The sequence below is a fragment of the Phragmites australis genome, chromosome 8 (genome assembly GCF_958298935.1).
Source record: "Phragmites australis chromosome 8, lpPhrAust1.1, whole genome shotgun sequence".
Taxonomy (NCBI): domain Eukaryota; kingdom Viridiplantae; phylum Streptophyta; class Magnoliopsida; order Poales; family Poaceae; genus Phragmites; species Phragmites australis.
Genome location: NC_084928.1, coordinates 26,474,883 through 26,546,971, shown reverse-complemented (window position 1 = coordinate 26,546,971; position 72,089 = coordinate 26,474,883). Strand labels below are relative to the sequence as shown.

The window sequence follows — 72,089 nt, the reverse complement described above, 5'->3', positions numbered from 1 at the left end:
TGGTGATGGTGGTCATATTTATGTTGGTTTAGTGTTTGCTCAAGTGTAGCATCTAGGCCCCTAGGTAAGTGGTAAGAGTTTCGGTGATTAATGACAACCGTATCATTGTGACTAACATATGTGTTTTGAACGGTATCAAAGAAAAAGAAAAACTTAGTTCATAATGATGCTTTGATACTCTTGGCCCTTTATGCGCTTATATGGACGATCAAAGGACATGTGCATGAAGATTAAGGATCTTCTAGTTCTAAGTGTCACAAGGAGATGAAGGACACTTAGAGTAGTATAAGTTCTATTTCTTTTTAGTCTTTTGATCGTACTATAAAGGGAGGTTAAGAGTTGTAGCTTGACCTAGGTGAGTCTAGACATAGTTGATGCACATGTGTGAATCTCTAGAGCTAGGTAGCTCATACAAGCTTTTGGTTGAGTGCCCAAGAAGTTAGAACTCAAGATTGTTTGAATTGGATGAATTCAGCGAAAATTCAACACACCGGATGATCCTCTGTATGACGAGTGTACTCACCGGAGTTTATTTTGGTCGAGGATAGCAAAATTCTTAAGCTTGGTCAGGATGGTCCGGCACCAAAATTGTTGTCAGCACCGGAGAAATTTTCTAAGAGTTCTGAGTTGAAAAATTGTTAAAGTCCACATCGGATGGTCCGGCGTTCGAGTGGTGAGATCGCCGGAGCAATCTTTGCAGTGCAATCTCGGCGTGATTCTACACGCCGGATGGTCCGGCGTATGGTCGGATAAACGCCGGATGTTTTTATACAGAAAGGTTGCAAACTATCATCTGGCTGATTTCAATGTGCTGGATGATCCGGCGTTAGTCCGGATGAAACGACGGATCTTTAACGGCTAATGGAACAGTTAACGGCTATTCTGTCAGAGGTATTAGCACCGGATATTCCGATGTGGAGAGAGTTATTCACACCGGACCTTCCGGCGTTAAGAAAAATTCTGGGTTGTTAGGCAACGGCTAATTCTTGATCCTTAGCCTATAAATACCTACTCATTTGGTGCTCTTGCGACCCTGTAGTAGCTCATACACTTGGTGTGTCATTTAGAAGCAAGAGAGAGCACTTGTGTTAATTCCAAGTTCTTAGTTGAAGATTAAGGACATCTTTAGTGCTTGGAGAGTAACAAGTGTGCATCTAGCTGTTGTCTAGGCTTGGTCTTTGTCAAGTGAAGCTTGAAGCTTGTTACTCTTGGTGGTTGGCAACACCTAGACGGTCTTGGTGATCGGAGGTGTTCTCGGTCAGCTCTTGGAGGACTTGTGGGAGCCCCGGGAAGAGATAATGTACTTGGTTTGATGCCCGCCAATCCGGAGATGGAGAAGGGGCAATCAAGAGGGAGCACTTGAGTCTTGGTGACTCAAGGGGAGCTACATCCTTGGTGGATGCTCCAACGAGGACTAGGGGGAAGTGCCAACTTCTTGAAACCTCGGGAAAAACTTGGTGTTTTCTTCTCCAACTATTTACATTCCCGCATTTTACTTTGAGTATCTTTGTTCTTGCTAGTGTTTCTTTACCGTTCTCTCTCTTAGTTATTTTGTTTGTTTAGTTGCCTTGTCCTAGTTTAAATCACGTAGTTGCATTCACTTTTATATAGGCTAAGGTTGTTATTTGTTTTAGAAAGCGGTAGAAGTTTTAATTAGCACCCAATTCACCCCCCCCCCTCTTAGGCCATTCGATCCTTTCAATTGGTATCAGAGTCTCGTGCTCTTGATAGGCTTAAAATCCTAGAGAAATAGCCCCGGGGAGCGGAAGTAGCATGCCAAGGTTCGAGGGAAAGAACTTTGCCTATTGGAAAGTTCTCATGGCGAGCTATCTTGAGGCTATTTCCCCTGAGTGTTGGCAAGCCACCTCTGTTGGGTTTGATCAACCTTTTACCGAATAAGAAGTTAGGTGGAATGCTAAGGCAAAGAATGCTATATTTGAGGGAATTAGTGAAGAAGTTTTCTCTAGAGTTAGAAGCAAAGAATTCGCTCATGACATTTGGACCGCTCTTTGTGAAATTCATGAGGGTTCTAGGAGAATTCGTGAGGAAAGATATCATGTGCTTATGAATGCTCTTAATCAATTCAAGATGTTTCCAAATGAATTATGCAATGACATGTATTCTCGTATGAACATGCTTGTGGAAGAAATCAATTCCCTTGAACTCACCCAATTGTCCGATGGAGACATTATTCGTAGGATCTTGATGGTGCTTCTCAAGCCACAATACAACATTGTCATCTCTCTTCTTCATGAAAGGGACATCAATGACATGAGCATCACCGTTGCCGTGGGAAAGATATGTGCTCATGAGATGTTCTTGTTTGGAGATCATGAGTCATCATCCAAGAAAAACCTTGCTCTCAAAGCAAAGATGATTGACAAGAAGAAGAAGAAGATGAAGCTTCCATCATCAAGTGAAAGTGATGAAGATGATGATAATGATAAAGATGATGATGATGACTCCAACACCGAGCTTGCTTTTCTCATGAGAAGAACCACAAGGATGATCTCTAAGTTTCAAAAGAAGGGCTACAACTATGATCCCAAGAAGAACAAATTTCGCTCAAAGAAATTTGACAAGTTCGGTGGTGGAGACAAGAAGAAGTGCTACAATTATGGTAACCTTGGCCACATATCATATGATTGCCCTCATCCCGACAAGAGAAACAAGAACAAGTCCAAGAAGTTTGATGCACTTGAGGATGAGGACAAGCACAAGAAGAAGGATCAAGACAAGAGGAAGAAGAAGCTCTTCAACAAAAAGGGTGGAGGACGCAAGGCCTACATTGTTGGTGAATGGGTCTCCGGTGAAAGCTCAAGTGATGATTCAAGTGATAATGAAGACAACAACTTCGCCGGCCTCGCCATCGTCAATGATGATCCACCTCTACCTCCACCACCTATGTGCCTCATGGCAAAAGGTAATAACAAGGTGAGTAGTGAGGAAGATGATAGTAGTGATGATGATGGTCTTTCTTCTAATGATCTATCTAAGCTAATGAATGACTATGCTACTATTATCAAAAGGCAAAAGACTAAAATCAAGTCTCTTGAAAATGCTAATTCTTTGCTTAGTTATAGTCATGATGAGTTGCTTGCTAAATACAATAATTTGCTTAAGAAACATGATGAAGTAGTTGCATCTAGCAAGTCTCTTGAGGCTAGTAACTACAAGCTAAAACTTGAGCATAATGGCTTGATATACAAACACCAAGAACTTGAGTATGCTTATGATGCCATTGATCATAGCTTGAATGAATTGGTTGATATTGATGTAGTTAAGGTCAATGCATCTACCTCTTGTGATGACCTTCTTGATATACCATGCTCCTGTTCATGTGATGTTACATCATCCTCTAAGACTAACCATGCAAGGGAGCAAGAGCTTGAGAGTGAGGTTGCAAGTCTCAAGTCTTGTGTGGTCCACTTGACTTAGGGGGAGTACAAGCACAAGGAAATTCTCATGAAGAATGCTTTATGCTACAACAAGAAAGGACTTGGATGCTTCCCTAACCCGGTAAAAAGGGTCATGAAGACACCTGAGATCAAGAATTGTTTCATCAAGGAAGTTGGTTCATATTGCCAACATTGTCAAGTCACCGGACACCACACGAGGGAGTGTCCAATTCCTACTAAACCCCTTCCTATTTTGCCTTCTAAATACAAGTCCACGTTTAATGATCATCATTTTCTATTACATAATCTTAAAAGTGGTAAAATCATGGCAAAATTCATTGGAACTCAAGCTAAGGGCAAGCTTCCTAGGCAACTTTGGGTGCCTAAATCTCTTGTGTCTCACATGAAAGGTACCAAACTTGGTTGGGTACCTAAACACATCGAACTTGAGAAATTAGTTGATATTCCAAGAATTTTGAAGGACTTGACCATCCTCCATTGCTAACTTATACAACCCTCGTTAGTTAGATTCGACCACCCTAACCTTCCCTCCTTGGAGATAGCTTATTGCTATTTTTTAGCTCTATACGAGTTATAGAACCATATCCTTGGGTTCAAAAGATATTTGTAGATGTTCTGGTTATTGTAACACCAGAGAGCTTCCTGGTACCACACTAATCTTATCAACACTTGTGTCCTTTTTTCTTGGAGAACATTGAGATCATCATGTCTTCTCAGGATTTCATCCTTGTCGACGTATAGTTTGACTTGGGGAGATTTGATCTTTAGTTCACAGAGTAGCATTGCTTCAGCCCTATAGACTAGGAGGAAAGACGTTTCACCCATCACCCTGCTAGATGTCGTTTGAAGTGTCCAGAGTATGTTAGGCAACTCGGAAGCCCAAGATTTAGCGTAAGCAGATGAAAGTCGTGCTGGAGAATTGAGTGCCGTTGTCGGTGATGATCCTACTCGAGACACCAAACCTTGTCATGATGCTTTTCATGAACTTATTGGCTGCTACCAAAGTGATTTTTTTGACTGGTTCAGCTTCAATCCACCTGGTGAAGGTATCAATTACAATGAATAGGAACTTGAAGCCCTAGGTGCTACCGGGAAGGGACCCAGAATATCCAACCCCCAAGTCGTGAATGGCCACGGCAAGGGGATCGTTTGTAGGGCCTGAGCGGGTTGATGTACTCATCTGCTATAAAATTGATAGTTTGTACATTTTTTTTACTAACTTGCTCACATCATAGAGAGTCGTATACAAATAGAAACCTTGTCTAAATACCTTTTCGACAAGGATTCAGAATGAAGCGTGACCTCCACACACCCCTCCATGGATTTTCTCAAGTAGTTCTCTACCCTGCTTCTGAGAGATACATTTCATGAGTACTCTGTGAGTGTCTCTTCGATAGAGAACACCGTCCACCAAGCTATAGATCTTGGTTCAACGCGAAATTTGCTTGGTTAGTGTATCGTCCTCAGGCACAACTCGGTCTTGAAGGTACTTGTAGATTGAGTCCATCCACAAAACTTTGCTTTCAAGCTAAGCCACAAGTTCCCCCGTGACTCCTTTTGGGGCGTCGATCTCGAGCGAGCCCTCAAGCTGGTTATAGGTCTTGTATACCAACTTCCTTTGACTGTGTCCTCTGATGATTTTACAGATGGTTTTGAGAGTTTCTTTAAGAAAATCCTAGGTTTTTCCTGGAGATCGTGAGGATGCTAGGCGGGCAAGACTATCAGTTTGACAACTGTCATTACTTGGGATATACTTAACCTCGAGTCCAACTAATTTCTTTTCCAACTTCCTCACCTCTACAAGGTAATCTATCATAGCCTTATTCGAGGTTTGATACTCCTTTCTAACTTGCTTTACCACCAACTGTGAATCCCTTTTCACAAGTAAGCAGCGGATGCCAAGAGCATAAGCTACTCAGAGTCCAGCGAGCAGACCCTCATATTCGGCTACATTATTTGAGGCTAGAAAATCAATCTACAAAGTGTATTGTAGGATTTCTCCTGTTCGAGAGGTTAGTATAATCCCAACCCCCGCACCTTGATGCATGAGTGGTTCGTCGAAGAATAGAGTCCATATATCCGATAAGTTGTCGCGGTCATTCCTAGGGTTGATCAGGTTCTGTCCGTTAGGCCACGAAGTTGGCTTGTACTTGCGACTTGATTACTATTCAAGGCATGAAACAACCATCGAATTCTCCAAGTTCAATGGACCACTTAATGATTTGACTGATTGCATCTCTATTGCGCAGGATCTCGCCGAGTGGGAATATTGATGGTACGGTAATCTTGTGAGCCTAGAAGTAATGTCGCAATTTGCGAGAGGCCTTTAGTATAGCATATAGTAGCTTATGTACCTACGGATAGTGTTCTTTAGGATCATGGAGCACTTCACTGATGTAGTACACTGGTCGCTAGCTTTTCTCTCGTTTATCTTGCACTTCTCTTTCCACCACAAATACCCCACTTACAGCATGTGGTTCGGCCGTGATGTATAAGAGCGGATCTTCATTAGGGCTGGGAGCGATTAGCACAGGGGGGGAAGAAAGATACCTCTTTAAATTTTTGAATTCCTCATCTGCCTTTCTTGACCATTCATACTTGCCATGTTGTCTTAGTAGCTTGAAGAAGGGTAGTACTCAATCTCCGAGTTGGGAAATAAAATTGCTAAGGGCTGCAATGCATCCGGTTAGTCTTCGGACTTCTCACACTGACCTGGGAGGTTGCATCTCTTCAATAGCTTTGATCTTCTTGGGATTGACTTTGATTCCGTGGTATGACACCAGGTAACCGAGTATTTTCCCCACATCGGCTCCAAATGTGCACTTTTCAGGTTTAAGCACGACTCGATTCTTGTGTAAGTTGTTGAACGTCTCTTGTAGGTCGGAGATGAGATCTTCCTTCTTTTTGGTTTTGATGATGAGGTCATCAATATAGGCCTTGACATTCTGGCTAATCTGATCAAAATCATAACCCATAGAATATTCTCCCCCTAAATGTGTGGATACAAGTATTGAATACTTGTGAGAGACATGCACTTGTCATTGATAACAATGAGGAATTTATCCTATAAATTGAATTCATGACACATAAATAGAAGACTTGAAAATAAGTGCCATGAAAGGAATGTACAACTAATAAACCATGTAGGATGCTCATGGGTTAGAGAGAAACACAAGTAACCTACCATATGAAAAACCTACACTAGGCATTGTAAGGAAATAAATATGCACATGCAATCTTAGACAAGACAAATGTACTAGATGCAAAATAAAAAGCATGAACGAAAAAAATCTAGATACAATTACCTCTTTTACCTTTGGATGGAGGATTTTGGGTATATGATGATCAAGGTTTTCATCAACACGCCCAAACTTGTACACTTGACTTCTTTGCTTGAAACTTCACTTCATCTTATGAGTCAAGTCTCGAAATCCCCCGAGCTGACCTGTGGACTTCAAGTCTTCTTTGGAACCCAAACCGATTGTAATCCCTTTATGTTGGTGATGACTTCCTTAGGCACCCAAATGGGTTGGTTCCACCCCCGATCCTTTCTTTCAACCATGGGTGCAACCACTTTGCCATTGTCCTTCTTTTTGAGCTTGTAGTGGTTTCTCTTGGTCTTGATCTTGTAGTTGGGCTTGGTATAGAAGTTGAGGGTCTTATTTGAGAAGTTCATCATCTTTTTCTTCTTCTTGGACTACTTCTTGACTTGTTTTCATTGGAAGGACCTGTGACCTTCTTGATGACACTTGAAACATGTCACGGTGGACCCCTCCGCAAGCTTATTCACCATGTTGTCACGGTTATCTTGACGAGGTTAGATATGATTCTAGCCCTTCAATCTTGCTAAGTCTTTCTTGAGCATCTCCACTTCTTTCTTGATCTCATCATTCTCTTGTGCAATGAGACCATTACATGATTCTATAAAAATATTCTCAATATATGTCTCATTGCAAATGGGTGAGCTAGATAGATAAATCAAATCATCATAAGAAGTGGAAGTATCGACCTTAAAATTGAAATTAAATAGAGAGGTATATTGCTTCAAAGCGGCCTTAGGTTGAGATTCAATGCCCACAAGTTTTGCCTTAAGCTCTTCATGCTTCTCATTTAGCAATTCAAATTTGCTCAATAATTGTTTACAATTGAAAACAAAAAAAAACATGAATATTATTAAGGGCATTGAATTCTTAAGTTTTTTAGCTTGTTTTTTTAAGGTCTCTTGTTGTTCTTTGATCAATTCAAGAAGTTCTTCTGAAGAGGGTGGATCCTCATTGGATTCATCATTACTTACATCACTTTCTATACCCTTGGCCATAAGGCACTTGTGTGGTGACAAGTTGCGTGATGACGACCTTGAGGAAAAGCTTCTCTTGAAGGAGTGGATGGTGAAGCTCTCATTACTTGAGCTTTAATCTTCATCTTCACTCACCCATCTTTCTATGCTTGCAAATACTTTGCCTCTTCCCCTTGCCTCCTTCTTGTTCTTTGTTTTATTCTTCTTTTTGATATGATCAATTGTGTTGAATGAGTTTTTCATGAAGATTGGATGATCTTGGCAATCTTGGGATCTATTTCTTCATCACTTGAGGTGTTTTGCTCATCTTTTTCATCGATTTCTTCATCTTCATCACAATCATCTTTACTTGAGTTTGACTCTTGCTCTTGCCTTCTCATATTCTCTTTCACATGTGGGTAAGGAGATTTCTTGCTTGTGGGGGCAAAGTTCTTGGCACCAAATGAGGATGAACCTTCAACCTTTATGTTCATGGTCATCTCATGGACGATGATCTTGCTGAGAACTTGGCTTGGAGTCTTCTTGCTAATGTTGTTATCATAGATGATGGACACAATCAACTTATATTTTGGAAGAAGAGCTTGAAATATTCTTCTCACCACTTGATCGTCTCTAATTAGAATCAAACCTAGCTCGTTGATCTTATTGATAAGAATATTCAAACGTGAGTGCATGTCATTAGCATTTTTATGGGGAAGTTATTTAATACTATTGAGCTCAGAGATTAGCACATGATATTTCTTATTGCGCACATCCTTTGTGCATGAGCATGTATTTCAATGAGGTTAGTCCAAATATCATAAACATTAGTGAGAGAATATACTCGATTAAATGCATCAATGCTTAGAGATGATAAAATGATACTTTTCGCTAAAGCATCGAATTGCATTTCCTTAATTGTGGGATATTTCTTCATCCCCTTTTCGGTAACTCTCTAAATATCTAAGTCTTTGGCTTGCAAATGACAAGTCATTAGAATTTCCAACGGAGAAAATGAGTGACATCAAAATGTGGAGCACTACCAATATCCATCCCTACCTCGGACATCACAACTAGGCGGTGAAGCCTAACCGATTAAAATGAGAACACGACTCAAATGCCACTTGAATTGGCGTATCCTTGTAAAAGGTGTGAGCCCCGACTCTGATACCAACTATAGGGATCAATGACATCCTAAGAGGTGGGGGTGACTTAGGACACCTAAAACTAATCGGGTCCAAAAGCTTCACAAGATAAACCTATATTAATTTCTATCTAAATGTGCTCTAGATTCATCTAGTGTATCTACTCTGTCATTCACAAGGTTTGCAACCTATAGCCAATCCTAGCAAATTACTCTAAAAAGGTAAACATGCAAAGGTAGAATGCAAATATATAGATACAGAAATGTAAATAAGGTAGAGAGAGCAAACTCGACGCAAGAAATTTTATCCCGTGATATCGATATCATAAACGCCACCCCTAGTCCACGTTGGAATAACCCCCTAGGCTATAGCTCCCGGATGACACCCGGTCACGGCCCTTGATCCACATAGACCTCAAGTAGATTGAGCCACCAAGCCACCAAAGCAAGGCCTCACCACAAGGCTCTCTTCTGGTTATTTGTCTTCATCTTTACTTTGGAGCTTGAGCCACCAAGGGGTCTATGCGTTCCCGTATAAAAGTCTTGCTACCACTCCATACCAAGTCAGAGGGTCAACAAGCATGAGCCACCAAGGCTCACGGTGCTGGCGAGTCACCAAGATTCCAAGATGTCGGCGTACCATTTGGTACCATGCCTTCTCAAGTGTCTATGAGCTTCTCTGGACTCCAGCACACTCAAATGGCCGAGTAGGGGGGTATTTATAGCCTCCAACCCACGAACTAGCCGTTGCTCCAACAGCTCAAACAGACAGTGAACACCTGATTATCCGGTGTTAACAAAAGTACATACACTGGACCATCCGGTGTGTACAGCAGTAGAAACTAGCCATTGAAACTAGCTGTTGGACCCACACTTAAACTCATTGTGAACACCGGATGTTCCGGTGTAACCTTGAACTCTATCACCGGACTATCTGGTGTGTAGACTTGATCCAACTGAGTCACTTCGTACTGTGCATTTGTCCAGTGTGTATGATGTTCTGATCACCGGACCATTTGGTGTGTACAATCACACCAGACAAGTTGTTGCAACATCTCCTGAAAAATGCTCCGATGTATCAAACTCCTCATCACCTGACCATCTGGTGTGTACAACTCCTCTCTTCACCGAAAGCCTTCTGGAAAATGCTCCGGTGAAGCCTCTGGTATACACTCCTCTTCATCGCCAAATCATCCAGTGTGTACAACTCCTCTGCTATGGAAATGCATCTCCTGAAAAATGTTTCGGTGTGTACATCACCTCAACACCAGACCATCCGGTGTGTTCTTCAACCTTTTCTTCTGTGACAAAATACTCCAGCGTGTATACTTGTCTGAGCACCGAACTATCCGGTGCGTTATCTTTTCTAAGCACCAAACAATTTGGTGAGTGCAATTTTCTCTGAACTCATCCAATTCAAACTTTCTTATATTTGGCTTCAACAGTTTCTTCATGTATTGCTTTCATGAGACCTAGTAAAATATATACTTGACAAACATGTTAGTCCCATTGACTATGTTATCATTAATCATCAAAATCGTATACATGTTTGAAAAAGTGCCATGTTCGCTACACACACAACCAACAAAAAAAATAATCGAGTATCAAAACCAGAATACATAATATAGTTTTGAAAGATGTAAAAGTTGTAGCTAGCTATGGTGTGGGACTCATTAATTGGAAGTCTAGAGTATCATCCAAGCCAGGTTAAGAACTCCCAGACCACATGTTCCAATTGTGCGTATGTCGCCAATATTAGATCTCAATGCTCCTGCTGCTGCTGCATAGATCACGTACGGAGCTAGCATATACATGTATATATAAAGTGTATAGGAGAAGATATTTTTCTTTTATCAAAAACAATGTCATTTTTGCATAGCCATAACGACTAACAAAAAGCCATTACTACCATCATTATATTGTCTTTCCATTACATAATGACTAAGTTCGTGAAGACAATTCCCTAACATGTGTAACAAACTGCACATAGGGTAAAGATTTGAAGCCAGTTGGACGAGAACCATGCAAATCGGGCAAAACGACAATACAAAAAGAGATAATTTAGTGTCTCATTTTTATAACAAAAGCAACACTTCCGACTGCCTTTTCCAATGCCTCTTGATTATTTTTGGTTAGTATTACTTCATAAACCTTTTTGAAGGTACCATAAAAATATTTTGATTTTTAAGGGTACTTTTAGTTTCCACAATTCCCTATTCATTACCGGTGCATTACTATGTATGAGTGCAAGATAAAGAGAATTCACCGAGTATTTTTTAGATTGGTTTAAGTTCTAACAACTTTGGACAGATTATATTTCTTCGGAATGAAATATTTGGTGTGAAGGAATGTAACACTTTGGCAATTGTATCATGTTTATTCCGTACTATAGGAAGGGGTATTGGTCTTGTAGAGACGAGTGTCCCAACCAGTTATCCTCTCATAACCTAATTTGTGAACCATCATTTGCCTTTTCAAATGCCGTGGGGCCTCAACTACCCTTAGGAGTCGCACACATTTAATACGGTGTTCATTGTGGATGGAGGAGAGAGAGAACGGATAACCTTTGGTGTTTTGCGGTCGGAAGTAGTTCTCCGACTAGGAGCAACCTCGCTAGTAGAAGTTTATTTAGTCAGAAGAGCTATTTGAATAACTCAACACCCTATTATGTCGGAGTTATTCCCCAACTAGGAAGGGTACGTTTTGGTTGTAAACTGTTCCCCAAATATGTGAGTTCTACCGCAAGAGGTGAAACATATTAACACCAAACCAAGGTTAAAAGGTACATATAAGATGATTGTTTCAAAAGAAAAAATTAAACATATTTACACACAAAAGATGTTTATATTACATCACAAAAGATGTCGAGTCCTACTACAAGTGAATCAATTTTACAAGGGCTAAACTACGCTAGCCTACGCCTCTTATTCACTCCTCCGAGAGCGGTGTTGTGGCTGATGGCAATGAAGACGCTCATCGCCCCATCATCATCGTGATCACCAGAGGAGGAGGAGGAATGAGGTGAAGCCAGAGTTGTTGCAAGCATAGTCTTCTTTCTTTCTTTCTTCTTCCTCTTCTTCTTCTTTTTTTCTTCTTCCACCTTTTGTTCGAGGAGGCTCTAGTTGATCTCTTCATCTGTTAGCTTGCCATCATTGTTGACGAGCTTGTCCGATAAGTCAAAGACTGTCGCCTCACTGTTGGCGATGTTCTCCAATTCCGAATCACCCTTTGCCTCCTCCTCCTCAAAGGAGATCATGATCAACGCCTGGAATGACCACCAAGGGGATCGGTGAGGGCAGCAAAGAGGCTAGTGTAAGGGAAGGTGAAGATGAAGAAGAAAAGGAAGTATAATCCATCACCAGAGAAGAAGGTTTGAAGGTGGAGGGAGGAGGAGAAGGCAAAGAGACTAAGAGCCAGTGGGTTTAATGATCAGGTCCTCTCATATTTATAAGAGAAGGAGATATTGCGACTATTTGGTGAAAGGATGGTGCCTTTGCCATTACAAGTTCATGGTGCTCACGATGTTTTGGCTCCAAAAACGTTCTTTATGACGTATCATTTCAACTCCCCTCAGATGTCATGAACATTTAATGCAATATTCCCTTAAGGGGGAGGGAAAGAAAATGAGGTGACATTTGGGTTTCTATGGTCGGAAGTAATTTTGTGACTATATGAGCCCAAAACTCTATACAGTCTGAGGAATTTCTCGACTAGAAAAGGCTCTATTCAGTTAGAAGTAGTTCCCGACTAGGAAGAGTATTTTCCTCAAGGAGTGTTCCTAGCTAGGCGAGTGCCGACAAGGTCAAACCCTTGATCTAAACCAGCAACCCTCTTTTGAGCACAGTTAGAGGGTTATCTGGCGAGGAATGTGTAATTAATAATTATACATTTACTTTAAATATGATATATTCATAATGGGTATTAGCTGCATACGTGTCCTTAACCCAATACGGAAGGTTCCATAACCATCATGGGGTAAATAAGGCATACGCTGATATTACTAGCAACTGATCGTATTCAATATGAACATTATCTCCAAATTAGGAAAGAATTTTCTAGATACCCTGAGGAGGTATAATTCAAGATGGTTATGCTCACGGTATCCGAGTAGGATACGATTACCTTGCCCCGACTATATAAGAATTCCCATCCGGGGTATTCGAGATGAAGGGGTACGTTCAAGGATTCCCATCCCAGTCAGAGTCAAGAAATGCCAATCTGATTTCAAGCAAGCCCAGACACAAGATTTGAAACATAGAGTAAGCCTAGTCAGGTAGGATCCACAAAAACCCAAAGAAGATCCACAACAACGTCATACCCAATGAAGGTCCACAACAACGTCATACTATGATGGATTCATCCAACTAGGGCTTCCAAACATAGAGCATGAGAGATTTCTTCTAGAGCCTTAGGATTATATCTACACCTCCAATTGTAATAATCTTTTCCTGAGATTAATCAAGGTAAGACAAGACATAGGAGTATTATCCTGCCGGATGCCTCAACCTATAAAAAAACTCGTATCTCTATGAGACTAGATATCCCTACTTTATTATAAGTATTTGCATATAGACTTTATCAATCGTCAACAGACCCTCTCATTTCAGTCTTGGTCTTATGGCACATTTTCATTTATATATATATATATATATATATATATATATATATATATATATATATATATATATATATATATATATATATATATATATATATATATATATATATATATATATATATATATATAAACTAGTCTGAACTCCCGTATACCACATAAATAAACTAGATATACTCCTTTGTCACTATGAGTATACTTATATACTCATTTTAAGATACTCCAATGTGAACTACATGAAAAAAATAGAAAACAAGTCCATCAATTTTATTAGATTTTGATAATACCTTTGTATTTGTACATAAGATGTAATACACTCAAAAACAAATATGTGCAAATCACCTAAAAAACTATACATACCATTGGATGATCTTATATATTTATATGCTCCATGTACATAACATTTATCACACAAAATACTACCTATGTAATAAGATACGTATGTGGGAGTACATACTTCCGAGAGTACCAAATATGCTTCCCATAGATATATATATAGACTTCTTTTAAAAATTTAACAATTTGAATGTGTTACTTTAACAATTCAAATATATTTTTCAACCAATCATCTTTTACTTATCTTTTAAATTTGGTTCTACTAGACATCGATGAATTAATTATAATAATTATAAAAGTAAAAGACAAAATAAATGCACTGTGGGCCAGCTTATGGGCGGTGCGCCCCTGCTTCTCAGTCCGGTCCACAGGAGGCCTAATGGGCCGTTTACTGTCAGTGCAAGGAACGGACGGTCGTCAGATGCTCCTCGTGGCTCCTCTCCAAAAACGAGGGAAAACAGATAAAGAAAAACTTCGTCGTAGCTTGGCGCGACATGCCCCCATTCACGCCGCACGCGCTGCTGCACCCCAGCTACACATACATTGCCGACAGTTAATATACTACTTTTTTTTATTATAAATATAGGTTGTTTTAACTCTCTCAAACTATTCTCTAAATATAAGTCATTCTCAAACTTTTATATATTTTTTCTCTTTTATTCCCATCTTGAATTTATTAAATAAATACTATCACACTCACAAATAAATGAGTTATCTTTTCTAATACAGAATAAATAAAGAGTAATAAAGTCATGTAATCTACTTTCTTAATTCTTATGTATAAATCTAAAACAACTTATATTTATAATCGAAGAGAGTACTACCATGTATGGGTTTAATTACTATCAAAAGTGCCAAGCCAGTAAACCCATGCGTGAATGAGTAGTTGAGACAAGGCGGCAAGTGCCAAGCTAGATACAACTGCATGCCCCAAACTGCATGTGGAATTAAGCATTTCTATAAGGCCATGTTGCCTGGAGGAAAAATTTCATGGTCGTCTCCCCCATGTTCAACATCCATCATCACCGATCAAGAGCTGTCATTTGTTCGGATCGAACATTTCGGCAAGAAGGCCACATGCTACCCTTGCATGCCGGTTGGAGTTTTATGCGCCAACCTCTTATCTTCAACTGATTCCAGTGGCTCTTTTGGTCCAAGCGAACACAGGCGGCAACCAATACTTTATACGATTATCCTGTACTACGGTCACGCCATGCACGCTTCACCACGTCCTGTAGTTTCATGTTGCGTTCCTGATCAAGCCTGCAGGTGCATAATATATACCATATATTTCACTAGCAAAACAACTATGAGAGTGGTTCACATTTGCCAGTGCGTAGCAGTAAATGAGCCACCTCGAATTCTGAAGATCTGATGATCAAATTGACCGCATTAATACCGAGCTTGGACACGATCGAGGCGCCCTGATCGATGCTCACATGCAGCATCTCTGAAGATCTGAAACATTAGGATGATGCTATATGTCATATGTCTGATTTTTCCTTCTTTTTTTTTCAGTCGACGCATTTCGCTCAATGAATGGAGATCTAACGGTCCCTGTGAATCTTAAACCTCTAGCTCGCATCTCGCATCGACGTCACCTCCAGCCCATGGATCCAACCACATCGACATCTCACGTGCTCACCCTCGCCTCACATCCGCCTTCACCCCTCTCCGTCTCCCGCCCACCGCCGCACTAACCCGGTTCCGTCGTGCCATCTACGCTCACCCCTGCCCTGGCACCACCCACCGGTCGTCCTCCGCCGCTCGCGGACAGCATCGTCCCCACCGCCTCGCCGCTCCGCACCCGTCTCCTTCGTCGGGCCAGCCTCCCTCCCCAAGAGCTCCCTCTAAGCCTGCCGATGGATAATGCCTCCAGAAATCGAGCCTCCGCCGCTAAACCTCATTGGCTTCTTCAGTTCAAAATCACCTGAAATCGTCAGCATCGTGAAGATTAGGAAGCATAGGAAAATTATAGTCCTACATGCTACAGTACACTTCGTGCATGCATGTATGTTTCGTGGTGTCGAGCTCCAATCCCTTCCGACAATCAGAATAGTTGACATCGACCTTTCCATCTAGCTAGGGTTAACTAAGTAATCTCCATGCATCCCAAAGTCACGAGTCATAACTCATATGTTAAGAATTGTATCTGACCATGTATTCAGTACCTGACCATTGTCAGTCAGATTATTGCAGGATCAAGTTCAGATAGGTTCAGGCAATTAGATATTTAGATAGTTCAAGTAATGGGTTAGTGGCTTAGTGGCTTAGGAATTAGGCATCTTCGGTTGTGCATCTCCTGATCATTCGGATCACAATTTTACTCACACGATTGTACTTACTGATTATGTAAGAATTGAGATCCCATGAGGATCTGTGCATTGCAGCAATTCCTTTCCTTTCTCATACATCTTACATGGTATCAGAGCCCTAATCTAAACTCTGATTACTCGCCATGGAAGGAACCCTACAATCCATCAACATAAACAACTTAGCCTCCTCTTCTGCATAGCCCAGCCTACTGCCCATGCTGTCATTCAACCATATGATCCATGTTAAACTTACGTAGGACAACTACCTTCTCTGGAAGACTCAACTCCTTCCATATCTGAGGAGCCAAGGACTCCTCAGTTATGTCGATCGCTCCGTTACTCGCTCTAGCCAGACTGTTTTATTGCCGGCTGAAGAAGGGAGTGGCAATCCTCATTGAATCACCGTCAATCTGGAATTCACCACCTGGTACCATCAAGACCAGCTTGTTCTGAGCGTCATCCTCTCTTCTCTCACTGAGGAGGTGCTTGGTCATGTGGTAGGCATGTCGACGTCGCACGACGCATGGCACGCACTAGAGAATATGTTCACATCGAGTTCCCATGCGCGCGTCATGCAGATACTTATGCAGCTCGCCACTTTTCAGAAGAAAGACATGAACATCTTCAACTACTTCCGCAAGATCAAGCACTTCGCTGACACCTTATCCGCCATCGGCAAACCTCTTGAAGATGAAGAACTGATCGCTTACCTACTACGTGGTCTCAGAAGTGAATACGATGCATTGGTGACGAGCATCACCACCCGCGCTGACTCCTACACCGTCAGCGACATATACGCCCACATGTTCAGCTTCGAGATGCATCTCGAGCAGAACAACACTAAGGTGCAAATCTCAGCCAATAACGTCAATAAGAGTTTTGGACGTGGTGGTGGCCGGAATAGTCGTGGTTGCAGATGTGGCCGAGATGGTGGCCATGCTACAGGCACTCGTGGTGGATACTCAAGCCAAGGTGGACATAATAACTCAGGCGGACATATAGATGTGTAGTGTCAGGTTTGTCAAAAATCTAGACACAATGCGCTTCGATGTTGGTATCGCTTCATCCACAACTACCAAGCCGACGGCACCGCCAAATTTGCAATGGCAGCCACCAGTGGATGTGTCGTTGATCCAAATTGGTATGTCGACACCGGAGCCACCGATCATATCACGAATGATTTGGAGCGCTTGACAACAAGAGACAACTACAACGGTGGTGAACAAATTCAAGTGGCCAACGACACATGTATATCTATTGCACATATCATCTATTACTGGTTCAAATCGTCCCCTCTACCTGAATCGTGTCTTACATGCCCCTAAAATAAATCATCATTTGCTTTCTGTTCATAAGCTAGTTGTCGAAAATAATGCTTTTGTTGAATTTCATCCAACATCCTTCTTTGTCAAGGATCAAACAACCAGGGAAACGCTACTCAGAGGAAGGTGTAAAAATGCTCTCTACATGCTTCCTCACAAAGGACCCCGCCAAGCCTTTCTCTCAAAAAAAAATCACCCAGGAGCAGTGGCATCGTCAGCTGGCCATCTTGCTCCTCCAGTTATCAGCAGAATTCTGCATAATAACAATATTGTTGTCATCTCTGACTAATCTTCCCCTTTAGTGTGTGATGCATGCCAACAAGGGAAGGCACACCAGCTTCCATTTGTTTATTCTCTAAATGTATCTTCAAGTCCTTTAGAACTCATTCACACTACTGTTTGGGGTCCAGCCCTACAATCAGTACATAATTCTAAGTTTTATGTCTCCGTTGTTGATGATTTCAGCAAGTTTGTTTGGATTTACTTCTTGAAATGCAAATCTGAAGTAGAGTTTGTCTTTCTTCAGTTCCAAAAGCATGTTGTGACCCTGTTTGATTCAAAAATCCATGTTGTTCAGTCCGATTGGGGAGGTGAATATCATCAACTTCACAATTATTTCAATTGCTCAGGGATAACACATCAGGTCTCTTGCCCTCACACACACTAGCAAAATGGTGTCGCCGAAAGAAAACACTAGCACATCGTTGAGACCGATCTCACTCTCCTAGCTCAATCTCATCTGCCACTTAGATTTTGGGATGAATCTTTTCACACAACATGTTTTCTAATTAACAGAATGCCCAGCCGAACTATTGGCCATGACACTCCAATTCATAAGCTCTTCCACATCAAACCTGATTACTCTCAACTGAGGGTATTCGGTTGTGCCTGCTAGCCCAACCTTCGACCCTACAACGCAAGAAAAGTCAATTTTAGAATCAAACAGTGCACCTTTTTGGTCTATAGTTCTTCACATAAGGGATACAAATGCTTCGATCGATCCACTAGCCATGTGTATACATCACGCGATGTAGTCTTTGATGAGACAATTTTCCCATTTGCCAGCCAGCCTACTCATACTCAAGAAACTCAGACTACAAAAACCATTCACCATCCTATGATTCTGCCAACATCACATAAATCTTGTTCATATCGTGAACATGATCTTTTAGCTAATACTTCTTCTGAACTTCCTGTCCAAAATGAACCAGTGTTAATTGATTTCCAATTAAGCAATGACTTACCTAAACCTGGTGCTAACTCTAATGCCACTGGTTCTAGTCCCTCCTTTGCAGGCTCCTTGGAAAGTAGGACTGACATAATAGACTCAAGTCTGCCTGATCATATAAGTCAACCAAATGACAATCCCACTTCTAAACCTGCTAGACGGCATCCAATGTGCACCAGGCTTCGTGACAACATCTACCAGCCAAAGAAATTCACAGATGGGACAGTGCAATATTTAGAACATGCTCACAACTTCAGAGGTTCAGTCACTATTCAGAATCCGGCGATGGCGCTGTCAGTAGCCTTTGAACCAACCACATTGCATGAGGCATTGACGCATCTGGAATTGAAACAAGCCATGGACAATGAATACTTTGCATTGATAAGAAACGACACATGAGATTCTTGTTCCACCAAGAAAGGGGGATTAATCTTATTGATAGTCGCTGGGTGTATAAGGTGAAGAGGAAGTCTGATGGCTCAGTAGAAAGATTTAAAGCCCGATTGGTTGCCAAGGGTTACAAGCAGCAATATGGTGTGGACTATTTTGACACCTATTGTCTTGTTGTTAAACCCTCAACCATATGCATTATATTGTCTCTTGCAGTATCAAAAGGATGGACACTACATCAAATCAATATTCAGAATGCCTTTCTTCATGGTCTTCTACAAGAAGAAGTATACATGAGACAACCCCCGGGGATGAAGATCCAGCACGACCTCTAGGTTATATCTGTCGTTTGAAGAAGGCAATATATGGGCTTAAGCAGGCCCCAAGAGCCTAGCACTCTCGGCTAACCAGTAAGTTGCAGAAACTTGGTTTCAAGGCTTCAAAGGCTGATGCATCTCTATTTATTTTCAGCCAAGGTGCAGTCACAATTTTCATGTTAATCTATGTGGATGACATAATTATTGTGAGCTCTTCTCATGTGGCAACCAAAAATATGATTAAGCAGCTTATGGATGACTTTGCTATCAAGGATTTGGGTCAGCTAGAGTATTTCTTGGGCATACAAGTTAAGCCACAAAGAAGTGGGATATTGTTATTTCAGAAGCGTTATGCTTTAGATTTGCTGAGAAGAGCAAACATGGGCAGGTGTAAACCAATCTCTACACCAATGACATCCAATGAGAAATTGTCCAAGAATCAAGGCACATCACTGATAGAGAAGAAAATCTTCCAGTATAGAAGTATAGTTGGAGATCTTCAATTTCTGACAATAACTCGGCATGATATGTCATTTGCTGTAAACCGGGTTTGTCAGTATATCCAATCTCCAACAGATGTTCATATGGCTACAGTGAAACATGTGCTTCACTATGTTAAGGGCACACTTGATCATGGGCTGCAAATTCAGCGATCAGCAAATCTCACACTCAGTGTATTCTTTGATGCTGATTGGACCGGCTGCCCCGACGATCGACGATCAACCAATGGTTTTGCAGTATTCTTGGGTTCAAACTTGGTATCTTGGAGATCTCGCAAGTTGGCAGCTATCTCGAGGTCGAGCACTGAAGCCGAATATAAAGCTATAGCTAATGTCATGGCAGAGTTGATATGGATTCAGTCTTTGTTAAAGGAACTTGGTGTTCTTCAGTCCAAATCTCCTCTGCCGTGGTGTGATAATCTTGGAGCCACCTATCTTACAGCAAATCCTATGTTTCATGCCTGGACTAAACACATTAAGGTGGATTTCCATTTTGTTCGGGAGTAGGTTGCAAGAAAAGCTTTGGAGTGAGGTTTATTTCTTCAAAGGATCAAATAGCTGATATTTTACTAAGCCACTATCTCGAGCTCCTTTTGATTTTATTTGTCGCAATCTCAACTTAAGCCTACCAAGTTGTGATTGAGTGGGGCTGTTAAGAATTGTATCTGACTGTGTATTCAGTACCTGACCGTTATTAGTCAGATTATTGCCGGGTCAAGTTTAGATAGGTTCAGGCAGTTAGATATTCAGATAGTTCAGGTAATGGGTTAGTGGCTTAGTGGCTTAGGAATCGAGCATCTTCGGTTGTGCATCTCCTGAGTATTCGGATCACAGTTATACTCACACGATTGTAATCACCGATTATATAAGAATCGAGATCCCACAAAGATCTGTGCGTTGCATTTCCTTCCTTTCTCATCTGTCTTACATCATAAACGCAGCTTCCAGTCCATATATGTCACTACATCAGTAGTAGATCAGCTATATAAGCAATTCAAGCAGCTTAGGGCACATAGGTACTAAGAAAGCACTGTAGTATTGTCAAATTGCAAGAACAAGCAAAGATGGCTGTGTTTAGAATCTTAGCTCTACTGCTCATCTCCTCTTGTTACGTCTCCACTCCATCGTCAGCTACCTCTGATGGCTTCCTCCAATGCCTGTGGGAGAAGATACCGGGCGAGCTCATCTACACGCAGGGCGCGAGCAACTTCACCGACGTTCTGGTGTCCTCCATCCGGAACCCCAAGTTCTTCACCAACACCACGGTGAGGCCGCTCTGCATCGTCACGCCGACGGACGCCTCCCACGTGCAGGCCGCCGTGCGCTGCGGCCGCGTGAACGGGGTGCGCCTCCGCGTGCGCAGCGGCGGGCACGACTACGAGGGCCTCTCGTACCGGTCCGAGCGGCCCGAGGTGTTTGCGGTGGTCGACCTCGCCAACCTCCGCGCCGTCACGGTGAGCGCCGACGAGTGGGTTCCCACGGCATGGGTCGACTCCGGCGCGACGCTCGGGGAGCTCTACTACACGATCGCCAAGAACAACTCGGGGATCGCGTTCCCCGCCGGCATCTGCCCGACCATCGGCGTGGGCGGCCACTTCAGCGGCGGCGGGATCGGTATGATGATGCGCAGGTTCGGCCTCTCCATCGACAATGTCCTCGACGCCAAGCTGGTCAACGCCAACGGCGACCTCGTCGACAGGGCGGCCATGGGGGAGGACCTCTTCTGGGCCATCCGAGGAGGCGGCGGCGAGAGCTTCGGCATCGTGGTGTCATGGAAGGTGAGCCTCGTCAAGGTCCCATCGACAGTGACGGCGTTCAACATCGCGAAGACGCTTGACCAGGGCGCCATAGACGTCCTGATCAAATGGCAAGACGTCGGGCCAACCCTCCCCAGCGACATCACCATCAGGGTGATCATCCAGGGACAGCGAGCTGTGTTCCAGTCCCTGTACCTCGGCACATGCGGCGATCTCGTGCCGACGCTGAGCACCTTGTTCCCGGAGCTCGGCATGACGAGCGCCGATTGCCTTGAGATGACCTGGCTCCAGTCGGCGGTCTTCTTCAACACCTGGAACCCCAACGCGCCGGTGGAGTCGCTCCTCATCCGCAACACCAGCCTGAGCACCTTCACCAAGAACAAGTCTGACTACGTCCGGCGCTCCATCCCCAAGGGCGCGTGGAAGAACATCTTCCCCTGGCTCACGATGAACGGCGCCGGGATGATGATCTTGGAGCCCCACGGCGGGTTCATCGGCACCATCCCCACCGAGGCGACCCCGTACCCGCACCGGAGCGGCGTGCTGTACAACGTCCAGTACATCGCGTTCTGGTCGGGCAACGACGGCGACTCGGTGGCGACGAGCTGGATCAGCAACTTCTACAGCTTCATGGGGCAGTACGTGAGCAGTAGCCGGAGGGAGGCGTACGTGAACTACCGGGACCTGGACATCGGCGAGAACGTGGTGGTGAACGACGTCAGCACGTTCGACAGCGGCAGAGTCTGGGGTGAGAAGTACTTCGCTGGCAACTACCAGAGGCTTGCGGCGGTGAAGGGGGCGGTGGACCCGACCGACTACTTCAGGAACGAGCAGAGCATCCCGCCATTGCTCCAAAGCAATTAAAAATGTGCGAAGCGCATCGGGAGCGTGCGTTGTCTGGGGCTGCGTGATCGCACGTACTCTCCAATTGGCGTGTTCGATCCTGGGCATTGTACTTCTGTTCCGGGTCCTCCGCGGATCTGATCTGGTGTACAACCTGTCTGTTTCTGAAGGAACAAAGTCAAGAATTGCAGCTCTGCAGGTTGCATTTTTCTCTCTGAACTGCACGTCGGCCGTCAACGCTTCAATCTAGAACTCACGCCATGTTCTTGTAAAACAGAGCAATTCAGTTGATTCTGTTTCCTTGCTGCAAACCTCCAACGAGTTGCTAAGAAGCAATGTTGAAACGCGCCATGGCTTAGCATTTGTGACGAATAATTGACATGATTTGATGTTTGAGCAGACCATGATTTGATAAATTATTATTTGTGACTAATCGGGTTGGTAAAAGTGTTGGAAATTATTGTAGACGAAGGAAATGTGTTTTCTTGTCTCATATTTCTTCCGTTCAAAAATAATAGACGTATTTTTTTGAAAAGTAAAAGTTTATGTACTTTGACTAATATTTAATTAAATTATAAGAATATCTAGTGTGTAAAAATTATATGACTAAATTCATAATTCAAAATGGTTTTATACTATGTAGGTTTCGTAGTTATAAATAATATATTTTGTGAGAAAATTATAGTCAAAATTCAACTTCAAAGATCGAGTCTAAAATAAATACGTCTACTATTTCTGAACGGATAGAGTAATGTGTAAGTCAATGGAGTTAACTTAACGATCAACGGCGAGATGATTAGGACCAAGTGGGAGGCTTGGGACCAAAGAATCAGGATGTCCGGTGAAGTCAAGGGTGATCCACACCGTACATGTGGAGAGAACAAAAAACACATGGAGTTTAAAGAAGATGGCATGTTGGCCAAGTCAAAATGAGAGGAATGTTGGCGCAAGTGACAAGATAACCCATGAGTGGGAGATGAAGAGACTTACCAGTAGTCTGGATCGCGAGCGAGGTGACACACGTCGATATCAGAAGACTTGCTTAAGATGTAAGCAAGCGGGAAGTCATGCTTTCAGAAGCATGCAAACCGGTTTCACAGTTTGGCATTAAAAATGTGGTAAGGATAAGAGTACACATAGCACCATCGCGAAGCTTGTGTAAAGGTGAAGCGAAGTGATGAAGACTCTAGGAGCGTTGGATCAAAAGAGAAATATTTAGACAAAAATACCCCGACTGGCAGATAAGGTGTATTGTGAGTTTTGAGATTTTTGGGGAAGATGTCTCAAAATGTTCCATAAATAGATATGTCTGGTGTTTGAGCCCCTTGAGCCATTCACTTTACATTTGGGGAGAGGGTTGAGATAGGAGGGGAAGAGAGAAAGAGATGGGAAGTTAGGATCGCATCTTTTGGTGGTGTTTATGGAGGTGTTCATGCGAGATGAGAGAATCCTACCTATGTAATCATCCATGGTGACTCCTTACAAAGTAATAGAAGTACAAGTTTGTGATAGTGTTTGTCTAAATCTATAATTGGTTTGTATCCACTCTATTTAAATGTTCACGCAACTCTTGAGGCGTAGTTAGTGGAGCATAAAAGCTAAAAGTTGAAAGTGTGCCTTTTTTCCTTAATTTATAAAGACACGTCCACACGCAGCACTAGACATAGTGCGTTCTCTATCACAGGTAATACTTAAGCATGAATGCACCCTTTATCACTAAAAACACTTACATGTGTAAAGGTATACGCCATAATCTGAACTATGGTGGATAGTTGTACCTGCAGGACTCTAATACTGACCGAGAGATATTCTCCCTTAAATTTTTTTGAGTTGTACCACAAGTTGATGTTCAAATAGAGCATTCAAAGTGTAGATGGAACTACCTCATTGTTACCATGTCTAACAGGCGCTAGATTTACTTTTTCCTTGGTGCTTAGCATCTCATCCTCTGCCAAAGATGGACTCACAAATAACTCATATCCCATGTCACTTACCAGTAAACATGACGATGGGTAGTATAAAACTACAGCATCCAGATCCTCTAGGATTTCTTATATTCTTTAGGGCATATATATGTGACTGAAAAGGAAATCCCTAAATGCATAGAAATTCCCCCACAGGTACTAGGGATAACTCATAAATAGGAAAGTTTATCTCTAATAATGATAAGGAAGGAGTTCAGAGGTGGTACAACAAACCCCCTATATATACGGAGCAAGGGGACCCTGCGGGGGGCAAGCCAACTGAAATCCATTCAAGCCATTCTTGCCTACAGAAGCCTTGAGTCCTTAAGCTTTTTGTGCTACCGGTCTACACTAGCGACCCTCCATGACTAAGCACTAGGGACCCCTCGACTAGGTTAAGATCTATCTAGGCTAGCCAAGAACTCCTTTGGAAATAATCTCGGGTTTGTTGTACCACCTCCATGACTAAGCACAAGGGACGTAGAACTCTTATCCTAAGGGAGTCCTGCACCTGTATAAACCTCATTGTGTACCATGTGATTCAACTGTAGGAAGTATCCCCTACCTCATTCACATATTTGTAAGATCGGTGGTTTATGAATCATCAACAGTTGACGCCGTCCGTAGGGAACATGACCAAAGACATCAAATCTTCGACACACGACATGCCATCGACTTCACCCAAGTTTACACAGAGGACCAACTTCTCGACTGATGGGTTCTATGAAAACTTTACCCTCTTAACCGGCAATAAACTGGCTGTCGACCGGGTGGACCTCGACGATGACCTTACTGCGATGACTCCAGCAATGAGGTAAGTCGATTTATGGATCAGTGCGCCAAGTATTATGGCATCGAATTCAAACCACTCGGTGGCCAAGACGATCACAGGAGCGATGTTTTCCGCAAGTCAGGATCCTCCCTCGTGGCTTCCGACAACATGGATGTCGAAGTGCCCACCCAAAGATTTCTTCCAATGACAAATCTATGATGGACCTGGACTCCTCCTCCACTGGAGATTACCCCTGAGAAGTCTTCACCATTGAATATGGGGACACTGGTCCATCCAATCATGATGACAATGATCCCACAAACACAGGGAAACGCTAGCCAGCCTCCGTTAATGACAACTCCTTAGATCCTAAATGCCAACAGGGTCTAAGATCTCGCATCCCCTAATCATCAACAGGGAACTCAACAATTCAAATCTGCAGCGGCTTAGAGGCTCCTCCTTCTACAAGAGGCCCTCTGGTAATACCCTGCCACAGATCTGCATACCCTTGACAGCAAGGACTGGATCAATTTGATGACCGACCTGGTGAAAGAAGCAATCCTCCAGGCCGAGAACTCTCATCTAGCTACAGCCACGAGTAGCTCTAATTGGGGGAAGTCTCATGTTGATCCTTCCCGTGATTACTCAAATTAGGAAAGATGTAACCCTCAAAACAAGACAGTCCGGGGAGACAACCGAGTGCCTAGATGCCGCAGGACCTCGCCGATCAGGAACCATCCCATCAATGATCTATGAGAAGTCATCAAGCAACAGAGATGCTCGAGGACCCCTGAGGAACTATCGACTTCTCCTCAGTGGCCTAACCAGACGTTATCCCAGCACCGTTCGAGTGAAAGCCGTGACCAATCTTCGACCCCGATGGGCAGAACACCTGCGGCTACCCGGACAGATGAGAGCACCATAAATGGATGCCATGCTTTCTCTTCGGATCTACAGAGGGTGAACTTGCTGGCTCAATTCCAGCCTGGGTCGATCGAGAAGTACAATGAGAACACTAATCATGTTGAGTTCCTCTAGATCTATACTACAGCCACCGAAGTAGCTGGTGGGGATGAAAAGGTTATGTCAAACTACCTCCCCACAACCCTTGCAAGGTTGGACATGACCTGGCTTGTAAGGAACCATCCAAATTGTATTCTAATTAATCATTAGGGCAATCATTTACATAATCACAACTACAATGATTAACCAGAATCCAATCCCGATAGTCCCGACAAGTTTTTATACCCAAGATCGGAACACGAACCTTTACAACATGCTTCATCAAAACAAGGAATAACGAAGAGCGAGTAATGAAATTATATTACAAGTCTTTAAGTCATTACAGATTTACATCCATTTACAGAAATGTACACTAGGAGGACAAAAGCACCACTTCACCTCCTAGCCGCTTAGAGAAACTATGCAGCGGAGTATAAAGTCTATTACAACAAAAGATAGGTGGAGTCTTTTTCCCAAAGGCACCAAACGACATCACCCGAGTAGAAGGCACTACTCTCATTCGTCGCCAACATCAATGGGTGTGAAGTAACCGAAAACTACCTCTTCCTCACCTGCAAAACCCATCAAAGCAACGTGAGTACAAAGATACTTGCAAGACTTAATCTATAATTGGTACATATAATAACCCGACTCCAAAGATAATACATTTGAATGAATTAGCAAGGAATCAGCCACAAGATTAAGTGAATTTGTATGCAAAAGCAAAATTCTACTCAAGTGTGTCAGCAGCTACACCTAAGCACTTATAGCCTTCTATCCTGAGATCAAGAACATAAACATATATGTAACTTAAAACATCTGGACTCATCATCAACCATCACAACTACTTCCCAACATATCGTAACCTCATTCCACATCGGACTCTACGATTGATGCAAATGGACAAAAGCATGCTCATAACTAAGAGCGCGCTAATTCAAATTGTTCTTACACCCTATAAGGGGTACATCTTTACCCACATTACACAAGACCACCCTCTGTACAACACATCAATTGCAAGCGATGATTCATGTGACAACATTACCCAAATAAGTCCCAACCGTTTTACATGCGCTACAGGTGCCGAAGGTCATCTAGAACTACTCCCGAGCAAACTAGATACCTCTATAAGCCCACAGCCCGCAGCCCTCAACACCATAGACTCACATGCCAAAAGGACACAACAACATAAGGTATTCGGCTCATCCGTCCCATATACGGATATGCGGTAGTATGGACATGTGCTAAAGCCAACTGCAACAACGGTCGATGCTTAATCAATGCAAGTGGTCTATGGCATTCGAGTTCCTCTCTCGACCTACCCCTAGCACTGCCCACATCTTGCCTCATTCTTACATCTCACACATCCCATCATCAACATTATCTTTGTGATCAATAATTGAACCTGTAGCTCGTGAACGATGGTCAAACCACTGCTCGACTTCTACCGAAAACCTATGCATTTCTAAGCATCTCGGATACCTTTTAAGTTAGATAACGACATATTATACCCAGGTTACAAGGATAGGGATCATTAGCAAAACAAGGTAGAAGTAATGCATCAACATAGGTTCTACCCATGAAACCCGACATAGACTCGCTAAATATGCACAACATACATAGAGCAATAACTTATCAATTTAGACTCCACATGATCCAAATTATAAGGTGAAATATGCTTAGATGCTTGCCTTGGTGCTCAGCTTCACAATCAATAGCAACAAACTCTGGATCTCTCTCGATCACGCCCATGTCACGCTCCGGTCCTTTGTTCTGTAAAGAAGAGCGCATGCAATGGAATGAGCATGAATGAGGTGCAAAGAGGTATGATACAAAATGCATAAAGAGTGAGGATGCAGTACAACAAGCTAAGAGTATAAAGACATGCGAAAGAACAAAGAAATCCCTGATCTAAGTAACATCTAAGCTTCTTACTTGAAGCTGGAACTTCCGAATTAAGGTCGGAACTTCCGGGTAGTCAAAAAATTCAGGTGTTTCTTCGAACAGGGGTTCTCGGGTTGGCTTAACTCGGATTATCCAAAACTTCCGGGTTGAAGGTCGGAACTTCCAAACAGGGGTTTTCGGGTGGTTCAACTCCAATTAATCTAGAACTTCTGGTTGAAGGTCGGAACTTCTGGATAAGGGCTCTCAGATAGTTTGAACTCGGATTATCCGAAACTTCTAGGTTGAAGGTCGAAACTTTCGGACAGGGGTTCTTGGGTTGGCTTAACTCGGATTATCTAGAACTTCTGGGTTGAAGGTCGAAACTTCCTAACAGGGGTTCTCGGGTGGTTCAACTCGGATTAATCCGGAACTTTCGGTCGAAGGCCGAAACTTCCGGATAGGGGTTCTCGGGTAGTCTTAACTCAGATTATCCAAAACTTCTGGCTAGAATCCGTAGCTTCTGGGCGAACTAGCAAGCACGAGTTTGCAATGATTTCCTTGCCGATTCAACTTGCATGTCTCACCATTTTGAGGAAAAAACATGTTTGCACTAGACTAAGGGTTCTAGGCTCCATCTACCCACAAAAACAAGCATGATTCCCAAGTTCTATCTCATCCAAACTCCTCCTACTAGCTTCCAAATCATCAAGAACAAAATGATGCTTCACAGCTACTCGATCGCAGCTCAAGAACTCGAACTTGACCAAACAAATTCGTGCTTTTCTCACCAAGGGGATCATAGGAGACTTACCCAAGGTCCTTGTTGAGGCCGATGACCGTGGGTGAAGGAAGAAAATGGAGGAAAAAGCTTGGAGAAGAGGGACAAAGCTCCAGCTCCTTGTGGCTTCATCAAACAAATCGAGAGAGATTAAGAACAGCTCGAATCCTTTGTGCATGCATAAAAAGATTGGATGGATGGGAAGCTTAGAAGCTAGGGAACGCAATAGTACTACATGCATACCTTGATTTCAGATTCTTGAGGGAGGATTTTGGGGAGAAATGGAGGGGGTTTGAGAGGGAGAGTAGCTGCTCTTTGGGCTGGGCATTGGAGAGAGAGGGAGTGAGAGTGAGGGTGTATGAGGGAGTGAGGGAGCTGTTGCTATAGCTGAAAGGAGAAGAAGGAGGTGGTGGGGCGACCCAGCTCATGTGGGCCCACATGTAAGTCTCCTTTTTCTAAAAATAGCAATCCTCCTTTCCTTCCCTTATTAATTCCAAAAAAGGTATTCCGGTGTTCCGAAAATTCTAAAAAAATCTGCACAACAACTATAAAACAAGAAGATAGCTAATCAAAGTACATAACTCTTTAGACGAACCCACTTAAATTGAATTCACTCACACGGCCTATTTAGAAAAATAAACAAAGTTTCTCCGAATAGGGCCTCTCGCATAACTCCTAGCAAAATTTAATCCACCATTGGAAATAATAAGCACTCAACAATTGCTCAACAATTAAACATGATGCTCATGATGCATGATTATACTTAATGACATGTCTACGAGATTTGGGATATGACATGAACCTCCCCCCCCCCCTAGGGGAGCTTAGGGGAGAGTATGGTGAATCTAGAAGCTTCATGACTTGCGTAGTAACGGAAAGACGTGGATAACATCAAGGTGCTGTAAGGAATGGAAACTAAGGCAACACTCACATGTTGGAGAATAACTCAGGATAATCGGCACGAAGTCCATCTTCATGTTCCCATGTCGCTTCATCTTCGGAGTGGTTACTCCATTGAACCTTGAGAAATTTAAATAAACTGTGTCACATTTTCCATTTGGCTTCATCAAGAATATGAATAGGATGCTCGCAATAAGAAAGATTGGGTTAAAGGTCTTGGTCACCTATCATCACAACTTTGGTTGGAACGCGGAGACACTTCTTTAATTACGAGACATGGAAGACGTTGTGCACAATGAAGAGGGATGGAGGTAGCTCCAGTTGATAAGCCACCTTGCCCCGCCGAGCAATAATTTGGAAAGGACCAACATAACGTGGCACCAACTTTCCTTTTATTTGAAAATGTTGCATTCCTTTGAGAGGAGAGACCGTGAGCTAGACGAAGTCTCTAATTTTGAACACAAGTTCACATCAACGATGATCGGCATAACTCTTATGACAAGATTGAGCTATGAGAAGACACTTGCAAATGGTCAAGACATGCTCTTCTGCCTCTCTGATCAAGTTTGGGCCCAGAAAAGCTCTTTTTCCAAACTTGGACCAATTCAACGGTGTTCGACATCTCCTTCCATAGAGAGCTTCGAAAGACGATATCTTAATACTGGATTGGTAGCTGTTGTTGTATGAGAACTGTGCAAAAGACAAGCAAAACTCCCATTTCTTTTTATAGGTAAGAGCACAAGCTCGTAATATGTCTTCAAGTATTTGATTTACCCTCTCTGTTTGACCATCAGTTTGGAGATGGTAGGCGGTGCTATGGAAGAGCTCAGTTCCCATTGCTTCATGAAGGCTCTTCTAGAAATGGGAGACAATGATGGAACCACGGTCGGAGACTATCTTCACAAGAACACCATGAAGACAAACAATTCGAGCGAGGTATAGCTCTGCATATTGCTTGACAAGTATGTGGTTTTGACGGGAAACAAAAAAGTTGACTTTGTCAATCGGTCCACAATGACTTAAATCGAGTCATACCCTCGAGAAGCCTTAGGTAGTCTGGTAATGAAATCCATACCGACTTCCTCCCACTTCCGAGAGGGAATAGGTAAGGGTTGAAGCGTATCAGCTGGCTTGAGATGTTCAACCTTCACTCTCTAGTAAACATCACACTTGGTGACATATCGAGTGATTACACATTTCATGCGGGTCCACCAAAAGCTTAGCTTGAGGTCTTGGTACATCTTGGTACTCCCTGTGTGAATGGATAACAAAGAATCATGAGCTTCATCTAAAAATTTCTTTCTTAGCTCAAGAACCTTAGGAACTAGTAGACGTCTTCCGAACCACAAAGTACTTTGATCATCCATGGAAAAGCATCTAGCTTGCCCTCTCTCAATCCTGTCATGGATTTTCTTCATGTTGGTGTCTTCTTTTTGTGCTTCCTTAATTTGGTCAAGGAGGGTGGATTTGATCTCCATATTTTCAAGAAATTCCTTCGAGACTATCTGGAGTCCAAGTCTTTGAAAATCATCAAAAAGTGTGGCATTTCCGGGTATGACCAAAAGACAATTGCACCGAGCTCTTCGGCTCAAGGCATCGACAAAGACGATCGCTTTGCTGGGATGATAATGAACCTCTAATTCATAGTCCTTGATCAATTAAAGTCATCTTGTTTTCCTCATATCGAGGTTGGCTTCAGTGAAGATATATTTGAGACTCTTGTGATTGGTATAGATATTGCAAAGATTTCCAAGGAGGTAGTGGCGCCAGATTTTTAGAGCATGCACAACGACTGCAAGCTCTAAGTCATGAGTCAGATAATTTTCTTCATGGCACTTTAATTGGCGACGACGCGACCCTCTTGCATGAGAACACAACCGAGGCCTATACGGGAAGCATCGCAATAAACATCGAAATTCTTGTTCACCTATGGTTGAGCAAGGATGGGAGTAGTGGTGAGAAGATTTTTCAAGGTTTGGAAAGCTTTCTCACAAGAATCAGACCATGTAAATTTCACTCCTTTCTACAAGAGTTCGCTCATGGGCTCAGCAATTTTGGAGAAGTTCTCAATAAACTGGCGGTAGTATCCTGCAAGTCCAAGAAAACTCTGGATATCGGTGACACTTTGAGGTTGCACCCAATTGAGCACATCTTGAACCTTTCTTGGGTCGAGCGCGACACCATTTTTGGAAAGGACATTGCCAAGGAAGGCAACTTCCATGAGCCATAATTTGCATTTGCTAAACATGGCATAGAGATGATGTTCACAAAGTCTTTCAAGAACGATTTGAAGAGGTTATGTTCATCTTCGATCTTGGAATAAATGAGGATGTCATCAATGAAGATTACGACAAATGAATCCAACTCCTCCATGAACAAGCTGTTCGTTAAATACATGAAGTATGCCGGTGCATTAGTTAGACCGAAATACATGGTGGTATACTCATAGAGCCCATAGCGAGTAGAGAAAGCCGTTTTAGAAATGTCCTTCGATCAGATTTTTATTTGGTGATAACACAACACTACTATAGAACAGGTCATAAGTAGCGCCTCATCAGTGTCGGTTCGAGCGTAACCGGTACTGTTGATATATCAGTACCAGTTCTTAAACTCCCGTGCGTGAATCACGAATGAGGCGCCACGAACTGGCACTGATAGTGCCTATTAGTGCTGGTTCTTGGTGCCTCAATTATTTCTCACCCGTGGGAGTTTAAGAACCAGCACTAATAGTCACTATCAGTGCTGGTTAGAACTAGAACCAGCACTAAGAGTCACTATCAATGCCGATTGGAACTAGAATCGAAACTGATGCATATCTTATATTTATATCTAGCACTTAGCCACTCTCCTCGTTTGCTCCATTCAGCCTGACGCCGCTCGTCCTCCCCAACCACCGCATCCTCCCCGTCCGCAGCCTCCTCATCGTGCGTTGGCTTGTCGCCTCCTCATCCTCGTCCTCATCGTGCGTCAGCCTGCTGCCTCCTCCTCCTTGTCGCGCACCGACTGCCACCTCCTCGTCCTCATCGTGCGTTGGCCTACCGCCGCCTCATCCTCCTCGTCGCGCGCCGACTGCCGCCTACTCGTCCTCATCATGCATCGGCCTGGCGCCACCTCCTCATCCTCATCGCGCTCCGACTGTCACCTCCTCGTCTTTGTCGTGCGTTGGCCCGCCGCCTCCTCCTCCTCGTCCTCATCGCGCGCCGGCCCACCACCGCCTCCTTGTCACCTCCTTGACGTCCCCATGGTGAGCAACAACAGCAGTGGAGGTGGAGGGCATAGATCTAGGCATCATGGAGGCGGCCGCTCCATCCTATCCGACCGCCCAGGTTTGGGTGACCACCCTAGTACTCCTGGCCTCCAGATCCTCAACGGCGTATCCCCTTCCTACCCGGAAGGGCCACAAAACACATGGGTTAGTTGTCAAATTCAAGTTAGCAGATTGTAGTTAGAAAATTATAGTTAGAAAATTGTAGTTAGCAATTTTAGTTAACCAATTTAGGTCCTGAAATTAGATATGTATTTTAGTTCAAAATATGTTGGCTTATTATTAGATGTGTATGTCATGATATTAGATGTGTATCGCTATATCGGTGTTTTAGATGTTATCATCACTTCCCAGTGAGTAACTAGTTTGGTACTTGTTTTGCAATTGATGACTTGATATAATTGCGAGATTATCCACATGTGCCGATTGATATGGCATTGGAGTTTTTTCTCTGAGCATGTAGACGTACCTCTGACTTATCTTAGGTGCATCTGCATGCTCAGAGATGAAAATCCATTTGCTATAAATTATAAGAAGGTTAGTTAATATTGCAGTTTGCAGTTAACAAATTTAGAAACTAACATGTCGATTGATGTAGATGCTTCCTTATCTACAATAGCTACCGGACATTTTTACGGACCTTGGTGGCACACCACCTGTGGTGATGACCACATTGGCTGATAACAATAAAATGAAGATCACTATCTCTTTTAGCATTGCTTTTCCTAAAGAAGGATATATCATTTTAACAGCATCAAGCTCCGAAACAGACCAAAGACTTATAGCTGAAATTTCTGCTATTGATGCGCTTCTAGAATTGGTTAACCTGCAACTTGGATACATGTTTCCGGACTACAGCTATTTCAAATTGAAGGCACTTGAGCAGAATGAGGATGTGCTTGCAATGACTGCTAGGCTCTCGTGGTTACATGCAGTTGAAATGGTTGGTGACATGAACCTATAGTTTGTAGCTAGGATTATTTCAATAATATTAAAATTTTCCTCTATATTGTTGCTCTTTGTCTATAGAATTTTTACTGGAACACTCGGATGTGGATGGATCGTAGCTTGACTTCAATCTTACGTCTTCTTGCCCAGCAGTAGGGGTACACATTACTTAGTCCTCAATGCAAGAAGGTCCGGGAAGGAAAGTACCAGTCAAACCTTCTCGAACTCCTTGCATAGCTCAGGACTCATCTCTTGAAGAGTTATAGCGCTGACCTGAGATTTTCTACTCAAGGCATCAGCCGCTACATTTGCCTTTCCTGGGTCATAGTTGATTCCTAAATTGTAGTCCTTAATGAGCTCTAACCATCTGTGTTGTCTAAGATTAAGATCTGGTTGGGTGAAGATATACTTCAAGCTCTTATGATCTGAATAGATATCACATCTTTGACCTATCAGATAATGTCTCCAGATCTTGAGTACATTACTACTGCGGCTAGCTCCAAGTCATGTGTCGGGTAGTGCTCTTCATGCTTTCTTAACTGTCTAGATGCATATGCTACTACATGACCCTCTTGCATGAGCACACAACCCAAAACTTGACGAGATGCATCGCAATACACCGAAAATGGCTTCTGAGTATCTGGCATAATCAATACTGGAGCTGAGGTCAACCTTTTCTTCAACTCATTGAAACTGGCTTCTCGAGCAGCTATCCACTTGAACTCTGCTCCTTTTTCTAGCAGTTCTGTCATTGGCTTCGCTATCTTGGAGAAATCTTCTATGAACCGACGATAATATCCATCTAGACCCAAGAAACTACGGATCCCCGAAACATTCTGCGGTGGTTTCTAGTTCAGAACATCTCTCACTTTGGATGGGTCTACAGACACACCTCCTGCTGAAATAATGTGACCAAGGAAGGGAACTTCCTTCAACCAGAACTCACATTTGCTCAGTTTAGCATACATTTGGTTTTCTCTAAGCTTCTGCAATACCATTCTTAGATGTTCCTCATGCTCTTCTTAGTTCTTGGAGTAAACCAAAATGTCGTCAATAAATATCACAACAAACTTATCCAAATACTCCATGAAAACCTTGTTCATCAGATACATGAAGTAAGTTAGGGCATTGGTCAACCCGAAAGATATTATTGTGTACTCGTACAGACCATATCAAGTAACGAATGCCATCTTTGGAATATCCGATGCACGAATCTTCAGTTGATGATACCCAGACCGAAGATCAATCTTGGAGAACACACATGCTCCTTTCAACTAATCAATCAGATCTTCAATGCGGAGTAGAGGATACTTGTTATTGATTGTTACTTCATTCAGGGCTCGATAATATATACACATCCTTTGAGTTCCATCCTTCTTCAGTATGAAGATAACTGGGGCTCCCCGGGGTGAATAACTGGGGTGGATAAACCCTTTGTCTAGTAACTCTTGGATTTGCTTCTTGAGCTCAGCCAATTGTTTGGCATCCATTCTATATGGCCTCTTGTATATAGGAGCCGTTTCAGGTACTAACTCAATGACGAACTCAATTTCATGATTCGGTCGCATACCTGGCAAATCCTCTGGGAAGACGTCTGGAAATTCACTGACCACTTTGCTATCTTCCACTTCATTAGCCTTGTTAAGACTAGCGTTGGTAGCTGACTTTGTCGTGACTTGGAATTTCACCTTGGTTCCATCTATGTGTGTCAATTGTACTGACTTTGTGGCACATCCAATGACTCTATTGTACTTGGTCAACCAGTCCATTCCCAATATGATATCAATTCCCTTGGAATCCAGAATGATGAGGTTGACAAGAAAGTCTACCCCCCTTATGCATATACTTATTTTAGGGCATACATGCCTTGATTCAATTTCTCCTCCAAGAAAACTAACTAACACCCGATTTTTCATTAATGCTCTTGGCAATTTATATGCATTCACAAACTGAGATAATATGAAACAATGCGTAGCACCAGAATCAAACAATATTGTAGCAGGGTGAGAGTTGGCAGAAAACATACCCAGCACTACGTCAGGAGCATCCTGGGCTTCCTCCACTGCAACATGATTGACGCGACCATGCATCGCATTCTGTCAGGGCTGCTGCTGTTGATTGTTGCCCTGGGCATGTGCTTGGCCTTGCTACTTCTTAGGACACTTGTTGGCAAGGTGCCCGAAGTTGCCACAACTGAAGCATAGGCCGATGTTGCCTGATCCTTGACCTGGGCGATTTTGTTGTTGGGGTTGGTTGTTGTTGCTGGGTCGCTGCTGCTGGTAATTAGGACATGATTGATGCTATTGCACTGGCTGCACTTGTGGCTTGTACGACCCTGCAACCTGACTAGGCATCTTCTGTGGTGGCCTCTACTGCTGATTCTGCCCTCCATGGAGGAACATTGCACCTGTGGGTGGGGGATTGAAACAGGGACGATTGTTGCTGCTAGAAGACTAATCTTGCAGGCTGCGGCGTTCTTCTCCCAGATTCTGGCACTTCTTCTCCATGATGAAAGCTCTATCCACCAGCTTCTAGAAACTGAGGCACTCGTTGGCTGATAGGGCATGCTGTAAGCTAGTGTTGAGACCCTCCAGGAAATAATCTTGTTTTTTTTTCATCAGTATCAACATCATTGGGAGCGTAGCGGGAGAGCTGGGTGAACTTTGTGAGATATTCCCTTACTGACATGGGTCCTTGCTTTAGACTGAGGAACTCCTTCCTCTTTAGCTTCACTTCACCTGCGGGGATATGGTGTGCACGGAAGCTATTCTAGAACTCGACCCAAGTGATCTCCTGGGGATCCTCGTGGGCGGCATTGTAAGCTGTCCACCATTCTTGAGCTGGACCAATCAGCTGATGAGATGTGAAAAGAACTTTCTCCCTTCCAGTGCACTGAGCTATCTGCATCTTGCTCTCTATGGTCTTCAGCCAATCATCTGCCTCCATGGGCTCAACTGCCTGTGAGAAGGTGGGTGGCTGAGTGCTCAAGAAAGTTCTGAGTTTGGACTGCGACTGCTGCGACGGTGCTTGCTGAACTTGTGGTTGATGGTTGATAGCCTGAACCAAGCCTTGGAGAATGGTCATCACTTGATTGGCATCCATCAGAGGTGGCGAGGGTGGAAGATCGCGTTGGTTGGTGGCGTTGTCGTTGACATTTTTGTTGTTGTTTTTGCCACGCCTGGTGTTCATCTGTTGGTAGCCAAGGTACGAGCGGGGAACATAAGGTAAAAGCAAAGGCGAATAACAAGATAGGAACAAAAAAGAATAGCTATAGCATGAAAGAAAGAAAGGGACTATCAACTATTATTATATTATTAACTGATGCAATGTAGAGGGGAGACTCCCACATTACACCAACACTCATGCAAAGATCCAACTCATTACAAGGTTCACACTACAGACTCAAGCACAAGCACACACTAGCACAAATGACACAAGACAACTAGAACACACGAGACTAAATGACTTATTCAGCTAGGTACATCCTCCTAGCTTGACTCTACTCCTCGTCTGCTGCACCCAAAGGACGTCCTGCATCTGCCAGATGAAGCTTCTTACGTGGAGGGGAATGGGGCGGTGCAGCCACGGGTGCCTCGGGAGCCTCCTCGGGAAGCTGGTCAGGGTCCTCCAACAGAATATGCAGCTCACGGATGCTCTGCTCCTTCTCTGTGTGATGCTGTTGCATATCATCCAGCTCGTCGAGGGCTCTGTCGAGCTTGACATACAGGGTAGCGGTGAGGTAGACCTGCTCTCTCAGATGGAGATCTAGCTCGTTGTTGATGGGCGCGAAGAGGACCTCCAGACTGTCGGACGGGCTCTATGGGAACTTCCCAAACTGAGTGAGGCGGAGGTCTTGTCTGTTCTCCCTGTAGAGAGTAGCCAGAGCCTGGCGGGCAGCGTCCTCGATCCTAGCCTCAAAGGTAGCTCTAAGGGAGATGGTGGTGTGGACTCAGCGAATTCGGCGAAGATCGTCGTCGGTGGGCTTCTCAAACATGGTCACCTCCACTGACCAGGAGTAACCACAGCCTCCAAGCGGTACTCTAACTCCCTTGTAGAGTGGAGCGTCGTGGTAACCCAATAACCTATGTGAAATTTAAATTTAGAAATTAAATTTTTCTATTAAACAAAATTGCAACTCCTATTTAAAATTCTAGCAAAATTTTAAACTATTGCAAAAATTGAAATTTAGGGTGTTACAGCCCTTTCTAGAGTTCGTGACCTCCTTCGAGAGAACCCCAGCCAAACAGCCCCAACTCGCGTTCACACCTCTGCCAGTCAAACCTCACCACCACGATGGGCTCCGCGCACTCCTCCCACTCCTCCGTCTCCACCGCTGGCAGTGAAGACGAAAGACGAGGGAGACGAGAAGCCCTCCACTGCTGCCGTATCCTCCTCGGTGTTAGAATATAATAACTTATTGGTGCCAATGTCCTATCTTTTCTTTTGTGTTTTGAGTCAAACGCACGTTACCTTTCTTGTGTTAGGGACGTGCGAGTAGGTTTAGGACTAAGACGTGGGACATGAATTGCGTCATGTTATGGCGACTTTCGTGCCCCACATTAGCTGCGACATGCGATGCAGCGCAAGTTGCGGAGTATGGAACGCATGTAAGGGTAGGTCTGTAAGAGTCTATAAATAAGAAGACAAATCAAAAGCGCACGGCAGTTGTGTGGCACACAAAAAAAAATCTTTCTCTCTCTCGCATCTGAATGCTTCATGTGTTCCTCCGACTAGTTCATCAAAGTGCTCGTGCGAGTAGTCGCACGTCTTCGTGAGTGGCCGCTAGTTCAGCTTGAATGGTCGAGGACCACTCATGGAGTGGTCGTTCTGTGGTAGCGTGGTCGTGAGGAGTGGTCGTGCGTCTCCTTCCGTGTGGTCGTGAGCGCACGGAAAAGATCCAAAAGGCTAACAATTGGTATCAGAGCCTAAGTCCCTAGTTTTCTTTGCTCCTACGACATGTCACAATCACAGGCTCCGGAAGGCTCGAGGCTTTCCCAAACTCCGCCGCGACAGGGACATCGCGGGTCTCCCTCTCCCGCTCCGCGCCGAGGACAGAACCGTGATGACAGTGGCTGTATGCTTGTGGTGCAGCAAACGATGCGAGAGGTTGGAGGCTCGATGGCGTATCCAACTCTCAATTGGACGAACTATGGAGATTGGTCACTGATGATGAAGGTGATGCTCCAAGCTCGTGGGCTCTGGGAGGTCATCGATATTGGCAGCGTCGAGGAATAAGAAGACTGGATGGCGTTAGAGGCCATTCTGCGGGCGGTTCCACCGGAGATGATTTCTACGCTGGCGACCAAGCCCAGTGCAAAGGAGGCTTGGGACAGCCTCAAGGCCATGCGCATCGGCACCGATCGCGTGCGGAAAGCGAAAGCCCAGCAGCTCCGTAAGGAGGATGAGGCGATCCAGTTCTGTGATGGCGAGGCGGTGAAGGATTCCGCTCTGCGCCTGAGCTGTCTGGTGAACCAGATGGCAACCGTCAGCGAGGTCATCGATGACACGACTATTGTTGAGAAGTACCTACGCGTGGTGCCTCCCAGGTTTGTGCAGATCACCCTGTCCATTGATACTTTGCTTGACCTATCCACACTATCCATCGAGGATGTGACTGGTTGGTTGAAGGCAGTCGAGGACCGCTGCATGACAAATGCGAGTAGGCAACTCCTGTTCACCGAGGAGGAGTAGATAGTGCGGCAAAAGGATCGACAGCCTGGAGAGGGCTCCTCCTATTATGGCAAAAGTGGTGGCTGCGGACGCCGCGTCAGCAAGCCAAGCCAGAAGAAGGGTGACTCCAATGGCCGCGATGGCAAGCAAGAGTTTGGGCGCGATATCAGAAATGACAAGTGCTGAAACTACAGCAAACTTGACCATTGGGCCAAGGACTACCGGCAACCAAAGCGCAACGAGCAATCACAACTCGCGCAGGGCGACGATGATGAGTCGATCTTGCTGATGGCGTAGGCATGCGCCCTCATTGACTCGATGGAACTGACGTACCCTGGGTATGTTGAGCTCGATGAGACGCACGCGCAGGTGAACCTTGGTTGCAAAGGCAAGAGCCAGAGTGATGTGTGGTACCTGGACACTGGAGCCAACAACCACATGACCAGCGATGGTGACGCATTCGCAGAGCTTGACGCTGGCATCGTTGGATCGGTCAAGTTCGGGGATGGCTCCATCGTTGACATCCGAGGCCGCGACATGGTGTTATTCAAGTGCAAGAACGGTGAGCACCGTGTTGTCATGGACATCTACTTCATCCCCAAGCTGAAGAGCAACATCATCAGTATTGGTCAGCTCGACAAGTGAGGCTGCCAAGTGCTGATCAACGAGGGAGTGTTGCGGATCCGTGATTGGAAGCGCAGTCTTCTCGCCAAGGTAACACGCTCCAAGAACTGGTTGTACACGCTGAGACTGAACATCACGCAGCCGATGTGTCTGGCCGCACAGCACAATGTTGAGGCATGGCTCTGGCATGCCCGTTTCGGTCAGGCATGCCCGTTTCGGTCATCTGCACTTTGATGCGCTAAAGAAGCTGGCGCGTCACGAGATGGTGCACGGTTTGCCAGCGATCGACCACATTGGAGAAGTCTGCAACAATTGTCTTGCTGGCAAGCAACGACGTGCTGTGTTCTCGCAGAAAGCCAACTACCGTGCCGAGGGTCTTCTAGACCTCGTGCACGGTGATCTGTGCGGGCTCATAACTCCACTGACGAATGGTGGGTGGCGCTACTTCCTGTTGTTGGTGGACGACCATAGCTGCTACATGTGGTTGCATCTGCTGACCAGCAAGGATGAGGTAGCCACGATGATCAAAGAGTTTCGGCCGCACGTCAAGACAGAGATTGAGCGGCGACTGCGAGTACTGCAAACTGATCAAGGTGGTGAATTCACCTCGGTTGAGTTCAGGCAGTACTGCGCCGAACAAGGAGTCGAGTGCTACCTCACGACGCCCTACTCCCCACAGCAGAATGGTGTTGTGAAACGGCGCAACCAGACCATCGTCGGGACGCCACGCTGTTTGCTAAAGGCGAAGCAGATGCCAGCGATGTTTTGGGGAGAGGCAGTGACCACATCGGTCTTCCTCCTCAATCGGTCGCCAACCAAGAGTCTGAGCGGCATGACCCCGTTCGAGGCTTAGCATAGGCGGAAGCCTGATGTCTCATTCTTGCGCACATTTGGCTACGTGGCGCATGTCAAGGTGACAAAGCCGAACCCGCGGAAGCTTGATGATCGCAGTGTTCCAATGGTGTTCCTCAGGTACGAGCCAAGGACCAAGGCGTATAGACTGTTGGACCTCCAAGCACATCGCGTTCACATCTCTCGTGACATGATCTTCGATGAGAAGAGGTGCTGGGACTGGTCGACAACAGACTAGTCAACGACCACAAGCCTTGACAGCAACTTCACTGTCGATTACGAAGAGTGCCGGAGGTCCGAGGTGGTGAAGGAGGCTCCAGTTGGCGTGGCGACCACAAGTCGACCTGCTGTGACCACATGTCCACCAGGTGCGACCACGTGCCAGGGAGCAGCGACTAGTCTGCCTACTAGGAGACCGGAGCGACCAGCAGCGATGATCAGTCTGCCTGCTGTGACACTAGGGCGACCAGCATCGACTCGCTTCGTCATGCCACCGACCGATGGCAACCAGTACCTCGACGCAGAGCATGATGACGGGCTGCTCCATTTTTGCACTGTCGAGGACATCCTGGGTGACACCACGCCACATGGGCAAGCAACCCAAGAACTCGACGAGCACGAGCTGCACTTGGTGAGTGCAGAGGAACCGACCACGTTCTCTAAGGCTAAGCGTAAGCCATGCTGGCGTCGCACAATGCAGGAGGAGATGAAGTCCATCGAGGACAACAAGACGTGGGAGCTCGTCGACCAACCGGTCGGACGTCGGCCGATCGGGTTAAAATGGGAGTTCAAAGTCAAGCGCGACGAGAAGGGTGAGCTGGTGAAGCCCAAGGCATGACTTGTGGAGAAAAGCAACATTCAGTGCGAGGGTGTCGACTTCGAGGAAGTATTCGTACTTGTCGCACGGATGGAATCGGTGCGCGCAGTACTGGCACTAGTGGCGCACGAGGACTGGTTCGTCCACCATATGGACGTGAAGTCCACATTCCTGATTGGTGAGCTCGTCAAGGAGGTCTACGTGCAGTAGCCATCAAGGTTAGTCATCAAGCATCAAGAGCACAAGGTGCTGAGGTTGCGCAAGGCTCTATACAGGCTGGCTAAGTGCCCCGTACCTGGAATACCAAGCTGGATGCGAGCCTCATCTCGCTGGGCTTCATCAAGTGTGCCAGTGAACACGCTCTATACACGCGCCACGCCGGGCCTGGTATGCTAGTCGTGGGCATGTATGTTGATGATTTAATCATCACTGGGTCAAGCCATGTCAACATTGACAAGTTCAAGCGAGAGATGATGTCAATATTCCAAATGAGTGACCTTGGTCTACTCATCTACTTCCTCGGCATTGAGGTGAGCCAGGGTGAAGGTGGTATCACGCTCTGCCAAAGCGCTTATGCTAGCAAACTCTTGGAGAGGAGCGGCATGGAGGGGTGCAACACATGTCATGCGTCGTTGGAGGAGCGGTTGAAACTCTCCAAGGCAAGTACGACACCACCAGTTGACGCGATGCACTACCGGAGCATTGTAGGTGGTCTGCGCTATCTAGTGCACACACGGCCGGACATTGTGTTCGTCATGGGGTATGTCAGCCAGTACATGGAGGATCCACGTGAAGATCACTACGCGGCGGTCAAGCATCTCCTCCGCTACGTGGCTAGCACTCACGAGTACAGTGTTGTCTACAAGAAGGAAGGAGGGGCCGCACTTGTGTTGACATGGTGCAGCGGTAGTGACATGGCTGGCGACCTTGATGGCCGCAAGAGCACGACCAGCGTTCTCTTCCTCCCCGGCCACAGTCCCATCTCCTGGCAATCGTAGAAGCAGAGAGTGGTCGCACTCTCGACATGCGAAGCAGAGTACATAGCTGCGGCTACAGCGGCTTGCCAGGGAGTTTGGCTCGCTCGGTTGCTGCACGAGCTCACTAGCGAAGAGCTCCAAGCACCGATATTGATGGTGGACAACAAGTCTGCCATCTCACTCATCAAGAACCCAGTCCTTCACGACAGGAGCAAGCACATCGAAACTTGATATCACTTCATATGTGATTGTGTTGCTAGAGGACAGATCGACCTCGAGTTCGCTGAATCCGAACGGCAGCTCACGGACATCCTCACCAAACCACTCGGCCGTGTTTGGTTCCAGGAGCTTCGTGCAAGGATTGGCGCGATCGAGATCAAGAAGGCATAACAAGATTAGGGGAGAATGTTAGAATATAATAACTTGCTGGTATAAGTGTCTTATTTTTTCTTTTGTGTTTTGAGTTAAACGCACGTTGTCTTGCTTGTGTTAGGAACGTGCGAGTAGGTATAGGACTGAGACGAGAGACATGACTTACGTCATATTATGGCAACTTTCACGTCTCACGTTAGCTGCGACGTGCGATGTAGCGCAAGTTGTGGAGCATAGATTGCATGTAAGGGTAGGTCTATAAGAGTATAAATAACAAGAGGAAGAAAAATCAAAAGCGCGCGTTGGTTTTGTGGTAAAAAAAATCTCTCTAGTATCTGAGTGCTTTATGTATTCTTTCGACTAGTTTATCATAATGTACGAGTAATTATGCGTCTTTGTGAGTGATCGCTAGTTCAGTTTGAGTGGTTGCGTGATCGTGAAGAGTGATTGTGCGTCTCCTTTCAGTGTGGTCATGAGCGCACGGAAAAGACCCGAAAGACCAACACTCGGGCCCACCCGCGCTGGCGCTGGCGCCGGCGCCGGTGCGCGAGCCATTGGCGTCCGCGTCCAAGGTGCTGGAGTAGGAGCCCGAGATGCTCCCATGCCGCGCCGCGGACTTCCCGCTCTCATCGCAACCCTCGTTCGCCGGGACCACGCGCCTGCTCGAGGCCCCCGGCATCAAGGTCTGGGACCCCTGCCACGTCCTCCTTCGCCGACGTAGCCTCAGCAGCTGGGGAGGGCAGCCGAGTCCACCGCGGTGGAGCCGTGGAGGTCGTGGTGGTCAGCCACGGGAAGTGCATGGCCGCGATGCGCCCGTACTGCCATGTCTCTGGATAGATTTTAGTCATTCCTAGCTTCACTCTTTGTTAGTACTAACTCTCCAACTAATTGCTCCGTACTGCTGCCGGTGTTGGTGCTTGAAGGGATAACGCTTAAATGCTCTCTACTGCTACCAATGCTCTTGATCTGGTCACCTCCCAGTGCCAATCTGGTGCTACCCCCTCCACTTAGGCGAGCAGCCCAGCCACGAGTAGGATTTAGGTAAAAAGGTAAGGCAAGAAGCCTTCAACTTCTGAGCATGTCTGCATGCGAATTGCGTTGTGCATGGAAGAGCATCTACTATGTGCCTTTCTTTGACCAATCTCAGCAATTGTTTTGTTGTGTGTTAAACTGAGCATGAAATTTCTCACTACAACTGCATGTGAAGGATGCTAAATGGGTTGCATATCATGTGTTTGATGGAATGCCCAAATGAGATGTAGTTAGTGCTTCTAAATTTCCTCTATACTCTGCTAATATATGGATGCTCTGCCTCTGATGCACTTCGTTAGAGATGCAAAAGAAAAAAAATATTACATGGATGAGCTGCTATTTTTCTATGTATTGCAACTTTTTGTTACTGCACACTTAATAGCTAGATTCTTCATAACAATTCGGTTTCTTATGTGGCCTCTCTCCTAAGGGATACAGCTTTGATTCATTTCACTCGAGTACAAAACATATCAGTCTAGGTTTCACATCTTGACGCTTAGAACTGAGAAATCATTCTCTACCCTCCCCTCCCAAAGGAAAATTTTCACTAGCCCTTACGCACGCATAAACTATCATGCCTATAGATAATAAGATTCTTTGTTAATTATGTTAATTATAAAAGTTCCTTATTTGCTGTCAATGTTTATCTATCAAACATCAAGAAAAAATAATGTGGCAATACTTTACAATGAGTTTGTTTGGTTAATTCTGTTGTGCATTTGTGCTGCAGGGTGGTAGGAGGGTATTTTCCTTTTCCATGCTTCATTTTTGAGGCTTCAACTGTTCAGCAATGCATAATTTGATTTCTGTTACCTGTGCAGGTCATATATGCAGCTTATTCTGTCAACAATTTGGCCATTGTTTATTTTCATCATGATCATTAAATGATACAACGGATATTGTTGCATAGCACCTGAATATAATTTTGTTTCTGCAGCTTACATGAAGCTGCTGATGGCAAGAAGACAAATCTCAGTTTGTCCAGCACAACAGGGTCATGCTGTCAAGAACGGGACCATACTATTGCCATTGAGGTAAATTTCAATTGTTCATGGTTATATCAGGTTTACAATATGGATGGGTTTAATGTCCTTATTTCAGGAAAGGGATATAAGTGTTGCCTTTAGTTGGAGGAAATTGGTTTGGCTTTGGTGTAAGGTGAGATTTGGTTCTATCTCTATTTTTTTCTTCTTTTGGTTAGGCTCTTCATCTATGATCATGCAGTAAGCTGTAGCAAGCCCCTTTGCCGTTTTGGACGTGTTCTAGTAACTATGGATTCAGTTATTTGTGCAGGCAATAGCCATATTTATCTATTGGATGGTGTTTCTTTTACATGAGTGTGGCACGTTATTTCTCAAATTCCCTTTCATAGGGTAAGTACATAACTTATATTACTGAAACTAAGGAAATTTATATTGAGAGAACAATGCAAATGTGGACTATAATGTGCCTTTTGATAATTTTTTGTGTGTCTCTCTCATGAAGCTTTGGAGTTCAGGGATATTACTATTGTGATATGTGACTAAAGAAAAATTTAGAGAACAATGCAAATGTGGACTATAATGTGCCTTTTGACAGTTTATTGTGTGTCTCACTCTTGAAGCTTGGGAGTTCAGGGGTATTACTATTGTGATATGTGACTGAAGAAAAATTTGGTGTGTGCTCAAGTATAATCCGTTGAATCTAAATGGCATATAGGGGTAACACATTTACTACAATCTATTCATTTGTGTGCAGCAGATGAAGAGGATCATATCCCGTCTATTTGGTCTTGGAAGCTCATTTACATCTGGCCACGGTGAGAAAATTGGGATGTTAGTATTGAATATTTAGTAATTTAGTTTCTGTTTCAGTTCCCCCATCAAAACCATTCTGTGACTTAATACTTTCTTTTGGTTTAAAGATAGTTTGATAAACAATATGAAACACATAAAGCTAGTTTGATATCATCTTACTCTACCTATCAACTTAGAAGTAATCTTTGTGTTTAACACTTTCATATTAAAACTTAAGCTTAATTAGTGACGGGCCATAGGACGCACCAATGACGTGCTATTTTCTAGTGAGATTCTTTAAAACCTGTCCGTTGAGCAAAGAACTTTCAAAGACATTGCTTGTTTGCCCCATTCTTGATAAGGCCCTACTTGTAACTTGTAAGCTCGTAGACTAGGGACGTGCTATTGTCCAAGCGTGTACCAACCCACATTACACTCGACTGTTGTTAACCCTTGAATGCACATTCGCGAGGTATCGGTGTCTCTACTGTTCATCTTCTTCCCCGCTCCATCACCATCATTCCTCCACTGCAAAAGCGCACCTCGCTCCCCTGCACCCTCCACCTCACTTAACTAGTGGTATCGGGTGCCAGGCTGTCCCTTTGCCGGTTTAGAGTTTTATTAATTTCTCCATGATTTTTATAAAGTTCAGAAGCATAAAGTGAATATATTAAGAAAAAACACTGTAATTGACTTTTTCTTGTCTACCATTATTTTTCCTATATAAAGCATAATATAAGTAAACTAATAAAAGTGGATTCACTAATTTTGGAGGTGTGATGCGTTAGTTATGAATTAATCTAGTTGTAATACATTTACACAATTTTACATGGTACAATAACTATTCCATGAGATCATATATTTTTAAAAGACATAGGATCATGTAAGAAGATTAACAAAATTGGTTTCATGATTTTTGGATTAGCAAAGAGTAAACTATGCATTTAACTTGGTTTAGCAAATATATTTTCTCATATAAAATATTCAACTTTTTATGAGTATAAATATTTTTATCATGTAGATAATGTTATAAGGAAACCAACAAAAAAAATTACTTGATTTGAAGCTTAGATGAATTAGTTATTGATTTTATAAGGTTTGAGTCATTTTCTTGGTTTTTTTGGTTGAACTTCACTGAAATTCGAGAAAATCGCTCGATAAATCGCTAAATGCGGTCAGTAACCAGTGGAAATTACCGTTCGGTCAATCGGTCTAAATTTTTGCCAAATTTTAAATTTGATCGAGTGAATTTTAAGTAAATTCTCACCGAATTTTGCCTAGTTATCGCGGTTACCACGTCGATTTCAGTCGACTGCAAAATAGGAGAAGCGGATAAATAAAGCCAAACAAAGAGGCCATGCCCGTTGTCTTTCCCAGGAAAAATGAGCCAAAGATCCATTTGTCGCATCTCGTTAAAGAAACTCTCACTCTCGTGTTCTCCGCTAGACTTGGTGTCGTGGCAGCGCTCACGCCTAGATACAAATGCAAGCAGCACCGTGACTTGCCTCTTTGCTACTGGTATTGACGTTCTCCTCCAGGTTCCGGCCGGCTTGTCACCACTCACCAGCTTACGTGCTTATTACCATTGCCTACATGTTTATAAGTAGCATAGGTGAATCTGCCTCGTCGACCATGAACTAACCAAACTCCCAAGATGGCCATGGCCCGGAGCGTTGCACTTGTACTGCTCGCTGCCTTCGTTGCCATCGTGCACCACGCGGCTTCTGTTGCACACGCGGCTGCCGCGGCTGCTCCGGCGACCGATGCCGCGGGATTCCTCCATTGCCTCGCCGTCCACCTTCCTCCGGGAATCGTCTACTTGCACGCGTCCCAGTCATACACGTCCATCCTCGAGTCCTCCATCAGGAACCTACTGTTCGTCACGCCGACCACCCCGACGCCCCTCGCCATTGTCGCCGCCACCAACGCCTCCCATGTCCAGGCTGCTGTGCGCTGCGGCGCACGCCACGACGTCCGCGTGCGCCCGCGCAGCGGCGGCCACGACTACGAGGGCCTGTCCTACCGCACCCTCGGCGCGGCGTGCCCCTTCGCCGTCGTTGATCTGGCAGCGCTCCGAGCCATCCGCGTCGACGTCAGGCGCGAGATAGCTTGGGTCGGCTCCGGCGCGACGCTAGGCGAGCTGTACTACGCCATCGCAAAGCAGAGCGCGCGCCTTGGGTTCCCCGGCGGTGTCTGCCCGACGGTCGGCATCGGTGGTCACCTCAGTGGTGGCGGCTTCGGCCTGATGCTGCGGAAGCACGGCCTCGCCGCGGACCACGTCATCGACGCCGTCATAGTGGATGCCAAGGGTAGGCTCCTGGACAGGGTCGCCATGGGGGAGGACCTCTTCTGGGCTATCCGCGGCAGCGGGGGAGGGAGCTTCGGCATCGTGTTGTCCTGGAAGCTGCTCCTCGTCCGCGTGCCGACCACCGTCACGGTGTTCACCATCCACCGACCGAGAAACCAGTCCGCCACCGCTCTCCTCACGAAGTGGCAGCGAGTGGCACCCGCGCTGCCCCGCGACGTCATCCTCCGCGTCGTCTTGCAGAACCTGGACGCGCAGTTCGAGTCCTTGTACCTCGGCACGTGCAGCGGCCTCGTCGCGACGATGGCCGAGAGGTTCCCGGAGCTCGGCGTGAAGCGGAAGGACTGCATCGAGATGACATGGATCCAGTCGGCCCTCTACTTCGCGTTCTACGGCACGGGGAAGCCGATGGAGCTGCTCCTGGACAGGGGCACCAAGCCGGATCGATACTTCAAAGCCAAGTCGGACTACGTGAGCGAACCCATCCCGAGCCACGTGTGGGAGAGCACGTGGAGCTGGTTCCTGAGGGATGGCGCCGGGCTGCTCATCCTGGACCCCTACGGCGGCAGGATGGGCAGCGTCGCGCCGTCGGCGACGCCGTTCCCCCACCGGCAGGAGCTCTACAACCTCCAGTACTACGGGTTCTGGTTTGAGAACGGGACAGAGGCGTCGGAGAAGCATATGGGCTGGATCAGGGGGCTGCACCGGGAGATGGAGCCGTACGTGAGCAAGAACCCCAGGGGCGCGTACGTGAACTACAGGGACCTGGACCTCGGCGTGAACGGCGACGACGAAGACCACGGCGGCGTGAGTAGCTATGAAAAGGCGAGAACTTGGGGGCACACGTACTTCAAGGCGAACTTCGAGAGGCTCGCCGCGGTGAAGGCGATGGTGGACCCCGATGACTTCTTCAGGAACGAGCAGAGCATTCCTCCACTTCCGTCGTCCCGGAATGGCTCGTCGCATAGTTAGGAAGCCGTGTTCCAGAGGGCAAGAGGAAGTCTTATATAGGGCAGTGAATCTAGTATCAGGATCGGGGAGCAATTGGAAAAAATTGCACATGACCCGGGTCCTTCGCTGATCTGGGGTTAGAATCTCAAAGCAAACCGGTCTACCTCGCTCAGTCTTGTGCCCCTAACACCGAGGATGGAGCTGGCAGGAGAATCGGGAGCATGGCGACGTGGTCACCGGACGTCCAACGGAAGCCAACGGTAGCTGATCATGTCTACCCACTCACTCAACAAAGATACGCACGCACTTCCCTAGTCAAATTAAGTGAGGTTATTAGTTTGTATGTCCATGAGTATGATATAATTATTTGAACAGATTTATACTCTGTAGAAGTTATATACTATATTCACGTGATATATTCAACCTTCAACCGTTGCAAGCGAAGAAGTGAATCATATCGAGACATTTCATTCATCTTTCCTATTAGACTTTTATGCGTGATCCATCAAGTGCTCTAGATCTACGTAAGGGATATCAGGGTACCACTTGGACCTTTGTAAAAAGTTTGGTTCAATAACACCCACAAGGGTCATTAGGGTACCATCTGGACCTTTGTAAAGAGTCTGGTTCAATAACACCCTCATAGAGCATCTGACACATGCTTGGTTCACCATTACTCAGCCTCCTAGTATGGTGTCCAACTTGATCGGAAGATAGAAAAGTCAAGTCCTGTCCATTCAAGATGCATGGTTGCACTAGGGTGGCTCAACATGACGGGCTATGATTCGGTACTTATACGATCGGAATAGGCATCTTCTTGGCAATGAATATCACAGAGGCAACTTAAGCCCCCAAGAATATCCTCGACCTAAGGATTACTCTACTTGTGTATACCCAAATCCCCATCCAAAACTAAAAGAGGTAAATGGTAGCTAGACTTATATTCATGCATTTTGTTTTTTCTTTTAGCTTATTTGCCTCGTCTAGTATTGCATATGCTTATTTCACTTTATTACAATGCCTAGTATAGGTTTTCGTATGGTAGGTTGCTTGTATTTATCTCTAACCCATGAGCAACATATATGGTTTATTAGTTATAGATTTATTTCATGGTACTTATTTTTACAATTAGTATCTTTTATGTGCCATGATCCAATTTATAGGATAAATCTTCATTGTTATCAATAACAAGTGCATATATCTCACAAGTATTCAACACTTGTATGCATACTTTTAGGGGGAGTATATCCTATAGGTTATGATTTTAAGACTAACATGTATTGCAAGTTATATCTTTTGTAGTCTCATGAAGAAAACTATATCTCCGGAGTTATGCAATGCTTAAATATTTTAATTAGACACATTGTAAAATCTTTTATTCATTTAAGTTACCTCCATGCATAACATAGCTTAAACTTTCTATCTTGATATATTATCTAGTTGTGCATATATTTCTTTCTCATCATATATATGCACACATATAGGGGGAGTTTATACTATATTATGTGAGTTTTATAAATTATGATCCATGTGCTTTTGTAGCTTACAATTTGTATCATTCATTTGTAGTTATATCCATATAATTGGTATCCTTTTAGTTGGATCATGATTTGTGAAGCTCTCTCCCATGTTCTCTAATGTTTTTCCTTTTGAGTTCAACATGTGCTTATAGTATTTTTGGGACATTGTAGGCAAAGGGGGAGAATTTTGATGACCAAATCAAGATGCAAGTTGCAAGATGAACATTGTGGAGGAGAGAAAAAGAAGATGCTCTTACAAGGTCGATCAAGAGAGATAGTGGCGATGGAAAAAGATGGGGGCACAACAAAAGGGGACTAAATGGTAAGAACATTCATCCAAGCAATATGATAAGACTTTTTGCTCGTTTATGATCTATATATTTGGTATCATTTATTATTTGCCACTTGCTTTAGTTGTGATGTCATCAATTACCAAAAAGGGGAAGATTGTAGCGAAAATGACCCTATTAGATCATGATTATGATTTTGGTGATTAATGACAATATAGTCAATGAGACTAACATGTTTGTCAAGAATATATGTTAGTAGGTCTCATACAATACATGAAGAAGCCACCGCAGCCAAGGCAAAGTTTGGTTGAATTGAAAAAGTCCCAGGAAGATTTGCCTCACCGGATGGACCGGTGTTGTGGATGTTGTGCTCACCGTAGCACATTTACAAATGGGGAAAGAGGCCTGAAGACCTTATCAGAAGGTCCGGTGATTAGCAAGTATGCTCATCGGAGAAATTCTTCCAAAGAAGGGTGCCATGTTGAAGAATGAAGGCTAAGCCTCACCGAATAGCCCAGTGATTAAAGCATGGCAACACCAGAGTGTTTCTGTCCAGAAGGCAGAATGGAATAACCCACCAGTTAGTCCGGTGATCAGAGAAAGATACACACCGGAGCATTTCCACCAGAGAAGGTTGTAGCCGTGGAAGATCGAAGATCAACACAGCGGAAGGTCCAGTGATGAAGCAAGGCTATACCGGACAATACACTGGACAATGAACAGTGCAAAGAGATAGAACAAAGTTCAAGACATCGGATAGTTTAGTGATGAAGTGATGTGTACCGGATGCTAACACTAGAGCCATTTACACAGAGAGGATGCAGTTAGTTTGAATAGCTCAGGATAACTCACCGAATAGTCCGGTGATGAAGATGAAGTATGCACCAGAGTGTCTGGTGTTCACAGAGGCTTGAGTAGAGTTTCAATGGCTAGTTCGTGAGAGTGTACTCACTGGATCATCCGGTGTTAATAATTTTCTGAGCCACTGGGTTAACGATTAGTGCGCGGGTTTGAGGCTATACAGTCATTTGAAGGTGTGGTATATTGCTGGAGTCTAGAGGAAGCCCATACACACTTGAGAAGGCATTCAAGCCACCAAAGTGCTTAAAGTGATTATCTAAGACAATTAAGCACAAGATTAGAGTGTTTAGTACTTATAGTCTTAGAGTGAGTTGTAGCTAGGTGCTGCAACTTGAAAAGGGATCGAGGAGTGATCCTAGCTTGTACCGAGTGGTACGTCAGCACCTTGGAGTCTTGGTGAATCATCAACATCTTGGACCTTGGTGGTTCAAACTTATTGACCCTCTAACTTGGTGTGGAGCGCCAACGAGAAGCGTGTACGGGGACGCGGAGACCCTTGCCTTGGTTGCTTAAGCTCCAAAGTGATCACGGTGGCAAGGAACCGGAAGATATGCTAGTGGTGAGACCTTGCCTTGGTATCTTGGTGGCTCATTCGAGTGGAGGCTATGTCTTTGTGACTTGGTGGCTTAAGAGCTGTGACCAGGTGCTGACCGGGAGCATATCCTTTGTGGAGCTCCAACGTGGACTAGGGATGGTATTCATGTCATCGATACCACAAGATAAAAATCTCTTGTACCGAGTTTGCTATCTCTACCTTATTTACGTTTCTGCATTTACATTCTTGCAATTTGCCTTCTTAAATAGGTTGCAAGCGCTTTGATTGGTAAAGTAGACTCACTAGATAAACCTAAAGCACATCTGGAAAAAAATTGATATAGGTTTATCTTATATAGTTTTTGGAGCCGAATAGATTCTAAGTATCCTAATCCACCCCTGTCAGAGGATGAACTCCACAAGCGGGGATCCGGAGGGACCTCCTTTGAGATTCGGCCAGGGGGATGGTTCTAAATCTACCTCGTATGTGAATTAATGAGAGTAAATGAGATGCAGGCGGGATGGATGATCGGATGCTATTGAAGTAAATGCTCAAGGGATTTAGACAGGTTCGGGCCGCACGGAGCGTAATACCCTACTCCTGTGTGTGCTATTATTGCTCCGGGAATGCCTCTCTGTGGATCTCTTGCGTTACAAGGATTTCTGTCTAAGCCTAGAGCTCCGGGAGTACTGTCTTCGTTGGCTTGTTTGCGTCTGTTGAACTTCTTGAACTTGTCTTCGTCTTGGTCTATCAAGCCTCCTTTACTTGTTCTTCTGGCCTTTCAAAACCTGTTCTTCTCCGGGGTGTCCGTCCCCTTCTTATACCGTCGGGGAGGCTTGGCGTGCTCAGAAAGGAGGGCACGAGTCCCTATGAGCCATAAATGGAAAGCAACCATCATGGGCTGCAGCTCGGCGTCACAGGGTTTGAAAAGTGCGCTCCCGGCCGGTCTTGTCGCCCATTACGCACGGCTTTAGCCGTTTGCAGGAGGGTGGCCCACCGGGCAGCCGCCGAACAACCCTGCGTGCCCGCCCTGCCAGAGCCGGCCTGACACAGCAGGAGGGCAGGCGATAAGCCTCGGGCCCGGCGACAATATCTCCAAGCCGCGCAGGATGACATGCGATGGGACCCGTCGCATTAAATATCCCCATGCCTCCCTACCAGGCGGTGGCAGGGACTGACAACAGACGTGGGGGGGAGTGGTTGGAAGTGACAGGCCATGCTCCCTCTTAAATGCAGCATCGGGCCCTTCACCGATTGACACCTCACCGTTGAGCCCTTGTGGGGTCCACCGGCAAGGGGCTTCTCAAGTCCTTGGGGAACTCTGGGTGCTCGGAGACTACTGTTCATAGCCCCAAGCGCCCTCTCCCGGATATGTCTTTTCTCAATCCTCGGAGAACCCGAATACTCGGGGATCACTGTTCATGGCCTCGAGCGCCCTTCTCCCAGAACTGCCTTCTCGGGTCCTCAAGGAACTCGGGTACTCGAGGACCACTGTTCATGGCCCTGGCGTCCTCTCCCGGAACTGCGTCTGCTCGGGTCCTCGGGGAACTCAGGTACTCGGGGACCACTGTTCATGGCCCCGAGCGCCCTCTCCCGGAACTTGGTCTTCTCGGACCTCGGGGAGATAGTCCCCGAGGGAGGGCGCCACGTGGCATTCTACTGTCCTGGCCTAGGGATTCGGGGACCCCTGGTTCCCATGTCACCGACAACCCCCCCCCCCTCATAGGATGTCACCGATCCCTTCACTCGACCCTTCCTCCAGCGCCACTCCCGCACAGACCAGATGGGCCCTGGGCTTTAGCCTAGGTTGTCTTGGCCCCCTCGCGCCAGTGCCCTCACCAAAGCCTCCATCTATTTTGTAGAAAACCACCTGGGTTTCTAAGAAATTGAAAGATAGACCAACTAAATAGCACTTTGTATCTAGTACTTTTCACGTTTAGGCCCTCATTGTTTATTGTAATTGTGCATTGTATTGTTTACTAACTTCACATTCTAGACCCTGTATTATATGGAATCCTGTAATGTTCAATATGTTTGCTATTATGCATTCCCTATAACATGCAGTTGTGTTAACGATTGTGTTAATTTTGCAATTGAGATTATGTTCTTGCATAATTACATATAAATTCACCTTAATTAAGCCCAAAGAGCTCTTATGCCCAAAAGAGCTTAATTCAAGCAGAATTAAAATGCAAAATCAAATTAAGTGATTACCTTAATTTAATATTTGAGAAGCACAAGGTGATGAAACTATGGAATCTACGGCATATTTGCAGATTATCCATCATTATTGTGAGGTCTATATTTTTCATCTTGACTTAATGACTATCTTCAATATGCTCTTGCAAATATCCTATTTAACATAACACATGGTAATAGGAACATAGGTATCTACCGACAAATGTTATATTATACCTTCTACTATTGTGAGATCTACACCACATTTGGTGATTATCTTCCACGTCTTAGCTATATAATTTGAGGTCTATACTATGTACTTCAAGTCTCAACTTGACTTTACAAATTTTGCATTATTATTACAATATTATCATGATGATTTTTAATTTACTTATAATAAATTAATCAAATCTATGGTTTAAATCCATGTAGGTCAAGATGATTGACAAAGAGTTTGATAAACTCACGCTTGACGGTCACAATTATCCAACATGAGCAATTTATGTCAAGGTTAGTCTTGCGTCTCTGGAATAGTAGCGGCACTCCGACCTCCCCAAGAGGGAGAACCATCGCTAGCAGATCAAGTTAAATATGGAGCATTATACATAATGAGACATCATATTCATTAGGATCTCAAATCTGAGTATCCAATGGAAGAAAATATGAGCACTTTATGGCTAGCTCTCAAAACTAGATATGAACAGCAGAGAGCAGTCATTTTACCCGAAGCATACCATGAATGGACACCTCTTCGACTCAAGTACTTTAAGCCTGTTGGGAAATACAATCATGTTGTTCATAAATATGCTCAAAATTGCATTTTTGCGAAAAAAGAATCTGCAGTGTGGAAAAGATAGAGAAAACTGTATCTACTATGTTTTCCGCAGATAGGGTCTTACAACAACAATATTGTGCAAGAAATTACCAAGTGTATTCTGATTTAATTCATATATTACTTCAGGCTGAATAGCATGATGAACTCCTCCTAAGGAATCATCATCAGCGTCCAATAGGTGTTGCTCCTTTGCCTAAAGTACATACTAATGTTCAGAATAATAACAAGTTCAATGGCTTTTCTAGATGCCACTCAACGAACTTTAAACGTAAACACAAACGCAACAAGAAGCAGAAGATATGTGCACCAGATCATGGTCAAGGCATTTCCAAACCCAAATATGACAAAACTAATATTTGTCGCAAGTGTGGATACTACAAACACACAACTAAGAAATATCGTACCTCGAGATATCAAATTGATCTGTACTTAAAATCCGTTGGACGTATTCGACCTGCCTAAGGACCAAGATATGAAGCACACTTCAATTTTCAAATTGACACCACCAAGGAGGCTAGTTGTTCACAGCAAGTTTCACAAGAACCAAATAACGACAAGACTCTTCTGCAGCCAGAAGATCCCATGAGCACGGAAAACATGATTATCGAATTTTCTTCGCACGACATGTTTGGAGACCTTAACTAGTCTCTCAATTCCTTAGATACCATGTTATGTATGTCTCATTAAGTGTTGTAATATAATATGTTGTCATCACTTTACTATATTGTATATCACAATAATGTATAAGCACATTTAATATTCAATAAAGTTTATATGTATTCTATATATACCTTATAAGAATTTCATATTAAATTCTTCATTTGTATATATAGATTTCTGCATGAATCAATCTAATGGAGAAGGAAATGTTCCTTGTAGATAGTTGCACCACAAATTCTATATTTAGGGAAACAAAATATTTTCAAACTCTTACTAAGAGACAAGGAAATGTTTTGACAATCCCTGGACGCGATGCAACGATTGTCGGCTCTGGTCATGCCATAATTACTCTCTATGGGTACTCAAGTCATAATAGATGATGTTTTATTGTATCTCGATTCAACTCGTATCTTACTAAGTTATAGAGATATCCGTCAGAATAGTTTTCATATTGAAACCCATGATGAAAACAAAAGGAATGTCTCCTCTTGGTGAAAAAACAATGGATATGACAAACAAGTACTTGAAAAAATTCACTCTTTATCGTTAGAATTGTATTACACATACATCAAACCTGTAGCGCATGTTGCGTACAAGGTATTTTTTTCAGAATGTTAATGCATTTCAAACTTAGCATGATCGCCTTGGTCATCCTGGCATGGGATGATGTGGAAAATTATTAGCAATTCCTATCTTTCATCTTCAGATTTTATGTGCACTACATGTGCCATAGGAAGGCTAATTTTAAGGTCATGTTACCTTAAAATTCAAGCGAAACCACTCAAATTCCTTGAACGTATTCAAGGTGATATATGTGGTCCTATCCAACCATTATCTGGACCATTCAAATATTTCATGGTTCTAATATATGCATCTACATGATGGTCTCACGTGTGTCTCTTGTCCACATGAAACCATGCATTCGCCAAATAATAACTCAAATTATTAAATTGCGAGCACATTGTCCTGAACATCAAATTCGATCAATTTGAATGGATAATGCTGCAGAATTCACCTCACACAACTTCAATGACTAATGTATGGCCTTAGAAATTCAAGTTCAACATTATGTCTCATATCTCCATACTCAAAATGGTTTAGCAGAGTCTCTTATCAAGAGAATTAAGCTCATTGCACGACCCTTATTATAGAATTGCAATTTACCATCCTCGTGTTAGGGTCATACAATTTTACATGCTGCTGACTTAATTCAATTGTGACCTACTGCATATTATAGTACTTCCCTTCTACAATCAGTACATGGAAATCCACCAAGTATTTTCCATCTACCTAAATTCAGTTACGCTACATACGTACTGATCTCACTATCGCATCGTACATTCATGGACCCACACAGGAAATTAGGGATCTATATGAGGTATCAATCTTCGTTGATCATTAAATACCTTGGTCCCCTCATAGGGGACCTATTCACGGCCTGGTATGTTGACTGTATATTCAATCAGGACTATTTTCTAGCATTAGGGAGATATTTCAAGTACTAGAAAGAATGACAGAAAATCAATTGGATTGTCTAAAGCATTTTCGCCTAGATCCACGTACTTAACAATATGAACTCCAAGTTCAAAAAATCATCAATTTGCAACACATTGAAATAACCTGCCAGCCGTATATACTAACTACAAAGGTATCACCAAATCCTATAATCCTACAAAAAAATATGTCTGAAAGAGTAGAGGTACCAAACAAAATCACTCAACTTCATGTTTAAAATAAGAGGGGGAGAAGTATGGCCACAAAGGAGAATACAGCTTCTCGCAAGCGCTAAAGAAAATAGAGGGAGAAACCCTCTAAAACAGTAAGTGCAAGTCGAGCTCAAGTTGACAGACACCCAATGGGTAGTATACACACAGTGGATGGGTAACATCCACAACCCAGCTCAATAGTGCAGTTAATTCATGATGCTGGACCAATGGAATACCCTGACTCAATCATATTAGGAAATCACGAACAGTCACCAAGGGTATAAGAGATATCCACCAACTATCTAGATTCTGGAGAATCATTTGACCAAAAGACTATAATTGTCGACACATACTTCTCCACAATGATTGCAAACAACCTCCAAAATGATCTAGATCTCAAGACTATGGCAGAGTGTCAAAAGCGATCGGACTGGACTGAATGTAAGGATACAATCTAAGCAGAGATAGCCTCGCTAACCAAAAGAGAGGTATTCACATCAATATTACCAACACCTCCAAATGTCTTCCCTATGGGATACAAATAGGTTTTTGTCCGGAAATAGATTGAGAACAATGAGGTGGTGAGATACAAAGTAAGGCTAGTAACACAAGGATTCATACAGAGACCCAACATTGATTTCAATGAAACCTATTCTCCAGTCATGAGTAGAATCATATTTCGATATTTTATCTCATTAGCAGTTCAAAATCATCTATCTATGCAGTTGATGGATGTAGTGACCGCATATCTATATGGGTCACTTGATTTGGACATATGCATGAAGGTTCCTGATAGAATCCAAATTCTGAATCCAAACACAAATCGCAACATGTATTGTATAAAGCTCGATAAGTCACTATATGACTTAAAGCAATCAGGACAAATATGGTACAACTGACTTAGTGAGTTCCTTCTGTAGAAAGGTTACTTCAACAATGATGAGTGTCCATGCGTGTTCATCAAGAAATCATCAATAGGATTTTGTATTATCTCAGTGTATGTTGATGACCTAAATATCATTGGCAACGCACAAGATATCAATGAAGCACGTGATCATCTAAAGATAGAATTTGAGATGAAAGATTTCGGTAAAACCAAATTTTGATTGGGTTTACAACTCGAACACCTTCCCTCATGTATTCTAGTACATCAAGCTGCTTATATCCAGAAAATGTTGAAGAAATTCAATATGGACAAATCATATCCATCTAAAACACATATTGTTGTTCAATCTTTAGATATGGAGAAAGATCTATTTAGACCACGGGATAATGGAGAAGAGATATTGGGACCCGAGGTTCCATATCTCAGTGTCATTAGAGCGCTCATGTATCTTGCAAATTGCACCACACCTGATATTGCATTTGCAGTGAACTTATTAGCTAGAGATAACTCTTCTCCAACTAAACACCATTGGGTGGGAGTCAAGAATATCTTCAGATATCTCTAAGGTACTAAAAATCTTGGTCTATTCTTTCAATTTCTGAGAAACCAGGATTCAAACATGATTTGATACACTGACGCTAGCTACTTATCAGATCCCTATATTGTCATATCACAGACAGGCTTTATGTTCCTACATGGTGGGACAATCATTTCATAAAAATCTTCCAAACAGACTCTAGTGGCTATATCCACCAATCATTTTGAAATAATTGCATTATATGAGGCATCGCCAGAATGTTTTTCACTTCGCAGAATGATTAACTACATACAACAATCATGTGGTATTGGTTCCATTGAATCGCCCACCATTATCTATGAAGATAATGCTACTTGTGTTGCTCAGATGCAAATGAGTTAGATAAAGAGCAATATCACTAAGCATATTATTGCCCTTAAATTATTTTATCCTCATGTGTTACAAGAATGTGGAGAGATAAACATCTTGCAAATTAAATCTTATGATAGCCTTGTAGAATTATTCACAAAGTCCTTACCAACTTTTACATTCTAAAAATATGTTAATGGAATTAGTATGTGACGACTTCGAGATTTGCAAAGTTCAGAGGGGGTCTCCTCTTGAATTTTAACATGTTCATACATCATATTGTACTCTTTTTCCTATATGAGTTTTACTCATGTAGTTTCTCATAAAAAGGTTTTAATAAGGCAATATCTACACCAGAATATATGTCATAGTTCCTATTTTCTCTACCGAGGTTTTTAAGAGAGATATCAAAGACATATAGATTCGTAGATCATACCTATTGTTCTCTAAATTCGCTTATGGATTTTTCCTTTTCAAGGTTTTCTCATATGAGTTTACAATAAGATGATAATTAATATATGTTGCATCATTTTCTTCTTATTTTTTCATTGGGTTTTAAATGAGTTTCAATGGCATATCTCTATATTGTTACTACCACTCTCCTCATATTTTTTTTCCACAGGGTTTGTGGAGGAGCTCTCAAGATTATATATATATATATGGAGAGAGAGAGAGAGAGAGGGGAAAACTAGTCTATACTCTCAGAAGTACAGACTCCCTACTATAATATACCATATAAATGAACTGTATACTCATTCTAAGATACTCCAATGTTAACTACATGAAAAAATAGAAAAAAAGTTCATCAATTTTATTAGATTTTTATAATACATTTGTATTTGTACATAAAATATAATATACTCAAAACATATATGCAAACCACCTAAAAAAACTATACATACTACTTGGATGATCTTATATATTCACATGCTCCATATACATGCTATTTATCACATAAAATATTTTTTATATTATGAGATATGTATGTAGGAGTACATACTCCCAGGAGTACCAAATATGCTTCATATATATAAGGGGGAGTGTTATAAATCAAAATGACCAATGCCAGCAATCATCAAGCAACTTCCTTGCAATTGCTTATGTCCATTAGGCAATAGATATTCGTTCAAGAGGATGTCTTCCGAACAGACACGAACACAATTGTTCACCATGTATAAATACCTACATCTATCAATAAAAAACTAACTGTTAAATTCATTTCTTATATCTCTATTTACATTCAGTTTAGTCTAAACACTTTTAACATCATAACTATCTACAATTCCAGTAATGCACCAACATGTCCCGACACACCGGGGAAATACTATGGTCTGGTTTCATTATTAGTCTTTGCTGTATATTAGCATTGCTGTCGTTTTGAGTAGTAGTGAGACCAACAGAAATATGGTTGTGCTTTTTCCCTTCGTTTAGATGCTCTTTAGACGACTCTTCTGGTCATTGTCGTTGAGCCCCTAATCTATCAATGTCGCATGTTCAGCATTGGGTGAACTAGGTGAAGCTTACCACACATTTAAGGCTCAACAAACTCCAACCTTAGCGGCATAGACTCAAACAGTTATCAGGGCTATCGATAGGTCAAATAGCAAGTATAGAAGAGGCTCTAAAGCCAACTCTAGCGGAATTGGTATCAGAGCTCGGACCAGCAACCACGTCAGATACGGGCTCCATACGGCCCATAAAAGAGCTATAGTATAGTCTATTTCGACTGCTACAGTGTCATAGAGAGATAAAAGAGGACGCCATATTTGATGATTCTCTTCTATTCATAGTATTGTTCAGAGAAGATGACTGTGTGATCAAAGAAAAATAGAAATTAATAGAATATAGAAAATAGATTAGTTATTAAAGATGAAAACAATATTATAATAGTATTAAAAGATACTATAATAGTATTATAGAGAATAAATTTTTAAACCATGTATTAAAAATGGCTAAGATGTCAATATTGTGGTCTTTTTGGCCTACCCGCTGGCATCTGCAACTTGGAGGTTCATTCCGGCATAATTTTACTAATGTCATCGATGGTCAAACAAAAGATAGGCGAAATAATCTAGTTGAAGATGGAGGATCTGCAGGTGTCGGCCAATGCTACGCCTCTCCTTATCATCGTCGTGTAGTGCTAAATTCATTTACAATAAGCTACGAAGATATGTGATCGCAGGAGAGATTCTCTGTCCTTAGACCCTGTTTGGCACCTCTTCTCCCTTGTCAGAATGTAGCTTATTAGCAGGTGAAAATCAGCTTCTACTTATTAGTTCATTCTCATATTATGCTTAATGATAAGTTTTGCAAAATCCCGCCATTTATCACAAAATCTACTCTCTTTTTCCTCCGGAGAAGCATAAGCAAAAGTTGTGCTAAGTAGAGCTGTACTCTATTACTATTACGAAATGAATGCATAGCAGTCCTTAGAAAAACAAAGCCAAAAAAGTGCTAGGAAATGTCTTATATTACCAGTTGCTCTGTTTTTTGTATTTCTTGGATCCCAGACGCGGGCACGTGGCCACATGGTCATGACCGTCATATATCTCGTGGCCTAGTAGTACAAATTGTTTGGGTAACTCCAACGGCTGTTATCAGACTCGTCACCATAAAAAATAACGAGTCGGCACAAAAAATAATTTTCAATCTGCTCTGCAACTGCCTTGTTATTTTTACCGGTTGGCTATCCACTCGGCCTTGCTCGCCACATCCGCGAACGTCTCCCGCTCGTTATACGTGGCTGATGACGGTGGACCCATGGTAAATAGTAAATTTTCCTTTCTCATCTTCTTTATTCAAAATAATAGTCTTATGTTACTCTAAAAATTCTTAAAAAATTTAAAATATGTTTCATAATCCATATACAATCCATTTTAATGAGATCCATCTAAAAAACTTATGTAGAATTTAAACTAAAATTCTTCAAAAAGCTACTTTTATAATTTTTAGCAATTGTTAGGGTCTCAAATAAATTTTTAAAAATCTAGAAAAATTTATTAATATTTTTCTACTGTGATGGATTAATTTCTAAAATTATTTTCAGTCTTAGATTATATGATCCTTTGTAATGATTCATTTACATGTATTTTTATAATTTCATGTGATATTCTTCTTTGAATCCAATTTAAATTCAAACAAAATTCAAATATATACAAAATTTAGTCGTTGCAAATATTTTTTATTTATAAAATGCTAATAAAATATAAATGAGTGAAATTTAGGAAGCGAGATTTAAAAAATCGGTTAAAATACGCTGACAAATAGAAAATGAAATCTAAATAGAGATTTACCTGTATAAGAGAATAGGGAGCTAAATTTGAGAAATGAATTAGAGATGCTCTAATCCCAAACATATCGGTCATGGTTAAGCCAAACACAAGGCCATCCGTCCTATCTAGATGGTAGTAGCAAATCAAGTAGTACAAGTGTACAACAGACTGATCGATCGATCTGAGGGCCTGAGGCCCCGCCGTCCTTGTAGCAAATCAACTACAACAGAACTGAACAGATCCCCTCCAGTCCCCAACAAAAATTGCTCTACTTTGGCATCAATCATGGCAAGAACACCAAGAATCTTACATCTGCTCCTCACCCTTTGCATCCTCTCCAGCAGCAGCATCTCCATCTCCTCAGCTCCCAGCGCGACCGATGCGTTCCTCGGCTGCCTCGCCGCCGCCGGCATCCCGCCGCGCCTCCTCCACACCCCGGCGTCCCCGTCCTACGCCGCGCTCCTGCTCTCCTCCGTCCGTAATCTCCGCTACGTCGCACCGGGCACCACGCGGCCGCTCGCCATCGTCGCGGCCGCCAAGCCTGCCCACGCGCAGGCCGCCGTGCGCTGTGGCCGCTGCCACGGCGTCCGCGTCCGCGTGCGCAGCGGCGGCCACGATTACGAGGGCCTCTCCTACGCCTCCCTCGACCGCCGCGAGCGCTTCGCCGTGCTCGACCTCGGCGCGCTCCGCGACGTCCGCATCGACGCCGCGCGCGCCGAATCTTGGGCCGGGTCGGGCGCCACGCTCGGAGAGCTCTACTACGCCGTCGGCGCCGCCAGCCGCGCGCTCGCGTTCCCCGCGGGGGTCTGCCCCACCGTCGGCGTCGGCGGACACCTCAGCGGCGGCGGGTTCGGCTCGCTGATGCGCAGGAACGGCCTCGCCGCCGACAACGTCCTCGACGCCCTCATCGTGGACGCCGACGGGAGGCTCCTGAACAGAACCACCATGGGGGAGGACCTCTTCTGGGCCATCAGGGGCGGCGGCGGGGAGAGCTTCGGCGTCGTGCTGTCCTGGAAGCTGCGGCTCGTGAGCGTGCCGGAGACGGTCACTGTGTTCACAGTCCGCCGGTCAAGAAACCAGTCCGCTACCGATCTCATAACCAAGTGGCAAGAAATCGCGCCCGCGCTGCCCTGGGACCTCATCCTCCGAGTGGTCGTGCAGAACCAGCACGCGCAGTTCGAGGCCCTGTTCCTCGGCCGGTGCAGTCGCCTCCTACGCCTCATGCGAGCTCACTTCCCCGATCTTGGAGTGACCCAACCGGACTGCGAGGAGATAAGCTGGATCCAATCCACCGTCTACTTCGCCTTCTCCTCCAGCTCCAAGCCTCTGGAGCTGCTCCTGGACAGGGGCGAGCCGGACAGGTACGTCAAGGCCAAGTCCGACTACGTGCAAGAACCCATCCCACGGCACGTGTGGGAGAGAACATGGTCATGGCTGGAGAAGCCCGAGGCTGGGCTGCTTATCCTGGACCCCTACGGTGGCCGGATGGGCAGCATCTCGCCGTCGGCGACACCCTTCCCGCACCGGAAGGGGAACCTCTACAACCTCCAGTACTACTCGTTCTGGTTTGAGAATGGCACATCGGCATTGGAGAAGCGCATGAGCTGGGTCAGGGGACTGTACGAGGAGATGGAGCCCTTTGTGTCCAAGAACCCAAGAACTGGGTATGTGAACTACAGGGACCTGGATCTTGGGACGAACGAAATGGAGGGCAATGTCACCAGCTACGCGAAGGCTAGAGTTTGGGGAGAGAAGTATTTCAAAGGTAACTTTGAGAGGTTGGCAGCTGTGAAGGCCATGGTGGATCCTGACGATTTCTTCAGGAATGAGCAGAGCATCCCTCCTCATCCTGCTGCAAAGGGGTGGAGCTCCGATTGATTGGAGCCCTTCTCTTTAGGAATATATAGTGGCTGTGATGGACTGATGGTCACTTTCACGGAATTTCCTCTTTACAACTGTGAATTGCCATGGTTGAGAATTTGTCTCAGTGAAGTAATATGTTCTGTTCAGTTCACTAGTTGAAGAACACTGGTCGAGTGTTGTAGGGCGAGATGAAGAACATAGGAGATTAGCGCTGGCGAAGAGGACCTGGTTACGCGGTCACTGTATTTTTTTTTATTTCTCAGGGACCATTATGTAATACGAGGGTATATATTTTGTATGTTTAATATAATACAATAGGAGATAATGCCATTGAGAAACATCAAAATTCCTTATCTGACACCGGAAAAATCAGTGATCGCTTTTTTGCCATCGGTTGATTTTTTTTGCTCCCTTGCATGCCATTTTTGTCTGTTGGATGGCAGTTAAATAGCATAAAAAAGGTATTTTTGCCTCTCTTCTCTCTTACCACACAAGAGCCGAATTATTCCTCTTTGTTCACTCAACAGAGCCACCGTTGGTGACCTGATCTCCGACGACAACCAAAACTACCGTCACAATCCTCGGTGAGCACCCCCATATCCTTCCCAACCCCTTCGCCTCCTTTCCTTCCTTCCCCTCTCTCTCCCTCTCGCTCGCTCGCATCCACATGGCAACATAGCACCCTCGCCGATCTACTTCGACACCGGTTGATCCAATCGCTTCTTCACTCGGTAAGCATCACTAGTGCATCATTTCTCTTCCTCGACCTTCTTCTCACCTTCCCAAAGCCAACGCACGCACCCCCTATGGCACCATCTCCGGACGCCTTTCTGCTCATCGTTAGCAGTCAATAGTGTCTCTCTGACCACATGCCAAGCTTCAGTAAGTCCCGTAAAATGCTACCTAGCCAGCTTGTTTGGTACCGAAAGCATCACCCGCGCAACCCCCACATCTCACAACCACCACAGCTGATAGCTCACCAGATCAGACAGATCGATGACGTGGAGGAACTCAATCTCTCAATCGAAGTTGGCGAAGAAGATCCCAGGTTCAGCTTTCACAGTGAGGGAGCAGCAATGGGCAGCACATACGTGAAGGGGAGCTTGCGGTGACGCTCCCGCGATGGATTTATTGGAAGGGGTGCAGCAGAGTGGGGAGCAGCAGCTCGGATAGAGAGGAAAAATGGTGAAGGAGAGATGTAGCAAAGGGGAAGGGTGAGTCTTTTGTACCTACACATAACAACTGTTTTCACAGTAGTGGTATTGAGGAGAAGCAAAATCTCATCTAGTGGTACAAATGGGATGAGTATTTTTTTCGGTGGCCGATAGGGAATTTTGATGTTTTTCAGTAGCACAAATTATCTCAATACAAAAAGAATCACATTGTCCAAGCATGTCGAGCTGGGTAGTATAGGCTCAATCTCTGCATGGTGGTCCGTTTGGGCCCATCCATATTCAATTCTCTCCATCTAATTTATACGCCCTTGCGCTATTTATCTAACTTGTAATATTAATGAAATTGTAGTAATATATGCACATATCATGAGGCTATTAATGTGGACAGTTAAATCTAAATTAAGTCCATTAATGATAGAAAGTTTAATCAAATATTCCTCATTCACGTAAAATAGGCCTCTCCTCCCCTAATGTAAGGAGAAAAGTTCCCAAGTTGTACACACAATCATCAATAAAGTGTAGTGGTTCGGACTATATCTTGTATTCTTGTTTGATTATTGTGCAGTAATGTGATTATTACAACACGTTATCAACATGAGAGCTATTGCTAATTAAGTACGTTCTCGCATACTAATTTCTTTTGAATTAAATGTTTTTTATTAAAGTTTTTTTGGAAAAGAAAATTGGGTGATGGCGACACCCCTCCTCGGCCGACTGGTCAAGTCTCGCATTGGTGAGGGCGCCAGCACGCTACCCTAGCTGCATAGTCATATATAAGTTTCAATTTGTTAATATTTTAATGAATCGCTAGGTGACTGGGTATCCGCCCACCTTGGCGGGTAGGCATAGGAAGCGGCCGTACGTCCTGGCTTGGTAGAACGTGTGCTACCGCTGCCACCTTTGGCTTAGCGAGGTAGCTAGTCGGCTACATCGAAGACAGACTGACACCACTTGTATCGACCACCTTGGTGGGATAGAAGGTCGGCTACCGCGCTACCACAAAACTTAGTCGTGTCCTAGGGCAGGACACGTCAGCTAGTGAGTGTGCGGTCATACCACCGTGTCACGCCTATAGGCAGATAGGCGCGCATGCGGGTTTCAATCTGCACCGTCGTGCCATGCCCTCGAGTAGGCCAATGCGCATGGGCGCACCTCTGTGCCACCGCCACCACACCACACCTTTAGGTGACATGGCTGGCATGCAAGGGTGCCTTTTGAGGTGGGTGGCCTAGCTGGTCGGCAACACCGTGACTCACCGCTAGTAGGTGCACTTCGCTATGCATTGCCACACCTTCAAACAATTACAGGCGCGCACTGCCGCCGCCACTGCCTCCTGGCTGCTAGGGTTGAAACCCTCGCTAGTCGGGTAGATGGGTCGTGCTGGCGAGTAAGGACCCATGTGGTTTGAGTCCTATTCGGCCGAAAGCCCAATAAGGTCAAAAACTGACCTAGATAGAGTGCGAGAGCCCAATTCAGTCGGCATTTTTGCACAAGACCCTAAGGGTTCTACAAAATTATAAAAAGGCCTTTGGAGTTTTCAAATATGTCCTTTAAGACTCAAAAATTGTAGTAAAGCCTCTATTTTCCCTAGAATTTATTCATAAGTCCTTGGAAATTGTAAAATAGATCCTTTTAATGTAATATTGCAAATAAACCCCTATAATTTATAGTTTTATATTATAAGGCTTTAAACATATTGTAATTCACATGTTTAAGTATGATTTAATTTCTAGAAGTATGTTTCCAATTCTAGAAATTGTTTTCTGCTATGTTTCAAGTGTAGACCACTTCAGGAAATCAAAGTATTAGTGATAAAAAAGTTATGGCGAATTATGTCTTCTCACTGATTTGCATGTTAATTGTGAGCAAACTAATTATCCTCACTATGTAGTTTATTAGTGACAAAATTTTATATTGCTACAGGAAATATCATTAGTGACGAAATGTAGTGGTGAAACATTGTTTTTACACTATTTACCAAGTTAATTACCACTAAATAATTTTTTTCTCTCGTTATTATGTAGTTTATTAGTGACAATGTTTTTTTATCACCACAAGATATATCATTAGTGACAAAATATAGTGGAGAAATATTGTTTTGCCACTATTTACCAGGTTAATTGTGACTAAATAGTTTTTTGCAGTATTATGTAGTTTATGAGTGACAAAATTGGATATCACCATAAGATATACCATTAGTGACGCAATGTAGTGGCAAAACATTATTTTTCCATTGTTTACCATGTTAATTATGACTAAATACTTAATGTCTCACTATTATGTAGTTTATTAGTGAAAAAATTTATATCGCCATAAGATATACCATTAGTGACGAAATGTAGTGACAAAATTTTGTGCTGTCACTGATTCTCATATTAATTGTGACCAAACTATGTTTTTCTCATTATTATGTAGTTTATTAGTGACAACAATCTATGTCGCCACATGATATATTATTAGTGACAAAAAAAGTAGTGAGGAATTTTGTATTGTTGTTGATTTTCATGTTAACTGTGACCAAATTATTTTTCCTCACTATTATATAGTTTATAAGCGACAAAAAACTATATTGCCACATTATATATCATTCGTGACAAAATATTAATTTGCTATTGTTTACTAAGATAATTGTGACTAAATATTTTTTTTCTCACTATTATGTAGTGTCAAATAATCTTTGTAAAAAAATTATTCACAAATTCTTGATTTTTTATGCGTGAATTAATCATAAAATGTATGCATGAATTACATTTTTCTGTAAAATTTATTAGTTGATACAATATGAATATACAATGATATCTACAAAATGTAATAAATTTAAAAATTTGGATAATTCGGTTATATTGGTTATTCAGAGTTCAAAACTGAACTACACCGAAATAGCTCAGTTAGGTTTGGTCAGTTTTTCTCACATCCAGCTCGAGGAACTCAACTATACTCAATTTTTTTATTAATGTTTGGCTTGAATGGTAAACAAGCTTAACGAGCCGAGCTGGAGTAATGGTACACCAGAAATTACACGAGCTGAGTATATATTGCTAAGTGCGGCTAGTGTATAGCTTGAAGAGACTCCGATCTAACATGAATGTCTGAGCTAGCTAGTCGTGATCAAGCCTCCACTAAAGCATGTTCAACGTAACGAGCCAAGCTGGAGTAGTGGTACACTAGAGTTTACATGAGCCAAGTATATATTGCCAAATGTGTGAAAGTACATTTAGGCTCCTTATGTGGGTTTTGATGATTAACGATAAGTTATTAAGGGACTAATGTATTCAATAAATATTTTTATACGTGAAAGTTCTATTGATAAAAGCATTACGACGTTGGCGACCCCAAAAACTTAAGAAAGAAGATGATGCATGGTTTTCCTTTCATAAAGTACTCTTTTATTTTTGAATTAAGTATATAATCGCCATATTATTAAGAGGGGTGTAACATAGTAGTTTTGTTATGAACTTAATGCTCAAAATGATCTATACTCATATTAGAGAGAGACATAGTTCACAACACGGACATCGGGTCAAAAGTTTCTTAGTGAAATCAAAAATTCTGATGGGTATATTGGAAGTTCTGATCAGTCAGACAGTCCGAAGTTTGGGAATTCTAGGTTCTCGATTTGTTGAATTTATTTGCATTGAAAGTTTTCATATTTTGATAGGAAGTTCCGATCAGAATCAGAACCTCTGATTTCTACCAACTAGAGTTCTCATGTTTGTTTCAACCATCCTATATCATATGTTTTGATATTTGGATCGGAAGTTCCGATGAGGGTCGGAACCTCCAGTTTTTGTGAACATAAGAATCTCGGTTTCGATTTAATTTTTAGATCGGAAGTTCTGATCTATATACATCAGAAGTTATAATGTGTTATTGTTATCAGATCTGAGTTGAGAAGTGGAGCCCGAAGCTATTAATTTATATACATCGGATGTTCCGATCGTAGGCTAAAAAGGTGGCCAACATATAGTTTTTGAAGGAGTCTATTTATATACTCCTTCCCATCTCTACTTCCAACCCTTGTCCATTTTGAATCTCAGCACACATCTGAAGCAAAAGTCTATCTCCTCTCCTAGAAAGTGATTCATCTTTAGAGAAGAGATTTGAAAGGGGGGATTGAGTGCTAGAAATAAAAGAGTTTATCTTTGAGCACTAGGGTTTATCTATGAGCTTCTCCACTTGCATTTGTTTCTTTGAAAATTAAAGACTCCTAGATGGCTAGGAGTTGCTCATGAGCCACCAGCTTATATGTGGTGCATCGTGAAAAGGATTGTGAAGGTCGAATTTTGCCTCCGCAATAGAAAAAATACCACAAGAAAGCCGAGAAGTGCTTTATGTAAACTTAGGAGGAAAATGGCTGAAAGAGACCCGGTTGAAGTATGATTGAACCCCTCGACGGAGACTAGTATCCCCTCAAAGATCCGAACTTCAGGAACAATATTGTCTTGTCTCTGTCTTTGGTTATTTCGTTTATTTCCTTATTTTATTGTAAGTTCTTAAATTGTTTAGTGCAAATCCTTGTTGTGTTTGTTTCATATAGGATTGTATCTCATAGCTAGCTTGCCATAGAGTAGCTTTAATTTCGTAATTAATTTTATTAAGGCCAAATGTTAGCTTATTTTGAGGAAAACTACAATAAGGCCTATTCATTGTCTCCTCTAGACCGTCATCTTGATCCTTTAATGTGGCCAATATAGCTTGCAGAGGCCCAATCCAACATGAATGTTGGAGCTAGCCATGATCAAGCCTCCACTAAAGCCTGTTTAGCTTAACGAGCTGAGTAGTGGTACACTAGTATTTACATGAGCAAGTATATATTATTAAAAAGCAAATTCTATATGATCTAGAAAAACTCTTGTAAGATCTCATCCATATTATTCATCTCGTGATCCAATAGTTAAACTAAAAAGGAGAGAGTGAGTGAACATATATCATCACATGAGAGAGCATCTTTTGTGGAACAAGCTCCTATAGAATATGCTTTCATATTACCATATGTGGCCAATACAGCTTGCAAAGGCCTGTATCAAACATGCATGAACGTAAGAGCTAGCTCTGATCAAATCTACACTAAAGCGGGTTCAGCTTAACGAGTTGAGTTGGAGTAGTGTGATACACTAGAATTTACATGAGCCAAGTATACATTGCCAAGTGTGGTCAGTACATCTTGTAGAGGCCCTGATCCAACATGAACGTACGAGCTAACCATGATCAAGCCTCCACTAAAGCGTATTCAGCTTAACGAGCTGAGTTAGAGTAGTGACACACTAGAGTTTACATGAGCTGAGTGCATATTGCCATGTGTGGCCAGTACAGCTTGCATAGGCCCCGATCCAACATGAACGTCCGAGCTAGCCGTGCCACTAAAACATGTTTAGCTTAACCAGCCGAGCTATACTAGTGGTACACTAGAGTTTACATCAATTTATTTTATTTTTTTCCTGCATGGTGACTCGATTCGATTCTTTTTCTTCAGCAACCTCGCACATCGTTTCTGTTGACTCCTTGGCAAATTGCGGGTGCATCCACACATTCTCAAAACATTGTATTAGGGGTACAACTTTTTTTTTGAACGAGTACAACTAATAGCGTTTTTTTTTTCAGTTAAAATGTTTAAGCATTTTGCCATTTAGTGGTGGATCCATAACTAAAAATTACTTACGGTAAAAAGTCGAAGACTTAAGAGTTGGTCTATACAAAGGAGCTCATTTGCACCTAATATTTCCCCACTAGGTAAGCGTATTTATATTTGTAAAATAAATATCAGTAGTCGGCGCTCTCGGTCTTGCTTCTGCATTCTGCCTTCCGCACCGCACGGCCGCGCCCCTGCCACCGCGGCTGGTGCACAACACCCGGTCCACCTCCACCCAACTGCACCGAGGCGAGGCGAGGACACGGAAGGCAAAATCCCCACTCCTTCACGAGACGGGAGGATCGAGAGTAAGAGATAGCCGGGGCGAGGTGAGGCCAGCCATGGCGGTGCCCTTCGTCTACCGCAGCTCCTCCATCGACGGCAGCAGTACGTCAGCGCTCCCCTTCTATCCCCCCTGATGCTGATCGAGAGAGACTGCGTTT

The 72,089-nt window shown here is 43.6% G+C and overlaps 6 protein-coding genes, 1 long non-coding RNA gene and 1 other non-coding gene across 12 annotated transcripts in view; all 8 read left to right on the top strand.

The window, feature by feature from the left end:
• Positions 1-16,608: 16,608 nt before the first annotated feature.
• LOC133927695 (uncharacterized) lies at positions 16,609-17,115 on the top strand. The gene has a single exon (XM_062374123.1). It carries the CDS (start codon positions 16,609-16,611, stop codon positions 17,113-17,115), a length of 507 nt encoding a protein of 168 aa, XP_062230107.1.
• LOC133927875 (small nucleolar RNA Z247) lies at positions 16,786-16,924 on the top strand. Its single transcript, XR_009911371.1, has one exon. It is a non-coding gene; the product is annotated as a small nucleolar RNA Z247 (small nucleolar RNA).
• A 3,750-nt stretch (positions 17,116-20,865) lies between the features above and the next one.
• LOC133925922 (berberine bridge enzyme-like Cyn d 4) lies at positions 20,866-22,806 on the top strand. The gene has a single exon (XM_062371662.1). It carries the CDS (start codon positions 20,927-20,929, stop codon positions 22,481-22,483), a length of 1,557 nt encoding a protein of 518 aa, XP_062227646.1. The 5' UTR covers positions 20,866-20,926; the 3' UTR covers positions 22,484-22,806.
• Positions 22,807-42,342: 19,536 nt separating this feature from the next.
• LOC133927694 (uncharacterized mitochondrial protein AtMg00810-like) lies at positions 42,343-43,305 on the top strand. Its single transcript, XM_062374122.1, has 2 exons — positions 42,343-42,932; positions 43,176-43,305. The coding sequence occupies exons 1-2, from the start codon at positions 42,343-42,345 to the stop codon at positions 43,303-43,305; spliced, it is 720 nt and encodes a 239-aa protein (XP_062230106.1).
• A 417-nt stretch (positions 43,306-43,722) lies between these two features.
• On the top strand, positions 43,723-46,388 carry LOC133925921 (uncharacterized). 4 transcript variants are annotated; one of them, XR_009911035.1, is made up of 6 exons: positions 43,723-44,336; positions 45,050-45,140; positions 45,257-45,353; positions 45,421-45,477; positions 45,613-45,692; positions 46,060-46,388. It is a non-coding gene; the product is annotated as an uncharacterized LOC133925921 (long non-coding RNA). The 4 variants fall into 4 exon arrangements; XR_009911032.1 differs by lacking the exon at positions 45,050-45,140; XR_009911033.1 differs by having other exon boundaries at positions 45,050-45,353.
• A 1,273-nt stretch (positions 46,389-47,661) lies between these two features.
• On the top strand, positions 47,662-49,631 carry LOC133925920 (berberine bridge enzyme-like Cyn d 4). Its single transcript, XM_062371660.1, has one exon. The coding sequence runs from the start codon at positions 47,749-47,751 to the stop codon at positions 49,369-49,371; it is 1,623 nt and encodes a 540-aa protein (XP_062227644.1). The 5' UTR covers positions 47,662-47,748; the 3' UTR covers positions 49,372-49,631.
• Positions 49,632-63,143: 13,512 nt separating this feature from the next.
• On the top strand, positions 63,144-65,140 carry LOC133926863 (berberine bridge enzyme-like Cyn d 4). The gene has a single exon (XM_062373003.1). The coding sequence runs from the start codon at positions 63,265-63,267 to the stop codon at positions 64,855-64,857; it is 1,593 nt and encodes a 530-aa protein (XP_062228987.1). The 5' UTR covers positions 63,144-63,264; the 3' UTR covers positions 64,858-65,140.
• A 6,651-nt stretch (positions 65,141-71,791) lies between these two features.
• The window catches only part of LOC133926862 (uncharacterized), a 6,381-nt gene continuing 6,083 nt past the window's right edge, over positions 71,792-72,089 (top strand). For both annotated transcript variants that reach the window (XM_062373001.1, XM_062373000.1), the window contains exon 1: positions 71,792-72,033. The gene's annotated coding sequence lies outside the window, so the exon portion shown is untranslated. The remainder of the gene's footprint in view (positions 72,034-72,089) is intronic.

Bases quoted from the DNA above. Each gene is read 5' to 3' on its own strand.
- LOC133927695 (XM_062374123.1), top strand. From the start codon at position 16,609: ATGTCGACGTCGCACGACGCATGGCACGCACTAGAGAATATGTTCACA.
- LOC133925922 (XM_062371662.1), top strand. From the start codon at position 20,927: ATGGCTGTGTTTAGAATCTTAGCTCTACTGCTCATCTCCTCTTGTTAC.
- LOC133927694 (XM_062374122.1), top strand. From the start codon at position 42,343: ATGTATGTTGATGATTTAATCATCACTGGGTCAAGCCATGTCAACATT. The intron at 42,933-43,175 runs GTAGAAGCAGAG...TTGTGTTGCTAG, and splicing joins AGTCCCATCTCCTGGCAATC to AGGACAGATCGACCTCGAGT.
- LOC133925920 (XM_062371660.1), top strand. From the start codon at position 47,749: ATGGCCATGGCCCGGAGCGTTGCACTTGTACTGCTCGCTGCCTTCGTT.
- LOC133926863 (XM_062373003.1), top strand. From the start codon at position 63,265: ATGGCAAGAACACCAAGAATCTTACATCTGCTCCTCACCCTTTGCATC.